Consider the following 72,089-nt stretch of genomic DNA (forward strand, 5'->3'; position numbering starts at 1 on the left):
TATCCACTCCACAGTGTCAGCATGGACTCCATATGCATGGAGCTTATGTAAAAGATATTCGTGGACAACTTTACCGAAGGCCTTTGCTTGGTCGAGTAACAGGACATCAACTGCTTTACCTTCCTCAATTAACTTAGTGACTATATCATAAGAGTGGATCAGGTTCGTCTCAATGGAGACCATGGAGACCTTCTAAAACCATGTTGAAATTTCGACAGTAAGCCATTTTTTCAAGATGGTTAATAATCGCGTCATTGAAAATACTTTCGAGCAGTTTAGAAATGACTGATGTGAGACTAATAGGCCGGTAAATTTCAGGGTTATTTTTATCTCCCTTCTTGAAAATTGAAACTATATTAGCCGATTTACAATCAGGCCTTGTTCGGATCCAACTTATTCAGGCGCTTGAGAACATTATCTACATCAATCACAACAGATAGCATTTCGTAGACATAGTTTCTTTCCGGGAAAGGGGGAGGAGGAGATACTAAAACTGAATGAGAGAAATTAGTAGCATATATGGAATTTAAACAATTTGCGATGTCTGTGAGGGGAATCAAGCACAATAGCATCAGGACGTATAAGATGGCATATTCTACATCTATTAGGATTAGAGCTGGAAACATATTTCCAAAACTTTTTGGGGTTTGTTTTTGCACTAAGGGCTATATTTACTTCATAATCACTTATGATTTTACGTGTGAGATTTCTCAGCATGTTACTGTATTTCTTGAAATCAGCAAGATGATTCTCCTGTTTTGATTTCTTGGACTTCTTCCATGCCTTATTCTTACTCTTAATGCCTTCTCTTACCTCTTTAGTGAGAAATGGCAATGTTATGGTTTTCTCTGTTTATGTTATGGAAGTAAATTGCTTCTCAACTGCAAACCAGCATGACTTAAAATTGAACCATGAATCATCTACATTATCACTAACAATCAAAGATTGCCAATCAACTTCAGACAAGTGTTCTTGGATTTTATTATAATCTGTATAAGATATTTTTTTCATATTACTTGGCCCAGTGGAAACCAGCACCGAAAACATAACACAATTGTGGTCACTAGAGCCGATTGCAGGTAAATATTTAATAAACATGACTGTGTCAGGGTTATTTGTAAATACCAAGTCAAGTGTAGTTGGGTTTTGACCATCTCTATAACGGGTTGGTTGATCAATCAGTTGAGTGAGGACGAGATTTGCTACAGAATTTGAGATTTGCTTACAGAGTTGTTTGGGCAGGGTTGTTTGGAGTTGTGAATCTGCAGCCGTCAACCCATATTATATCTGGCATATTAAAGTCACCAGTGCTGAAAACAGAATTTGAACTAGATGAAGCTAGTTTACTCACAAGATCAGCCACGACTTGGTGTGAATCATTAGCATTAGGTGCGGAGGAACTTCGATAAATATTTCCAACCATTAATGTCTCTTCAGGGAACTAACACTAAATAGCTACAAATTCCATCCATGGATAGTCATCAACATAAGGGAATAAACTCAGTATTTTAGTTTTAAAATTATTCTTCACATAAATAACAGTGCCTCTCCTGCACCCTTTTGAACAAAAATTAGAAAAAAAAAACTTCATAACCATCTACTGCAATATGGGAATCCTCAAACTTTATTAGAGAGTTTTTCGGAATAAACTTCTGTAGCACAAAAAAATATCAATATGCTGATTAGCTAATAGCATCTTCACCCCTGGCAGTTTGTTTGTAATACAGTCCAGATTTGAATGCATCACTTTCAAGAATCTTCTATTTCTTCCTTGATTACTCAATGCCTCACCGCATTGGGGTGCGTTTCACTTCCTTCAATCAGCGGCTCCGCTGAGCGTGGTGCCGCATCTGCATTCATGGATACTGCAGTGAGGTAGGAGCAACTTAATTCAGATAACAAACCACTATCGGCAGGAGAGACACAAGATGAATAACTAGATAAACTTACATCACTAACAACACTAGAACTTGAAGATTTGAACTATTTACAACGGCAGAAGTCGAATCTATTGTTCCATGTCTTGGGAATCCTCAGGTGGGTGTCGAGCGCCCAGGACATCGTTTTTTGAAACGATCGACAAGTCACGAGTAACCAAACCAGTCTCACCAGCCTCACTTCTACGCTTCACTTCTTCAACAAGTCTTTTTCTAAGCTCCCTATCATCTCTAAAAAATCACTATGAAACTGGACACACTCCTTTTGTTGTCTAGAGACCTGAAGAATCTTCTTCTTGATATCCCACGAAGAGACCGAGAAAAGGAGCGGAGCAGGCCGGGACGTGGTATTGGGTCTACTGGTTGAAGCATTTAGCCTTCTGACGGTCGTGATTGGTCCAGGGTCAAAATCATAAGATGAGCGAATAATATGCGTGATTGCACCAGTTTCATCATCAGCTGGAACAATACCATATACTATGATATTCAATCGACGTTTCTCCCTGTCCTGTTCCGATCTGATTACCTTCCTCACTTCTGCGGCAAAATCGGGGTTTGTACTTGATATAGTTTCATGAACAATATACTCTTAACGAGTTTTTTCTAACTTCTGATCTATTTAAATCGTTTTTTTTTTAGGCCAGAGCATACCAGGATGCCAATTTTCCCGAAAAACTATGGAGCCTTGATCGAGAAAAATACACAATTAATGCTTGTTTATAAAGATAGTATATATATATATATATATATATATATATATATATATATATATATATATATATATATATATATATATATATATATATATATATATATATATATATATATATATATATATATGTATATATATATATATATATGAGGATGACACGTCTTAAGGCGCATCTCCATGGTTTTAGTCTTATGCTGCTTTCCTATCAATGCCCTATATGATTCTTAGGAATATGCACTTTTAGTGATCATTTCTATATTTGTCACTTTGTACTCTTAAACGTGACAAAAAATGTGACGTGTTTTCTCCAGAATTAGCTTAGGTAGTTAAATAAAAGCGGCACAATTCTAAAAGAAATGGTTCTACGTTCTAAACCTCTATTCCAAAGTGATAAAAAGTAAACAAAAATTCATGGCATACGGGTCGAAAAACCTCATTAATGTTACATTAATTAAATGATTGTTTCGACTTTTTCTTTAAAAATTGACTATTTAGTTTTTATCGAATGCCCTTTTTTAAGGCCCTATGTTGACATGAAAAATCTTTATTTTGGATGAGACCCTGGTTTAGGGCCTATACAGTCAGTAACGTTCAGAGGGGGAACAATAGTAGTTGTGTGTATTTGTAATTTTAAAAAATGCCCTATTTATCCTTTATGAAATTGTTGTGTTTCTCCACGGTTTTTCCGTTGGCCATTCCCACGATTTGTTTTGATAACCCATCTTGGCAGTTAACGGTGGTAGATGTTTCTCCTCGTAAACTCCCCTCACGGAAAATCCTCCAGGAAAAATCCGTCCCCCAAAAAATTTCCTTCAGATAATTCTCCTCATCTTCCCCTTGGATAATTTTGGATGCTCATTAGAGAGGCAATGCTCTAGCATTGCCTATAGTAAAGAGCCGTAAGGCTTCAATATAACCATTTTTTATTTTATTTTTTTCCCGATACACTTCATATGGAAGGGATAGTCTTACAAAACTTTTAATGAGATTCATTCTATTGCTAGTTACAGTTTTATAGTTCTGTTTGCCTTTTAAGGAGTCAAAAGTCATTTTGAGGACAATAATTTGAGGACAACCAGAGCCCCCCTCCCTCAGTGGCATTCCAAACAAATTCGTTAGATGGCCATTTTCTTTGAAATAGTTCAAGGGCCAAAAAAACTAAAGCCTTCGGGGCTAACAAAATCCCCACAGACTTCGGGACAATGGTTGTAAGTTGCGCATGTTACCCATTTTTAGCATATAAAATTTCACCCATTGTTAACATGTAATATTTTATGAATAAGGCAGTCTTATAAACTTTGGAGGATCCTCATTCGGTTAAAATTCGTAAGTTATATGTCCCTTTCATGGAAGGGATGATCGTATAAACTTGAGAATGGGATCATTTGATTGGAAATAAGAAGTTTTTTCGTTATTTTTAAGAATCAAAAGTGATCGGAAGGCAACTAGCTCCCCCCCATAAGTCCTTTTATCTGAAATACATGTGACAAAATCGCAACGGGGATTTTAAGGGGGTGACTCGTTGTCAACAATTCCCGTTCTAATTAAGCCTAATGTACTGATACTGAAAGATGCATGCCTCTGCTTCTATTTTTCATTCAGCTTCCAGGTCTGTAAAGCTATCCACAAAACCACATTTATAGAAACACCATCATTATTATACAACGAATTCTGACCTCCTGTTTTCATTATTACCACCTCTATAAATAATGCTTTCTATACATATGGCAATATCATGGTGAACATCAAGAAAGGAAAATTTGGCAAATCTTTTCTCCGTCATTTTATTTCTCATTTTTGTTTTCTATCTTCTCAAGGTGAAACTTCGTTCAACAGAGGCCATACTGACAGAAAGGGTCATGAAGATCTGCAAGAGCGTTGAAATATTCAGAAAAATATCAGCACTGAAGTTGTGTTTCTTTAAATTTTCCCTTGGTGTTTCAGGTATTCTGCTTGCACCTGCATTGCTTTCTCTTAGACGAATTCTCTCAGGCTTTCCATATTGTTGCTTCGCCGGTCAGGGCAGATTCACAAATCGAATGGTGGTGGGCCAATTACTGACAAATATTGTGCTCAGAAGTCATGAATTGTTCCAGCGAATTGTTATTTATTCCTTTCCGTACAATTTATTGATAAGAAAATACTGTTTAAAAGTGTCCTGTGTTTTAGCAGAAAAACAGCTTTCTAATTCCAAAATAACGGTATTCAACAGAGGAACAAAAACTGGCTGTCTATAATATGTCGATAATATTCCTAGTGTGAACTGAATGGCACATTAATCCGATTTATTTGCTTTTTCGCTATCCTTGGAAGTACAATTTTTTTAAACCTAAGTCGGTTGCTACATTAATTACCTCGTCAAATATTTTTTGAAACTCGCTTTCACTCTCCCGACGCTTGATTTCCAGCAGGGTAAAAACGCCCTTAACATGACTTGCTGCGGATGAAAAGTCTAAGTCCATCTACTGAAATAGACGACTGAGCGGTAAGATCAATCCTGATATGTTACTAAGAGTGTAAATGGTTACTACCATATCGAAGGATGTGACAGCAGTCAGTAAGGATTTTGATTTTGCTGCAGTTGTGCATCCTGTCCAGCCGCTGATGACTTCAAGAGCTTCTAGGATTTTTAGGGAGCTTTACCACGAACCGCATTAAGAAATCATGCCTTTGAATCCAGTGTGTTTCACACATGCCAGATAGCTGTGTGTTCATTACTCTGGTTAAAACATAATTGCGCTTTGTAGAAGCACAAAAACAAAACAAAACGACTGTTTCTTTTATTACTCCGATGGAATTTCTAACACTCTGGACAGAGGGAGTTTTTGATATAGAAATATTTTGACGATGGTTGAAACATCGGCAACTCAGGGCATTCTTTACTATCTTTTGAATTTCTTTCACAACACCACAATGTTTTGAAATCACCCAAACATATCCAACAGTGCCTCTCACAATTTTCTAAATCTAGCCCACGAGATCGAAGAAAATTCAACATAACATTTCCAAGCGTTTCCCTTATAATAATCGGTTAGAAGTTTTCAATACTGTACGAGCAACATGTTTTACGCATTTGTAAAAAAAAACAACAAAACCCTTACGTCTTGTGCAATTGTAATTGTAGCAAAGGGAATGCCTAGCAATGACTTGTGTGACACATGTGTAGTTTCATCAATAGCCACAGTGTAGAACTTAACAGAATGAAATCTTGCAAGAATTTCTTTAAGAATCAATTTGGTAAAACCTTTAGCTAATTCATTTTAAGTTGTTTTGCTTAAAAAAGTAGTATTTGCACTTGATGTATCCGAAATGTTGTTTTATAGTGATGTCGCCACTATTTACTCGCACCTTAAAAGTTCTCGATGGTTCCTATTAGACATTTCTTTGTTTTACAATAAGAATCCTAGATTTGAAAATTATCCTAGCTTGCCTTTACAAAAAAGTAGTTAAAAAGAAAAGTAATAGCAGTTAGTACAGTTATTTAATTTTATCATAAATAAACTTTTTGAATAAAAATAACCTTAGTGGAAGTGATGAAAGAGTTGAGAGCGATTGCTAATTCAAGTAAAGCCAAGACGGATAGCCTCAGTCGGAGGCAAAGCTGGCATAACCTTTTTTAGCATTGTATAAAAATGATGTCCTGTCACCTGTTGGTAGATAGTCAATCATCCATTTTAGGGGAGAACTAAGGTAGATAGGCATGAAGTAAGAGGCATGAAGCCTCTTATTCTATTAAGGATTTCTATTAATCTTATTATATATTATATTAAGGCAGATAGGCATGAAGCCCACTAGAATCGCAATGGGAATGACCGAGATTTTTGGGTTGACTCATGACGGACAATGTCCACTAAACTTGCATGCAAAACAAGTCCTGGACTATGAGGCAGACAAGCAACCTAAGCCTAATAGGCCCGCCCACTTAGAGTCTCAGACCGGCAGCCAAGTTCTAGGATTGACATATGACCGACAAGTCCTCCGGACCCGCATGCGAGCGGGGCAACCTTTATTCTTCATACTGTGAGTTTATGGCACGGGTGAACGGTGGGATTAACCATGATTCTAGGCAGGAGTAACTCTAATACTTAAGCATTTGCTTTTGGAGAGGCATCCCCGCTTAGAGTTTTGGGCAGGCAACCCGACTTGGGGAGCTCAGATAGTTAAACTAACACAAAATTGATTCGAAATTGGTTTACTGACAAGTCACCTTTATATGAATATTATTTATTCAAATTAGTTCATCTTTTCTTTGGTGTCCCAGTCAGACTTGACCTCGTCAGGGCAAGTTTGAAAGGTACTCATGAACCCTTTCTATTGAAGACTAATCGGTTGTATGAGCTGATACCCAAGAAATCATATTTGTGTGTGGTCGATAGTGAAGAAACAAAGCCAAAGAAAGGACCTAGGTCAGTGGATCCCAACCGATTTTAGGCCATGCCCCACCTAGGTATTTTTAAAATCCTAATTCCCCTCGTGATATTTAAATTTTGTTATTGAAAAGTTTACGTGCGTTCATCTGAAGGAAGCTTAAAAGGCCATTAAATTGGTATCCTTTGCTCAAGACATATTTTGTACTCAAGACATATTTTATACCAATGGAAAATATTGACTAAATACAATACCTTTTATACAACGTATAATATCATTGCAATACTATCATGTATCTTTTTTGCTCTTTAGATCCATATGAGTGCGTCATCATTCACACGAACAATGTTTTTTTTCTTCAAATTAAGTCTCTAAAATATAGTCATCCGAAGGGGCACCAGTGACGGTTTTAGGCCTGGTCAGGAAGTAGAAGCCCCCCTCCCCACTTTTCTGACATCTAACTTTAAATCCTATTATTTTATATTTTTAGACTATTATTGAGGTACTTAATTGACTAAAACATCGTCATAATTGTAATTTCAGTTTAACCTGTCCCCCCAGTTTATGAGGCCTAAAACCGCTACTGGGGTGCATATCCTCAGCATGACCCACCAAAATATTGCTAAGCCTCACCGGTAGGGCCTAAGCCCCATATTGGGAATCATGGGGCTAGATACTTATGCCAGTTTGTCTACATTTTATCTGCCCCTGATACATTATACATATATATATACATTTATGGTTCAAGTGTCTGCAATGTCAATATTTTATTTCCGAAACAATTAAGGTTATATCGCACCTATCAAACTTTTGTTGGCTAAGCCCCCCCCCCAAAAAAAAAATAATGATGCTGTATCCCCCCACGTTGCCAAGGCAACGCAAATGTAATTAAATTTTGTCAAAATCAGAGTTATAAAGGGGCGTATTATTTAATAGCTGGGAGATATGGAATACTGAGATATTGCTTCTGTTACCAAGTAAGAGAACGACAAAGTTCACAATTAAGACCCCCCACGACATTATAGGGTTTTCCCTGTCTTAAATTGTGTGTGAACGGCAATTTTGTGGCCTACTTTTAGACAGTGCCATAAAATCTATTTTAGTGGGATTTTGGTCAAAAATTGATACAATTTATTTCAAAGCATTGGCAGTGCTAGCCCGTACTCTTAGATAGCTTAGTAGTAGTCCTATCCCATCCTTTATTTTTTTTTTTATATATTACAGTGAGAGTTTGTAATGTCTTTTTCTGTGCAAGAGGAAGGGGGCGAAAAACAAACCACTCAAAGAGCTTCTAAAAACGATGATAAATTATCCATATGTGCTTGACAATGTACAAAACCATTATGTATCATCAAGCTATTTATTAGGGCTGTCCAATCTAAGATACGATGTTAAGAAAACAAAATTATATAACTGATACCCATAGCTGTTTTTTTTAGAAGTATCGGAAGCTCATTCAGGACATTGTGAATAGGAAACAACTGGATCAACAGGTTAGAGGAATCAGACCCAACTTCTTTAAAACGTGTGAAAATTATTGTTGAATGTACTCCATTTGTCTTGTTCTTAGGGATTTTTTTCGACCAAATTATTTTCAATGATTAGCTTTAAAAAAATTAATATGTTGTGCTATTACATTGTTTATTCTGAAATAGTGTGCCTTCCATAATTATTTAGTGTGCAGTAAAGCGGATGAAGAGGCGACTAAAATTTCTGGGAACCAGGGTTCAGACCAGCCAGTCACAAGACGGTCAAAGAGTCGTGACCTTCAAGAGAAGCGTTTCCAGGTCTAAGCAGGGGGGGGGGCAGGTGCCTACTGCCTTCCTTTTATTTTATATTTTTACACTCCTGTGATATACCCTTCCCCCGCACCACCCCCATTATGAGTCCTAAAACCGCTACTACCCTCCAGGTAACCATAGCCAAACAACTAACACAGTTTTGTGCTACTTTCTTGCCTAGGCAGCTTTGTACACTATTTTTTCTTATTTTTTTTCATGCTTAATGAATCGTCAGAAGATAGATATAAGAATGTGCTAAGATCTACCAGTTTTCCTATAATAAACGATTTCAATGTGTTAAGAACAACTGGTCTTTAATGTGCAACTATTCCTAAAACTGAGAGGCTCAGTATTGAGGTAAACCAAATTCAGAAATAAAATTCAAAAATTTTGGTTTCCCCAAGTTAAAGGGTCAAATTTCAACCAACTATTTTACATTATTATATTTTTAAAGTAGTGAAAACTACAAAACCATTTTGACATGGAAAATATGACCATTTTTAGTTAAAAATTGAGAGCAACAAACCATAGCAAGTGGGAAGAAATTTGGATCATTGTTACTACCAAAATAAACCAAAGATCATTAGCTCACTTTACAAACTGCTGCAATACTTTATTTAATAAATGACAATTTAGCTACAATATAAAATGGCTTTCAGCTACACCACACCATCAGTAGTTGAACTTAATGATAAAAAATAATTATTTCACTTTTATTTAGAATCAACCAAATAAGATTGCGAATATTCTTTTTCATAGCCAAAAAATATATACAGTGTAATGTTCGTCTAATAATAATAGTAATAAGAAAAAGATACAATAAGTAGCATTAAAAAAAGCATATTCAACAAGTTCTTCATTTAGCTGACGGTTTTAAGAAGCAGGGAACAATTACTAGAGAGATGCAGATTATAAGCCCTGGGAATATTTGATAAAATTATTTTGTTTTTCTGTTATTTCTCTCACTGTAAAAGCTGCTTACAGACAAACGTTTTCTGCTTCTTCTTGAAACTCTTAGTCAATTTTAATTTAAAATACGGATTCATGAAAAGTCTTTTTAAGTGAAGAAGAATCAAGTGTGGTGGATAGAGAAGTTGAGAGGAAAAGAATAAAAAGAGATGAAAGTATTCTGAACCTGGACGAGTTGATTCGTCAAAGCCAAGAATCATTAAAAAGCTCCAAGATTACTGTCGATGATAGTATTTCAGCTCCTTTAGATTGGAGCTTGAGTCTTCTAAATAATATCCACTGGAGAGTGGGGAAAACAGATCTTGAAAATGATTTAAAAGCTCTTAAAGTACTTACTACATATATCGACGCTGTGAAACAACCATCGCTCAGATGCTGTAGTGTACTTAGAAGAATCACAAGTAAGACAAGCCGTCTTTCTCAGATCATTTCCGAAGGCTTTGTAACCCATTTGGGTAAATTGAAATTCCAATGTAATTGTGACAGACATAGTAATAGAAATCAAATTGCTGAAGAAGCTCTGAAATCAATTTCAGCAGCAGCTGCCACTCCCTACGGTTTCCATCAGATGAAATCCTTGCTGGAATCAGATTTTTCGAATGTAGCAGTTTCTCTGCCTTACCTCAAAATGTAAGCTTACTTTAGTACCCTTTTCTCTGACTTTGTAATTCACTTCTCACCAAAAATCTTGGACAAAAATTGCTTGCCATGTTTTTCTTATTTTATTAGTAGAGCAATATTTTGACTAACGAACAGACAATATGTCTTGCTAAGTTGTCAAAATTCTGCGTCTTTAATATTCGGGAACGGATAGGGATATCGTGTCGAAACTTCCAGGGAGTGCTGACATTGCTGGACATTGAAATATGACTTGAAAGGAGAGGGAAAAAATTAAAACAACGACACTATCTGCATCCACTTTATCAAAATACCATATTTGCAATATCTTGGGAATAGCCTTGGAGTTAATTTTTAGGTTCTGTAAGAGAAGAAAGGAGGAAGGCATTTTCAATCCTGTGATGCGGGGAGGTAGGTAAGAACGTCATGTCTCCGATCCATCTTAACATTTTTTCACTTTAAGCTCCAATGGGCATTACAATTTATTCCTGCTAAACATTTATTTATATCAACCAAAAACGAACAGAAAACCTCTTAAATAGTTTTTGAAAAATTCAAAGAAGAGTAAAGAGCCATATTGGGGACTAGGACGAGCGAGGGTAAACTCCTGCAATAGTTCGAGCTTAGAGCAAACAGAGGTTACTATAAATGAAGCCCAAATAGAAAATAAATCAAAATGGGTAATTCTATCGAACAAAAAGATGATAGGCACTGCCGTAGATGAATAAATAGATCCTAACGCGAACAAAAATTGAAATATTTATAAATTGATTAGCCTTGTCATATCTTTTTGTTGTTGTGTTGTTGCTGATGTTATAAAAATAAGAACACACATTGCTCGACATAGAAGTCATTTTCAGTTGAGTGCAAATGACGCTATGGCCTTTTGAAAGTTTGGGGGGGGGGCAGTCGATTAACTCATGTTTGTTGTGATTTCTGTTTATTTTAAATTGACTGGATTAATGATTTGGCTTCACTTCGTTTTGGGATTCATTTGTTCGACCTCATCAGGTGTCTGCTATGTTTATGTCTTATGTATATTTTGGTTTCGTTTCGCTTCGGGTTTCGTTTGTCCATTCACAGTGGCTTCTGATCGTTTTGGGTTTGAATTGTTGTGGGATTTTATTTCTGCTCGTCTTAGGGTTTTATGTGGCTCTACCCTTCTTCGAAGAATATCGTTTTTGGATCACGTTTTGAAAAATTAAATTTAGTGAATATAATTTCTTAGACCACACTGCTTACCCATTTACAAGAGGGTTTGAAAGAGAAAAATGGATTTAATTTATATCAAGCAGTGACAAACGTTGTAAAAACAACAACAGAACATTAATTAATTTTATAGATGATAAAGACGTATCTGGCTGTATGAAAAGGTAAAATAATTTCTAAATAATTCATAAAAATGGATTTAATTTATATCAAGCAGTGACAAACGTTGTAAAAACAACAACAAAACATTAATTAATAAAAAAATTCCCGAATATTCAATAATTTTTTTTGTAAATACCTTTCAAATAAATATAGTGTTTTACTTTTGATAGATCCCATTTGCCAATCTGGTCTTATGGAGGAAAAATATCTAGAGATTCTGATGTTTCTTTTCTGTTTTACAGTTGCTTTAAGATACGAGTTTTATTTATTTGTTTGCCTTTTGTTCTTTTTTTCTCTCTCTTGTGTTGTTTTTTGTTTTTTTTTTGTCTAAATTTAACTTAATTATTTTTCTTTTTTTCTTTCCCGTTCATAAAGGCTCCCGGATATGGGGTCGAAATCTTCTGATTTTTTTTTTTATTAATTTATTATATTAGCCGAAATTGGAACGTTCCAGGAGAAAATTAGCCGAAATTGGAACGTTCCAGAATAGTAATGGCGTGATTGATATTCACTAATGCTTGTCCAACATATGTGTATGTATATGTGTGTATGTGTGTGAATATATATATATATATATATGTATGTATGTATATATATACATATATATATATATATATATATATATATATATATATATATATATATATATATATATATATATATATATATAGGGTATAGGCTATAGGGTGTTGGCTTGTGAGATGTTTCAAACAGGCTAAATTGGATACTTAGGTCTACTTTTGCAGTATTAGCAGAGTTTTTAACTAGTTTTCTTATTCATTTAAATTGTCAAAGGTGTTTTCTATAGGGTGTTGGCTTGTGAGATGTTTCAAACAGGCTAAATTGGATACTTAGGTCTACTTTTGCAGTATTAGCAGAGTTTTTAACTAGTTTTCTTATTCATTTAAATTGTCAAAGGTGTTTTCTATAGGGTGTTGGCTTGTGAGATGTTTCAAACAGGCTAAATTGGCTACTTAGGTCTACTTTTGCAGTATTAGCAGAGTTTTTAACTAGTTTTCTTATTCATTTAAATTGTCAAAGGTGTTTTCTATAGGGTGTTGGTTTGTGAGATGTTTCAAACAGGCTAAATTGGATACTTAGGTCTACTTTTGCAGTATTAGCAGAGTTTTTAACTAGTTTTCTTATTCATTTAAATTGTCAAAGGTGTTTTTCTATAGGGTGTCGGCTTGTGAGATGCTTCAAACAGGCTAAATTGGCTACTTAGGTCTACTTTTGCAGTATTAGCAGAGTTTTTAACTAGTTTTCTTATTCATTTAAATTGTCAAAGGTGTTTTTCTATAGGGTGTTGGCTTGTGAGATGTTTCAAACAGGCTAAATTGGATACTTAGGTCTACTTTTGCAGTATTAGCAGAGTTTTTAACTAGTTTTCTTATTCATTTAATTTGTCAAAGGTGTTTTTCTATAGGGTGTCGGCTTGTGAGATGCTTCAAACAGGCTAAATTGGCTACTTACGTCTACTTTTGCAGTATTAGCAAAGTTTTTAACTAGTTTTCTTATTCATTTAAATTGTCAAAGGTGTTTTCTATAGGGTGTTGGCTTGTGAGATGTTTCAAACAGGCTAAATTGGATACTTAGGTCTACTTTTGCAGTATTAGCAGAGTCTCTAATAAGTTTTCTTCTTCATTTAAATTCTCAAAGGTGTTTTCTATAGGGTGTTGGCTTGTGAGATGTTTCAAACAGGCTAAATTGGCTACTTAGGTCTACTTTTGCAGTATCAGCAGAATTTCTAATAAGTTTTCTTATTCATTTAAATTATCAAAGGTGTTTTTTATGAGGTGTTGGCTTGTGAGATGTTTCAGACAGGCTAAATTGGCTACTTAGGTCTACTTTTGTAGTACCAGCAGAATTTCTAATTCTGCACATACACTTCAAGTAAGAAAAATACTTATCTCTATAGTCAGAATTGCATCCTGAATCCAAAGTTATTGTGCATTTGCATCAGAATGGAAATTAATATTCACCATATACAGACCTAGCCTATACCAATTCAGGGTATATATTTGCACGTTAGTGAGTATATGTGTATGTATGTGTATATGTATGTATGTGTATATGTGTATGTATATATATGTGTATGTATATGTATATATATATATATATATATATATATGTATATATATGCATATATGTAAGCCCTATAGATAGGTAGAGTAGCTCCATAGAAGGCTTAGGCCAAGTAGGACCTTGTCCCAGTGGGGCCCATAATAGAAACTGGGAAACCCTCCCCTGGGGGTCATAATTTCAGGTGGAGGAGGAAGAAGGCCCCTCAAATGTACACTCAGCAGGGCCAACTGCCGTGTTCACGCGTCAGATGAGTTACAAACCTTCTCCCAGTAATGGGTTAAATTGCATGGTGAAGCAGAACACCATCGTGGGAGGATCCTCTATAGGAGGACAACTGCGGCAGGGCGTAAGATCCAGATTTATGGACAACGGCCTCTGTAAAGGGCTGCCTCGACCCTTTCGGGGTACCTGCAAGACTGGGAAACTTGCGGTCAATTTTTCCCACTTGAGGAGTGGCGCCCCTCGAGGAAATTATAGCCTAGTAAACAACACAGCACTCGTACGGGATTCTGATTATTGGATAATTTTCTGGGCTTGGTTTGTTTTGATGGGCGTTTTCGGGCTGAAAAACCTCTTCCTAGCTAATTTATCTACTATGGGCTGCCTCCCCGTAGTAGCATAATATTTGTAGGCATGAATATATAATGAGTCGGAGGTAATAGGCTTGGGACTGTCTGTGCAGGATTTCGACTCTTGTTGATAGAAGAGCATCGCCAAGTGCTGAAAACCATGTTGTGACCAAGATGGGCCCAGGATTGCACAAAGCCCCCAACTTACAGGAGGTCCCAGGGACTTCTTGCTGTCCGGTTCTAAGCCGGCTTAAGCGCTTCGGTGTAGACTTGAGAAGATATGTTGGTCCCCATCCTGCACTGGTATCCGGGATCACTGCTTTTCTTGAGGCCAAAATAATTTCAAAGATTTAAAGAACATGAAAATTGGAACTTGGAATGTTACGACGTTAAAAAATGACTATCGCATCGACATTTTGACTGACGAATTCAGACGGTTTGAACTGGATTTATTAGGAGTTTCAGAAACTCATATCCCAGGGGTAGGAAGCATGAAATTAGGTGACATAGAATTTGTTTACTCAGGAAGGAAGGATGGGGTACATAGACAGGGAGTAGGGCTCATGATGAATAAGGAAGCTGCTAAGTCTTGTTTAGGCTGGGAAGGTATTAATAATAGAATACTAATTGCTCATTTTATGACTAAAAAGTTTAGGGTATCAGTTATAGTAGTATATGCTCCCATTGAACCAACTGATGGAGATACTAGTGACTCAGATGAATTTTACTTACAGTTACAGGAGCAAATAGACAGGGTACCAGGTAGAAATATGGTGTTTTTGCTAGGAGATTTTAATGCCCAGGTTGGTAGAAATAGGGATAGATGGTATCCTAGCCTAGGTAATTTTGGTGTAGGAAAAGAAAACAGTAATGGCTATAGGCTTTTGCAATTTTGTAGGTATAACAACCTAGTTATAACCAATACGGTGTTTGGTCACAAAATGGCCCATAAGTTGACATGGTATTCACGTGATGGTAAGACAGCAAACCTTATTGATTATGTTATTGTAAACAGAAGACTAGCAGGATCAATACAAGATACTAGGGTGTATAGGAGTGCCGTTATTGATGTTAAAAGTAAAGATCACCATCTAGTAGTGTCTAAGGTTAATTTAAAGCTGAAATTTCGGAAGAGTAACTCCCTCCCGGAAAGTTATGATGTTGGTAGACTTCAGGATGAAAATTTGAGAAAAAAATTCCAGGAACAGTTGAGTACTAAACTTGAGGGTTTAAAATTTGACAATGTGGAAGATGGATGGAATAATTTCAGAAAAACAATTTGTGAAGTTGCTGATGGTGTCCTAGGGAAGAGTGCTAAGACAGCAACTAGGAATATTAGTGAAAAAGCTTTAGGTTTAATAGAGAGTAGAAGGGGTTTGTATAAGAATTATCTGAGCGATAGGTCGTATGAAAACAAAAGGAATGTAAAGAAAGTGGAGAAAGCATTAAAATATGAACTAAGGAGATGTGAAATGGAGGCGATGGATAAAATTGCTGAGGATCTGGAAGATGCGGCTAGACGGCATAATAGTAAAATATTATACTGGCATGTTAATAAATTGAAAGGGAGTAGCCGATCCGGACTAGTCCCAGTTAAAGATAGAAATGGGGTCACAATTAGTGATAAGGAAAAAGTTAAAGAAAGATGGGTGGAACATTTTGAGAATGTGCTAAACCGAGATACAGTTGCAGGAAAAGATATAGATGAAAATGAAAAAGTTTGTGATACCTTGGATGTGAAGGAAGATTTGTTTAGTGAGGAAGAATTAGCGACAGTACTAGAAGGATTAAAAAATAATAAGGCCCCAGGTGCTGATAGTATGATTAATGAGTTCCTTAAATATGGTGGCTCTGAGGTTAGGAATAAGCTACTGAAGATTATGAACATGATTTTTGAAAAAGGGGAAGTACCCAATGATTTTAGGAAAACCTTAATTAAACCACTGTATAAGAAAGGTGACAAGAGTGAATGTCGGAATTATCGAGGCATTAGTCTGGTCTCTGTAGGTAGCAAATTACTGAGTAATATGATACTTTTTAGACTGAGACATGCTGTAGACAAAGTTTTAAGGGAAGAACAATGCGGCTTTAGAAAAGGTAGAGGATGTGTCGACCATGTTTTCACTCTTAGGTTAATAATTGAGAAGTCCCTTCGTTGTCAAACACCTTTGGTCCTTAGTTTTATCGATTATGAGCAAGCTTTCGATTCTGTTGATAGAACAGCGTTAACAAAGGTCTTATCGTTATATGGTATACCAGAAAAATACATTAAAGTGATTTGCGCTATGTACGAGAATAATACTGCTGCGGTTAAGGTAGGAAATGAGGTTAGCAACTGGTTTTGTATTAAATCAGGAGTTAAGCAGGGTTGTGTTCTATCCCCCTTTATATGGATCATTTTGATGGACTTCGTCTTAAGGAGCACAGGAAAGGCAATTGGAGACCATGGAATCAAATGGGGAGGAAGAACGCTCCTGGACTTAGATTATGCTGATGATTTAAGCATATTAGATGAAAGTGTGAGCAAAATGAATGAATTTTTAGAGGTTTTACGAGTTCAGGGTGCTAAAATAGGCTTGAAAATTAATGTTAAGAAGACTAAGTCACTAAGGTTAGGAATAAGTGAAGATGAACAGGTGACCTTAGGTAACGAAAAGATTGATCAGGTTGGGAGCTTCAGTTACCTTGGTAGTATTATTAGTAAAGATGGTGGGAGCAGTGAAGATGTTAAAAGTAGAATAGCTAAAGCTCAGGGTGTTTTTTCACAGTTAAAAAAAGTTTGGAAGAATAGAAAGATAAGCCTACAAACCAAGATTAGAATATTGGAAGCTACAGTGATGACAGTGGTCAAATATGGCTCTGAAGCATGGACACTCCGAAAAGCAGATGAAAATTTACTAGATGTTTTCCAGAGAAATTGCCTACGGATTGTTCTGGGTACCCGGCTGACTGACCGTATTTCAAACAGTAGGTTGTACGAAAAGTGTGGTTCAATCCCGCTTTCTGGGGCTATAATGAAAGAAAGGTTGAGATGGCTAGGCCACGTTCTACGGATGAAGGATGACAGATTACCGAAGATTGTCCTTTTTGGCCAACCGTCTGGGGCTACACGGAAAGCAGGTCGTCCTTGTCTGGGTTGGGAGGATGTCATAAATAAGGATTTAAAGGAAATGGGAACTTCCTGGGAGGGTGTAAAGAGGGAGGCTTTAAATAGATTAGGTTGGAGGAGGAGCGTGCGTAGCTGTGTTGGCCTCAGGCGGCTTGGTGCTGCAGTGAGTTATTAGTAGTAGTAGTAGTAGTATTCTAAAAGCACATACTTTGTTGTTCATAGTGAATATGAAAGGACCTCTTCCACGATCAATCCTTCAAACAAATTTAACCTGTCCCAAGGACCAACATCCATGTTTTAGAAGAAACAATATTTGACTTACCATGATAATTTTACTATCCTGGGACCATAGAGAATCAAAATTTGGTAGAAATGGTCCTCTTGATTTTAATTAGTAGGCTAGTTTCGATTTGTTTGTAGGCTTAACTGTCACATATAAGCAATTCAAAATTGTGCACTAACATATGATAAGAAATCAACTTTTTCCTTGCTTTGTAACAGAAATTCTAGATTTGAGAATGTATCCTAGCTTATCCTTTTGACAATTCAATGCCTTTTGGCATTCAATCATTCAAGAAATCTATTTGGACCTTTTTACTGTTGTGTACTAAAATTGATCAAATTTTTATATAGAACCTCCACGTGTAAATTTCTAAAAAAAAACAACAACTGTGTAACCATGAATAAAAAAAATGAATTGAAAAGAAAAAAGAAGAAATTACAGTAGCTGTTTAATTTTACGCATCCGAACATACTTGTATTATTAATTTTATATGGTGTAGGACAAACAAAACTTTCGCGATCCATGTTCGAAAAGTGTATTCCGGTTTTCAAGACCTCCTCCTACTGTATATTGGCACAACATATGATGTAACATAAAACGAATCAACAAATTCAAAGTTCTATACTAATTATTGTTATTGTTTAAACGTTGAACCAAGAATAATTAAACACGAAGTTTCCATTTTAATAAAACAATCAGCTGAATTAAAGGACACGTTCGACTATTCCCTTATTTAGTTGCAGAAGTAGGCGTACCTGCCCAAAAAATTTCCGATTTTCACCTAAAATTTCGAACTATAATCAGAAGTATTTATTTTTTATTTTTTTACAGCAGGATCCCGAGTGGATTTATGAGGTTGAATTTTGGGAGGTTAAGAGCATTGTCAGAATAATCCAGCCCTGCTTAAAACAAAGAAAGAGAGACAAAAAGTCCTCTTCTTGGTCGTATTTAGGTTCACCTTGATATCTAGGCTAATTATGAATTAAGTTTTATCTATTTTTAATTTTTCTCTTTTTTTTGTACGTGTCGAATTAGAATCATTAATGTGGTTTGCAGCAAGAAATAAGCCTAGTCGTACAGAGATGAGGGCCTCCTTTTAAGCTATGTATCTAATTGATCCTCCAGGAAGCTTTTGAGAAATTCACATTAAATTACATGGCTGAAAAATTCTTTGTTGAGGTTTAAAAGTTCTCGAAGTGCTATTTTCTGCAGTTCAACGGTTTTGAAGGACAAAGGACATCAAAAATGCATTTTGAATTAGTCAAGAGGAAACCTAGACAACAATTATATATCGAAACAAAATTCAGGAATAATCAGAAATCCAGTTTTTAATGAACAAGATTATATATGCAGTTTCTGAAAGCAGTGGGTGCCAAATTTGAAAAAAAAAAACAGGCGGTAAAATATCAGCAAAAAATAAGCTAAAACCTATGGCACCAAACAGCCTGAAAAGGTGAAGCTTTTCTTTGAAGATTTAGTTGTTTTGGGAATCAGCATATTGTTAATGTCAAAATTTTTTAGGGAAAGCATTATAAAGAAAGTATTGTCAAATTTAACCAATTAGTTTTGCTAATTTATTTTCACAGTTCAAATTGACAACACTAACGACCCTACAAAATTCATAATTTTGAAGAGAGCAAAAGAAATATTTCATAAAACCACAATTCTTAGGAGTGAATCAACTAAGATTGGCCCTGTGGACAAAGAATGTTTTATTTTGATATTCTTTATTAGTTGATACTTTCAACGCAAAACGTTGAAAATTGCTTTATCCATCGGCTAAACTTCATTTTGGAAATTTGCTTTGTATTCCCTTGGATTAAAATCTACAACAAAAATTGTTTAGTGACTGTATAACTTCACATCAATGGTACATGGAATAAAATTTAAAAGACACCTTGTGTTCAAATACTCTTTAGTGTTTTAAAACTTTTAAGAAGCCTAAACGTGAACTCAAAAAAAAGAAGAAAAAACAGAATGAATGTAAATTGCAATCATAAATTCAGCAGAAATATATTCAATCTTGCCACATGCAGACAAAGCTGATTAATTTTGTTAGAACAAATAGCAAAGAAAATTGACAAACAACAGCTTTAGCAAAAAAATCATATCTTTCTTTATCTCCTTCTTTATCAAAATATTTAGAGTTTAAGTCGAGCTACCTTAACTCCAATGGATTCTAAAAGAATAATTTTATTCAATAATCAATTTTTTTTATTCATTTTGCATTATTAATTTTAATTTTTATGTCATTTCATTACATAGATAAAAGCCGATTAAATCGATTCTAAAAATGGAGCTGGGTGCCTAGACTGATGAAATTTTAAAAAGTAAATTAATCAATTAATGGTAGAACTGAATCCCATAAGAGTTCAATGGATTGCCACTTTGTACGCAATACCACTTTAAGTCTATCCAAATCATCTTTATAGTTTAAATCACTTTCAGTTGTGAGGGCAATTCCATGCTTTAAGGTTACAACGCCATCTTTGTTTGATTTGGAGAGACCATTCCAATGATAGATTTCAAATTTATCAGGTACTGATCTTGTCCTCTTAGGGAAATATTCGTCCATAAATGCTGGTAGGAGTATGACCCCGAGGCCTTCTGGATCGAGCTTTGTTTTCATTAGAGCAACATAGTTCGGATCTGATTCAAGGCCAATTTCTCTAAGCACATTTCCAAGCATATCACTAGAAATGAATTTATCACCATCAGGATTAAAACTCTGAAAAATTCTAAAGGCTTTCTCACAAGGAGTTTCTTCTGAAACTAGCTTCTTATCTGGGGAAAATACAACTGTTAAGTGGGTTTCTGAGCTAATCACCCAAACAGGGTTCAATGGAGATTTCAAGTAACTCCCTACACTCAAGTATTTTAAATGTTCCATAAGGGATAGATAACCAATGGAAGATTGCTCAACAATTCCTTTAAGAATAAATCCTTCTATATTCACATCACCGTTCCAAACATTTGTGACCGCTCTTCCTGTAATAAATAAATTAATAAGCGCTTGAGAGCCATGAGCATGAACTGGCTCTATTAAAGGTTCACAGCTCTCCGCCATATCTTCCTGCAACACTTCAATGCCACGAGTTAAAATGACAGAGTAAAGGAAGCACAATATTCCAAACTTGCTCTTAAGATGTCTAACACAATGGCTTAATTTTTTGTTCAATTCCGGGATTTTGATCTCTTCAATTACAAGTCTCGATTGAAACGAATGAATATCCGTTTCTATTTCATTGTTAGCTGTTCTAGTCGCATCTCCCTCCGTATTATCTTCTAAAGAAACTACGGTGACGAGTTGGTGATTTGAACATGCCTGAATAAGAATTTCTTCTAGAGCTTTGACAAACGCAACTTCAACAGTCTCCTCTGAAGCCTGTAATCACAGGAAAAATTCTAGTCAATATGGGAAAATATCTTACCTAAAAAATTACCCATTGACTTCTGCCTAAAAGCAGAAAAACAAGAGCCAAGAGCTCATATGGCACTTGTGACAAGGTCGGAAGAGCCAAGGCTCATATGACACTCCTGACGAAATTGAAACCTAAAATTAGACTCTGTACTAGAGTTATCGACTTTGCTATTCATCTAGAAGCACTGAGCTCACCAAATCACTGGAAATCTCCCCCACCCAACTCCCTCAAAGAGATCGGATCCGATCCGGTTATGTCAATCCCGTATCTAGAACTTGTACTTTTTCTTCCCATCAATTTTCATCTCGATCTCCACACTCTAAGCGTTTTCCAAAATTTCCAGTTTCCAAGATTTTCGCTTCCCCCCTCCAACCCATAATACCCCCGGATCTGATCCGAATTGAAAATGGAGCATCTGAGACATGACATCTTTCAATATATCATGTTTAATTAAGATCCGATCACCCATTCATAAGATAAACACACATAAATTTTCACGATTTTCCCTCCCTCCAGCCTCCCTCCAGATGGTCGAATCGGGAATACAATTGTTATCAAGTAATTTATGCAGGTCCCTGAGACGCCTACCAGTTTTCATCGTCCTAGACCGAACCTCGTCAAAGCACTGGAAATTTCTCCAACTCCCCCAAAAAGAGTGGATACGGGCCGGTTATTTCAATCACGTATCTAGGACTCGTACTTATTCTTCCCACCCAGTTCCATTCCAACCTCTCAACTCTAAGCGTTTTCCTAGATTCCCGGTGTTCCCTCCAATTCCTCCCAATATCACCGTATCCTGTCGGGATTTAAAATAAGAGCTCTGAGACACGAGGCCCTTCTAAATATCAAATTTTATTAAGATCTGATCACTATTCAGTGATCATATCTATTCAGCGTTAAATTTCATTAAGAAAGTTAAAATACCTCATTTTTTCAAATTTTTCCGAATTAACAGTCCACCCCTAACCCCCACGTCTACCATATCTAACCTAGTGTTAACTAAGTCAAACCTCTAAAATAGAAGACATAGAAAATATAGACCAACACCTGAAAATTTAACAAATAATAGGGCTAAAATATGTAAGAAGAAGAAGAATGTTTGGGCAAGATAACTTCTTCATTTGATAAAAAAAAACAAAGTAAAAATAAATATTTATATTTTTTTAACAAGATTTACAGCACAACAATAACACTACTACTCTTGTAAATTTTGGTTTCTTAAAACAACAGCTGTCTAACAATAGAGGGTTAAATCCATTAGGATATTGTCTGAGATTCCAACAGGACAAGCTTCTGATTGTCAAGTTACTAGGGGTTATCTTCATTACATAGAACTTTGTAGGGACTATTCCGAAAATTTTCTCTGCTGAAAAAAAAAAGAAAAAATCGGGAATACCGACAAAAGCACGTCTTTAAAATCTTAGCTTCTATCTTTTCAAGTGATTGAGGCGGTTTTATAGACCAATCGCAGGAATTTGTATGCCCTTTTGCACCTTGTAGACACTTTGGTGAAGGTATATATTTGCATGTGCCCTAAAACAGAGAGCACATGCATATTCAATACTAAGCACGACTCTGCATAACAGTAGAAGAGAGTTATTGAGGAGAAGGGACCCATAATAAATTCCAGTTTTCTAAAAGAAGAAGATCTAGAGAATGACATGATCGGTTCTACTCAAATGATCAGGTCAAACGATATCACACAAAAATACAAACTTAGAACTTTTAAGGAATAATCTCCAGTTATAATTTCGTCTTTAAAGCTGAAACTCTGGTAATTTGTCCCTTGCTATGTCCTACTTATTTACCAGTCATGAACAAGCCCATGCTTTCATCCTGAAATGATTAGCATGAGTGGTTAAACATGTTAGGCTGGGATTTTACGTTATATTCCTGTTTCTTCTGAATGATAATAATAATAAAATGACGGTCTTTATTTACAAGATTGCTGACTCAATCCTATAAAAATAAGAGATAAAAGTTTGGCCCACGTACACTTCTTTGAGACAAATTAGCAGTCACAGAAAATATTAAATGATGCGCATAATATCTCTGAATATCCTCATACCTAAGAAGAAACAACTCTCTCTACTATCCTTAATAAATTGGAGCAGTCAGGCAATAATCGACTATGCAATAAAGTAGGCTTAGTAATAGCGACGTTCCTCTTTTGTTGTTTTTAGCCGCTCAGAACGAAGAATCGTCAAAAATAGCAAGAAGATTTTCTAAAAATTCCGATACCTTCTAAGTGACGAAACGGATCGGAACTGAGGGCCGAAATTTGCATGTGGTCGTTTTATCCAATATGAACTACTGTAGTTTATTGTTTTTGCCTATGGGTAAGTGAGCAGCACATTTATAGAAACCGAATTCCTTATGCACATAAAAATGGCGTGAGTTAGCTTTGAAGTTTAGCAGAGTTAGCACAGCCTTTCTTCTCTTTTCAGATTTTTTTTTTAACTTGCATTGAAATGTGCAAAAATAGGGACATTCTCAGAAATACACTTTAAAAATCAGGCCTCCATTGTTAAAGGATCATTTACATTGCTAGCACAAAATTTTAAAAGAATTTTTAATTCGAATTTTAAAAGAAATTTTTTTTCCATTCCCCTAAGGTCATGAGCTTGAATTCCTACGGGGGGAATCCCCTAAAGCGGCCGCAAAGACTCTATGCAATATTGGAAAATTCGGAATTAAAATAAAGCTTTTTAACATAAAGACTTACACCCTCCTTTGCTGAGAAATTTATTTTCAAGCTTCAGACTTGAAAATAAATTTGTATTTTCAGACAATTTATCAGATTGTATTGTATCAATACAATACTGACACAATACAAATTTAAATTTGTATCGTATCAGACAATTTGTTTTATTTCATAGTTTTCACTAAATTTGCATTGCCAAGGTTATTACCAAAGACAATAGAAATCTGAAACTTTTTCCACTGACAAGCCTAACTGAAAAATCTCACTTCACTGACAATTTATATAATGGAAATGCTGCTCGGCTGGACAATTGGGATGGTAAGTTTTCAATTTAAATTGTGATTTCGACAGCTTCACTAAGGAAAAATACTATGGATTTGGATTCTGGAATTTGTCGGATCGCAGATTGCGTTCATAAATTTTCTTGTTTCAGGTTTGTAATTAAGTAATTCATCCATATGAACTACTCTGCTCCACTGATTGTTCTTAACCTGCTTTCAAGAATACGGTTAATTAGCGAAAAAAAAACTTTGATAAAAGAGGAGTCTTTGGCACTTTATCATTGGCTTAATATGTAACATTGGGTTAGCATTAACTATAATTACTAACATCGACGTCAAAACAAAATTGTCCACCGAACAACAAAATACAAAACAATATTAATTTTAGTTCATTTACCTCTGAATTTTAGTTAAATGATCTTAGGTTTATTAGAATCCAACTTGAACAGTTCATATTCTTCTATTTTAAAATTATTTCTAAAAAAATAGCCTTAGAAAGGTTGGCATACAAACAAAATCTAGTAAAAAAAAAGGAAAAAATAAATACAAATGTGGATGGCACATATTTTTTTTTTCCAGTCAAATGTGAAAAAACCTCAAAAATACCAACAGAACCAACTTTGTTTTTTGTATTAGTTTTGCTGAGTGGCAATAGATGACGTTCGTTGTCTCTTGAAATCACCTACAAAAATAATTCAGATCAACTAATTTGACAGAGGAAACATAAATCTTTCTGTATTTTCGCATAACAAACTTTACTTAGTCATAACATACTCATTTTAAATCAAGTATTAAAACGTACGAATAAAAGAATAAACTGACTTACTTCAAATGTGCCACACATATACCATAAATTCTTTAACAAAAATGCTTGAAGAGGGGCAAGCATGGAACAGGGGCCACCCGTTTCTTGAACAAGGGCAGCAGGACATTGCTTGGAAAAGCTAAAACCTGTAAAAGGAAATTAGAAACAAATAACGTTCTTGGTATGTAGCTTACACAGGGAACATCCTTTACATTTCTTTCGATTAGCACCAATTCTGTAATAACTAAACAGATTTTTTTTTTTTTTTTTTTTTTTTTAATAGCAAACAGTTCACTGCTATGAATGGAATTTGCTTTCATACTGAAGTAGAAGATTCTCTAAACAAGGCAAATAAGAAACACCCACAAGCCCAATGATACTATTTGAACTAATTTCATCTAAAATACCAGAAATACCTGTTTTGAAAAATAATTGGTAACAGAACCCCTCCGTGCCTTTCCATGCAACGGACGCAGACGAAGCGTTGACCTGATTGATCAATAAAAAAAAAAAGAAACCATCATATAAAAACGAAGGAAAAAATGAACTTCAGACCACAATGTCAAAAGTTCTATAAACACCCAGGGCACACACATAAAGTGAAGACCCCTCATTCAAACTATTTTTGTTGCCAGGAGAAAAATTTGGTGAGCAAGTTGACAGCCAATGGCATATTGAAAACAAAACTGATTTGATTCAAAGCTTGTGCTAATGAAGCAGTAAAATATATTCAAGAGTTTTACTCGTATTACATGCAGTGATTATGAGACGAAAAGATGCGGAATCCGGAGAGTTTTTTCTAAGTTTTAGAGCTGAAATGAGATTTCCAAAAAAAAATGTTGTGAGGCAGCAAAAATGTAAAATAAATTCGGAGCGATAACTGTAAGTAAAGTAAGAAACCAACACACTTCGAATTTATACTTCTAACACTTATACCATTAATTTCAATAGATGGAGACTTCAGCTGTTTGGTCAAATTAAGAATTCAGACTGGAATAATAGGGACTTGATGAAGCTAATGCGGGATAACTTTAGATAGTAGCCATATGATATTGCACTGACAAAACTTGATTAGAAATAAAATCACTATTATTAAAGACGGAGTAGATTATTAGTAGATGGAGACTTAAGTTGCTTAGTCAACATTGAGAATTTATTTTAAGAATGATTATTTTTATGAAACTAAAAACTGGAATAATATGGACTTATGAAACTAATGCGGGAGAACTTTAGATAGTAACCGAAATGAATGAGATTGCACTGACAAACCGATTTTAGAAAAAAATCATACCCACTTGGATTAGAAATTAAATCACCATTTTTAAAATTACTGCCATCCAGTTTCTCAGAATTGTTCACTTACATCAATCCCTCTTTGATGTTGGAAATTTTATATCTTGACAGCTCTGACTACACAGGATATCTGAATGTGAAAATTTTCTGTATGCTAAGTCTGGTCCAGATTCCCATAGTAGTAATTGATATTTCTCGTCATCAAACCCGTTTATTATTTTAGCCTTTGATTTCATAATACGATTACAAGCAGGGATTGGATTCTTTTAGATTTGGTTCGAATGAATTAGCATTAGATGAGCTTGATAATGAATCTGCTCAAGGAGGCACACTCGTGCCTCTATAAAGAGGCGACACACGACAATGTTAAGCGATCTTCGGTTCCAGTGGTCGCAGAGGGATGGGATGCATTTCGTAGCCCGAGCTCCAACTAAGAAACCTGCAAAATTTCATCCCCCTCCAACTTTTCCTTCATGGGGAAAATCTGGCCGAAAGTTTCGACCCGTCAACCCCAGCCCCCCTTCAACGTTGTCCGATCGGGCTGAAATTCACAAGTTAAGGTCCCCTAGGGCCCAGGAGCTTATCCGCGAAATTTCAGCTCGATCCAATAACTCCTTCCCTGTTTTCCAGAAACCACGCATAGCCACTTAAAATTCATTTTCTTTTTTTTTCTCGACGCCTACAGGTCACATCCGACATCGGATCTGGGTGTACGAAGACTCATTCGATGCGGAATTCTCCAAGTAAGTGCCCTTGAAAGTTTCGTAGGAAAATCTTAACCCCCCGAAAGTTTCGACCCCCAGCCCCACCCCCCTTTTAACGTTGTCCGATCGGGCTGAAATTCACAAGTTAAGGTCCCCTACGGCCCAGGAGCTTATCCGTGAAATTTCAGCTCGATCCGATAACTCCTTCCCTGTTTTCCAGAAACCACGCATTAGCTACTTAATTAACGCATTTCTCTCCATAAGAGCCCATGTTAATTTGAAATTTTTAAAAGTTATTGAGAAGTTATATTTACACACATGCAAGTGATTAGCTCAGTCGGTAGAGCGTGGGACTTTTAATCCTCTGGTCAAGGGTTCAAGTCCCTTACGGGCGGTTTTTTTCACAACATCAAAAAAATTTTGATAACACCTGGACAGCTTATCATTTGAGAGATAACAGAATATTAGCTTCTTATGAGCAAAAGAAACATTTCGGTCATTCTATCTATTTTTTTTCTATTTTATACAATGATTTAAAAGCAGGGGGGTTGGGGGGCGGCAGCCACCCAACTTCCTCTCCTAATTCCTCTACGAGGAGTACAGGAATTATTAAATTACATCCACCATGGATTGTAGAAAAACGTACAGAAATAATATGAAAAAAACTTCGTTTTCTTAAAGAGTTAAAGAGGCTGCGTCCCAAAGTCGAACCTTAAAACGTACAGGAATTAGAAGAGGCAGTTGGGGGGCTGCCGCCCCCCAAACTCCCCGCTTTTAAAGACTGTTTTGTACAGGTTTTTTGTTTTTTTGCTAACCCCCCGCTCTTGGCTTCGGAAAGGCCCTCTTTTAATTAACAAAAAATTGAAATGAATGAATAATGGAATAACTTCGAAAAATGTTAAACACAAAAGGACAGGAGAACCATTGCGCCGAAACTAGTAATTAGTAACAATGAAGTCCCCCCACAACAAAAAACCTGTACAAAAGGGTCTTTAAAAGCGGGGGGTTTGGGGGGCGGCAGCCCCCCAACTGCCTCTTCTAATTCCTGTACGTTTTAAGGTTCGACTTTGGGACGCAGCCTCTTTAACTCTTTAAGAAAACGAATTTTTTTTCATATTATTTTGTCTATAAAAGGGGCGGTTCTCCATGTTTGTACTGTGGTGCCTCCCTGTTGTAGGTCAAAAATGAATGTCTCTTTAGAACCGTAGATGATCCATTTCCTCCTCAAAAGTTGAAGAAAAAGCCTTTGTAAGACTTGCGAGCCCACTAATCACATACCAAAGTCAATAGGAATATTCATAATAACTAAATTACGTTTTACGAGCCTGTCACAAAAAAAGACAACTCTGCACTTCATAAACACTGTCTTTAAGCTCTCTGCTCCAGTAGATGATGGTAATATGATCAAGGGTAAGCAAAATGTTCAGGAGGTCTTTACTTAGTGTTTTGCCAATGTTAGTAAAATGATTACTTCTGCTGTTAATTCCCCTCAATCAGAATATGATTGTTGTACTTTCTTTGGCCACCTTGCTTCAAGCCAATGTTTTTGAAACTAATGTTCAGTAATGATATTTTTCAGTTTTTCCTTAGATTGAAAAAACGGAGTTAATACAGAGTTTTAGAAGATGCAATAGACCAAAAAATTAAAAATAAAAAATACATATTTTTATCATTTGTTACTTGTCTATCATAAAAATTAACAGAAGTATTTTAAAACATATAGAAGCGCAAAGTTTGCATTTAACTTGGCTATTTTCCAGGATGACAAAAATCCCCTCAAGAATTTTATCCAATTATATATTTTTTTTTGTCATTACTACATTCCAATTCAGTAGTTATTGTTTGTGGTATCAAGTTAGTGGTTGATCAGTTCTAAAGGAAATATGCTAATAAAGTGTAAGCAGTAGGCTACTGTTAGATTCCTTGTTTTATGTTCTTTCCAAATATCATGGTTGCTTTTCTTACAAAGCACCTCACCCTCTCTGCCTGATGGTCCTCGACAGTAACAATGAAATTCTTACTTTATTATACGAGGGAAATATTCAACAATTTTAAAATTATTTTAAAGAATATTCTTATCTAGTACTGCAATCAATCACAGGTAAAATTCGGTATCAGATTCAGAATGCAGAAACATATTTTAACAAAGAACTCATAATGTATAATAAGATTAAATTAAAATAGAAATAGCAAATATTATTAGAATTATTTAAGGGATCATCAGGGAGAGGGGAGAGGTGAATTGTGAGTGTCATGATATTATAAAATATCATGATATCTGAAAAGAGCACAGAACAAGGAATCTAGTAGTGACATTTTATTAGCATGTTTCCTGGAAGCTCTCACTTGGGCATTGTACTGGTAACTCAAGTCAGGATTCCACATCCTGTTGGATAGTTAGTCACCAAATCCAAGCGAAGCACATAGCCAAAGGGCTACCTTGATCCTGTTGGGGTGGCCTGAGACAGTCCTAGCGGACCACAAATCCACAGGTCTATGATTGGTAGGGCTGTTTACCCTCCATCTGAAAATGACTGCCATAAAAAAAATCAGATACGGCCTTGGATGCTTTACCCCTTCAGATTATCGACTCCTGTCCATCGACCAAGTTCTAACCAACAGCTCAACCTAACTGATAAATTTAGCCCTAGAATTGCCACCTCAAATATTTTGATGCTAAACTTCCCTGGAGCAAAAGCCCTGCTTGCTTGGAAGTTTAACAATAATCATATCTCAATAGCAGGCATCACCAAGACACATCTTCTGGGCAACAACTCAGAATCCTTAGGGGAAGGACACTTGATAGCTTGTGGAAATGATTCAGTCTGCTGAAATGGCCTGGGTTTTGTCATAACTGCAGATGTAAAAGGAGTGCCATGATCCCAGCAAACCTAAGACAGGATAATAACAATATGACTTCAAAGTAAGCTTGGAAAATGAAGTATAATAGTATGTTATGCTCTGACTAATGACGCCAATAAGTCTGCCAAAGATGAGTTCACTATCTTCTGTCAGTGCTATTCTCACAGAATTTGCCCTGTGACATCATCACAGATGGAACAATTTTAATGCCACTATCTCAGATTGAGGTGGCGTGTGGCATGGCGTAATTGGTGGAGTGACTCCAGACTTTGTCAATACAAAAAGAACCCACAGTCTGCAGCTCTGTACAGCCAATAGCCTTGCTATCACAAACACATTCTTCCTAAGGAAGAGGATCAACAAGCATACTTGACACAGCAATAAGTGAAAGACAAAGAAGATGATAGACTATGTGATCATAAGTCAGAGATGGAGGTTGTCTATAACCAGCTGCCGAACATACAGGGGATACTAACCACAGATTTCGGCTGCATTTCTTTCTCTCTGTCTCAAGAATAAGTACAGAGGCGGAGTTGCCTACTTCAGTCTCCAGAACTTTAAAGATTGCTGTATCAGAGAAAAGAATGCTGCTGAAATCTCAAAAAGATTTGATTGCCTAAAGTCCAAGCAAAGGGAGCATAGAAAAAATGTATGTATAACAACTTGAAAGTATCTGAGTCCACTGTTGGTCAAAGGCAAGTGCACAAAACCTAATGACTGTCAGATAAATCCTTGAAAGTCATATAACAAATGTATCAAGCTTGATTCCATTGCAATATGTCAGCATATTGCAAGCTGAACAGGATGAGAAATAAACTTGTCCATCGTTACCTTAAATTACCTTATATCACACTTCCTAGCAATATTGACAAATCCAGTGTACGCCAGTTAGTGATGATGGGGCATCTACTGCATCACATTGAGTAAGCTATTGTTTTGTTGCCCAGTCCTTGTCGAAATGGGATATGAAGCTATCAATTGTTGTAGATCCCACCCAGTGCTGTCAGTTGCTTGAAATACTTTTACTTGAAGTAATACTTAAGAAAAATTTTCCATTACTTGTACTTTTACTTAAGTAAAAACCCTAGGGTGTACTTATTACTTGATACTTAAGTAAGAATACTTATTGCTTAAGATTATTATTTATTTAAGAATTAACGACGCTTCTTGACTACTAAGGTCCCTGCGTCGGCCCTGCAGTGCATTCCTGCAGCTTGATTCAATCTCTGGGTCCCGTATTACCAAGCTAAGGTCAAATCCACTGCGCCACCACAGGACTTATTACTTAAGATACTGTTAATGTACTTGTTTTTCAAATACTTTACCTTTGGCACGAAAATTTTGTGTGTGTGTGCTTTGGCAATGTACAAGAAAACATCAACTTTAGATTTAGAATAAACTCAGAGATAGCTCCATGCCCTATTTTTGGATGTGGAATAAGGTATTTGTTTTTGACAAAAAAATTATACTATGATTATCACTTGGTTTAATTTTGTTTAAAATTTATGTAATAAAAAATTCAAATTATTTCACAGTTCACTGGTCGACAGTGAGCTAAAAATCCCTTGTTTTATACTAAATGTTGCTTACTGTAGTCCATTTGGGCTTATATTTCTGAAATTAGTGTTTAAGTTGTGTCCTCTTGTCAACTATACCAGATTTCTACCATTTCATCATCTTCAGGACCATATTATTGGTAAGACTACTGAAGCTATGAATCTTTGCCCATCTAAATGTTGTCTGCAATAAACAACTCTAGGGGATTCTAGCTGGATCCGATGCAGTGGTATTTTGTCAATTTCATTCCAGCAAATTCAGGTATTCAGACAAGTCTGACTTCAGATTTGTCACTCCATTCATAAGTTATAGCCCCTACTAAATTAAAGGAAAACTCAACTTTCTTAAAACTTGAAACCCTTTCCCCCTCGCCCTATTTGAGATAAGGTTTGTGATACCAGAACTTGATATGAGCCCTGATCTTAGGTATCCTTGATCTAGTTTTCATTTGAATCCGTTATTCCATTTGCAAGTTATACTTAATTAAACAGAAAACTTAATTTTTTCAGGAATTAAAACCCACGCCCCCTTATTTTATTTGAGCTAGGGTCTTAATCTCAAAAATTGACATGGGTCATGCTCTTAGGCCCCTTTAGTTCAATTTTCATTCAGATCCATGACTCCATTCGCAAGTTACTCTGAATTAAACGAAAAACTATTTTTAGCAGGTAAACCCTCTCCCCCTGTTTTATTTGAGGTAGGGTCTTCATCTTTCAACTTGATGTGTCTGATGATCCTTGGCACCAAATCTAGCCATCCAAATTTTCATCCAAATCCGACCAGTGGTACTTTCCCTATACTTGATTACACAGAAGGACGGACAGACAGATTTTGCAACGTCTTAGGTAGCCATGTTGGCTCATTAGATCCAAAAAAGGAAAAGAATAGCATATCATCATCCAGGCATCATCATCACCATCATCACCTACTTGGATAGTGGAAAATATCCATCAAGATAGGTTTTTGAGATCTGTCTGTCTGTCTGCCCGTATGTGTAATCGAGTATAGCAGGAGAACCGCCTGTCAGATTTGTATTAAAATTGAGCAATTTGGATTAAAATTGAGCTTAATTAGGGCGAGGGGGTTTTAAGTGTTAAAAAAAATAGAGATTTTCATTTAATTCAGTGTAACTTGCAAATGGAGAGATGAATTTCGATGAAAATTGAATAAAGATGCCTAAGGCTATGATATGCATTGAGTTCTGCGATGCATGCCCCAACTTAACTAGGGGGAGGGGGATTTAAGTACTAAACAAAGTTGAGTTTTTTGTTTAACTCAGGTTAACTTGCGAATGAAGTAATGGATCTCAATAAAAGTTAAGCCAAAGATGCCAAAACCATAAGACACATAGTGTTTAGAGATGAAGACCCTAGCTTAATTAGGGGAAGGGGGCTTTAAGTGCTATAAAAAAGTTGGGTTTTTCATTTAATTCAATGTAATTTGCAAGTGGAGTGGTGGATCTGAATGAAGATTGAACCAAAGATGCCTAAGACCATGACAGGCATTAATTTTTGAGATGAAAACCTTAGCTCAAATAGCACGAGGGGGAGTGGGTTTTAAGTGCTGAAAAATATCAAGCTTTTTGTTTAATGGAGGATCAGATCCAAATGAAAGCTAGACCAAAGATGACTAGGATCAGGGCTAAAATCGAGCTCTGATATCACAAACCCTATCTCAAATAGGGGGGGGGGGTTCCAGTTTTAAGAAAGTCGAGTTCTCCTTCAATTTAGTAGGGCCTATAACTACTTCTACCCATGGTTTGCCCAAAGCCAGGAAATAACACTTTTCCAAAATAAGCCATACTGAAGCCAAACTTCAACCGAATATTCCATCCCCAGAGAAAAATTACTTTGTATGGCACTTGGTATTTACCAAGTGACATATAGTGATCACAAATTCTGTCGGTCTGTCGGTCCCAGTTTTGCTAGTTTAGGCACTCCCAGATAAGCTAGGACGATGGAATTTGGCAGGCGTATCAGGGATCAAACCAGATTAAATTATAAATAGTTGTTTCCCCGATTCGACCATCTGTGGGGGATTGGGGGGACGGTTGATTAGGAAAAATTAGAAAAAATGAGCTATTTTTAACTTACGAACGGGTGATCGGATCTTAACTAAATTTGAATTTAGAAGGATATCATGTCTCAGAGCACTCATTTTAAATTCCGACTGGATCAGGTGACATTGGGGGAGTTGGATGGGGAAACCAAAAATCTTGGAAACTGCTTATAGTGAAGGGATCGGGATGAAACTTAGTGGGAAAAATATGCACAAGCCCTAGATACCTGATTGACATAACCAGAACGGATTCGCTCTATTTTGCGAGTTGGGGGGAGGGTTAGTTCTGAAAAATTAGAAAAAATGTGGTATTTTTAACTTACGAAGGAGTGATCAGATCTTGAATTTCATCAGATGAAACTTCATATTTAGAAAGATCTTATAACTCAGATCTCACGTTTTAACTCCCGACCGGATCCAGTGTCATTGAGGGGATTCGGGGGGGGGGCTGGAAATCTTGGAAAATGCCAAGACTGGAGATATCAGGATGAAACTTGGGGGAAAGAATAAGCACAAGTCCTAGATACGTGATTGACATAATCGAAACGGATTCGCTCTCTTTGGGGGATTTGGAGGGGGTGTTAATTCGGAAAAATTACAAAAAGTGACGTATTTTTAACTATTTTTAACTTATTTTTAAGCGGGTGACCGTTCGTAAGGTATTTTTGAATTTGATACTTAGAAAGAACTCATATCTCAGAGCTCTTATTTTAACCCAGACCAGTTCTGGTGAAATTGGGGGAGAGTTGGAGGGGGAAACCGGAAATCTTGGAGAGTGGAGAGATCAGGATGGAACTTAGTGGGCACAATAAGCAAATGTCGTAGATACGTGATTGACGAAATTGGACTGGATCCACTCTCTTTGGGGGAGTTAGGAGGGTCCAGTGCTTTGGTGAGTTCGGCGCTTCTGGACGTGCTAGAACGATGAAAATTGGTGATTTAGAAAATTAAAAAAAGGAGGTATTTTGAACCTGCGAGTGGGTGATCGAATCTTAATGAATTTTGATATTTAAAAGAGCTTTGTGTCTCAGAGCTCTTATTTTAAATCCCGACCGGCATTAAGCCTCTGATTTTTCTTTTAAATTAATCTATTGATTCTTATAATTTTGTTAGAGCTCATGCCATATGAGCTCTTGGCTCTTCCGACGTCGTCAGAAGTGCCATATTAGCTCTTAGCTCTTGTTTTATTTCTTTTATCTCAGGAGATTTCCGACTTAGTCTCATGATTTTTGCCACTTCATGGTGTGAAAACCCCTGCTAGAAATAGATAGGTTGCAACTTCTGCAACATTCTGCGGTTTGACCTTCCGGATGGAATGTGTCTGAATCAGCAGGCTTGCTGCAGTCCCATGATTTTATAATATGCTTGTAGGGAGTTTTACCGACCATCTGAATTGACTACACAGCATGCGGCTTGCTTGAGTTAAAACCAGCCATAGGATATAGATGCCATTCATTTTCATAGCACGTCTGAAATTTAACTTGAAAACTTGAGGCAGCTTCCTTGTAAAGGTGCCGAGGGCGAGAAATGTCATCAAAGTGTGAATCAAGACTTCATTTTCATACTCTTCTTTTCTTTCAGCACGCTGACAGCCAGCAGCCTTCAGCTAGCTGCCAAAAGAGTGTATTTTGCTGCTCCTTTATATTGAGCTTTGATTTCTCTTATTAAAAAAGTCTGCAACTGACTCACTTGACTCCTAACTTTTAAATTTGAATTTTTTTTGTTGCTAAGATTTTTACTTATTGAATCAGAGAATGAACTACTTTATTACCTTATATCTGTTTTAAAGCCAATCCAAAGTTTGTTTTTCTATTTTCAATATTTTTTCCACCATTCCGACATGTTTCAGAATAACCCTGTATTTTTTCAGACATGCCAGATTTGACTGAACACTAATTGCCAGAAGTTCAACTCTAAGTGCACTGTGTTAATCCTGTCATGTGATCTGTCTGATTCAATCAGGAGTCTTTTGACTGCACTTAATTGTTTTGATAGTCTTTTCCTTTCCAGTCGTTGTGTTGAAAATTGGTTAAGATTTTTTTTTTTTTTTGACTTCACTGGGTGTGCACCAGCCGAACAAGAGAAATGGTTATAAATGATAAAACGGAAATTCTGGTTCTTGATTAAGATTTCCAGAAAGGATAATTCTGCCACTAATTGAAATTGAAAGAATCCAGGAACCAATCCTCTAACTACAGAAGCACAACCCTGCTAAACTGTTTACAATGACCTTCCTTAATAATTACTCTATTATATAGTATACTTTGAAGAAACTGAAGAATCAAACAAGCAAGAATCATGCCAGCCATTCCACAAGCAACCAGATTCTCACTCTGCAGCAAGTGATAGAAAAGATGTGGAAGTTTTGCACAAGGCAATTGCAGTCTTTATCAGCTCCAACGACACTTTTGACTCTGTAGATAGGAGGTTGCTGATGCTCTTAATCAGAAAGATCAGTTTACTCTAGAAAATTGCTCTTTCTTTGAAAGACTCCACAAACAAATATCAAGCTGTGTCCAAGTCAACAGGAAACAAAGCCATTCAGGATTTACACTGGAGTTTGGAAGGGATGTGATGCAGCTCCCAAATTATTTAATTGCATCAGTGACTATGTTACAACCACCTAGCTTAACTTCAGCCTTAAACTTGGCGACAGCCTTTTGAGCAATGCTGACTTCTGCAGATGAGTTGACATTCACAACAAACAACAAACACACAAATCCTGCTGTAAGCTGTCTCACAAAGATGTAAATATTTAATGCATCTGGAGGCTCAGTCATAATATACAGCACGGAAACTTGGCCAATAATAACCGCAACTTTGAGGATATTGGATACAACTAAATCCAAAGAACTACTAAAGATAGAAAAACTCCATTGGAACGATTCCATCAGCAACACCAACTTCCTCTCCAGTACAGCGTAGATTGCGTTCTCACTACAAACTGTCAAATTCCTGCATTCTAGAATCCAAAAGTTATATGGAATTTTTTGACAATAGAAGGAAACGTGATAGGCCTAGGCTAACCTGTTAAATAGTAGCATTCTGTAAAAGTAAAATTTTATTGTTTTCTTTAGTTTTACACATATACCCTAGTTTTATAACAACCATGATATTGGAAAGAGCATAGAACAAGGAGTCTAACTCTTCTTTTGTTTTAGTATTTTCTTATGGAGAGTGGAAACACTAAACTGATATCAGTACCAACACACAAATGGGGCTATTGAAAAGGAAACACTATAAAATTCCAAAAAAAAATCCTAAAATACTTATTTTTATCATTCCTAAAAGCACTTGACTTTACATTACTCCCTACCTCTCCCCACCCCTAGTGTGCAACCATATAGCCCAAAATTATATGTTTCCCATCCATTTTTCTCTTTCTTGGTTTTATCCATCTTAATTCTAGAGGTATCTAGGGAAGAAAATATCAGATAAATTGTTTGATATGCTTCCAGCACATGAAAAAGAAACTAAAATCATCATCATATATGATGTAAAAGGTACTGTTCTAGGGAGTGATTTAACCTCTCTGAGAGTTATAAAAAATCTCTTGCCAGTTATGCTACCTATATTTGTTCATCTAATATCTTTCCCTCTTGTTTTGAGGAATTTAAAGTGACAGCAGTCTATAAAGGTGAAAATACAGTAGAATTAGAGAATTAAATGCCTATTTTCGTGCTTTTCATTATGTCAGATATATTAGAAAAACGTTACTCAAATACATTAATTTGTTATTTAGAGGGCTGTAAAATTTTTAGCCCTACACAGTTTGGATTCAGATAAAGACATACAACTGAGCATGCATTAAAATATTTGGCAAGCATGATCAATTCTGTATTAGACCAAGGATGAAAGGTTGCTGTAATAATTATAGATCTAAAAAAGCCATTCACATTACTATCACCCCACAAAGCAACCTGAGGCCAACACAACTAGACACTTCTCCTCCATCAAAATCAATTTAAAGCTTCCCTTTTTATGCCCTCCCAAGAAGTTCTAAAAAAACCTTTGAGAGTGTTAGTCATAGAGTTTGTTCACACAATTGTCAGTTTTATAGAACTAGACAACTAACAATGGGATTTCTATGTGGATTTGTTTCAAATTGACGACCGTGTGTTCATACAAATGGATCAATCTCATCAATATTAGCACTTGCTCATGGTGTTCCACAAGGATTGGTGCTTGGCCCACAATTTTTTTTCTTGTGACATTTGCAGATTGATAAGTAAATCCAGGCAAAAAATCTGTGACTTGCTTCATGGGGATATAGATTTTATGGTTACTATGTTTGCAAACAACACATTGATTTTGTGCCAGGCTAAAACAACAAGAGCTAAGAGCTCATGTGACACTTGTGACAGGGCAAGAAGAACTAAGAGCAAAGAGCTCATATGGTATGAACTCTAAAAAAGAAATTCTAAGAATCAACAGATAGATTTAAAAGGAAAATCAGAGGCTCAATGCAGGTCAGGATTTCAAATAAGCGCTCTGAGTCACGATGTCCTTCTAATATCAAAATTCTTTAAGATCCGATCACCCACTCGTAATTTATAAATACCTAATTTTGTCTAATTTTCCCTCTCCCTTAGCCCCCAGATGGTCGAATCTGAGAAAACGACTTTGTCAAGTCAATTTGTGCAGCTCCTGACACGCCTACTAATTTTCATTGTCCTAGCACGTCTAGAAGCACCAAACTCGCCAAATCACTGAAACCCAACTCCCATAAAGAGAGCGAATCCGGTACGGTTACCTCAATCATGTATCAAGGACATTTGCTTATTCTATCCACCAAGCTTCATCCCGATTCCTCCACTCCAAGTGTTATCCAAGATTTCCCCCTCCAACTCCCCCCATTGTCAAAAGATCTGGTCGGGATTTAAAATAAGAGCTCTGAGACATGACTTCCTTCTAAATATCAAATTTCATTAAGGTCTGATCACCTATTCGTAAGATAAAAATACCCCAATTTTCACGTTTTCCAAGAATTTCGGTTTCCCCCTCCAACTCCCCCCAATGTCACAGGATCTGGTCGGAAGTTAAAATTAGAGCTTTAAAGCATAAGATCCTTCTAAATATCAAATTTCATTCAGATCTGGTCACCCTTTCGTAAGTTACAAATACCTCATTTTTCCAAATTACCCCCCCCCCAACTCCACCAAAGAGAGCAGATCCGGTCCGGTTATGTCAGTCACACATCTTAGACAGGTTTTTATTCTTCCGATCCAGTTTCAGCCTGATCTCACCACTTTAAATATTTTCTAAGATTTCTAGTCCCCCCCCCAACTGCCCCCCCAATGGCACTGGATCCGGTTAAGATTTAAAATAAGAGATCTGAATTACGAGGTCCTTCTAAATATGAAGTTTCATGAAGATCCATTCACTCCTTCGTAAGTTACAAATGCGTAATTTTTTCTAATTTTTCAGAATTAATCCCCACCCCCAATAGAGCGGATCCTTTCCAATTATGTAAATCACGTATCTAATACTTCTGCTTATTTTTCCCACCAAGTTTCATCCCGATCCCTCCGATCTAAGCATTTTCCATGATTTTAGGTTCCCCCACCCCAAACTCCCCCCCCCAATGTCACCAGATCCGGTAGGGATTTAAAATAAGAACTTTGAGACACGATATCCTTCTAAATATCAAATTTCATTGAGATCCGATCACCTGTTTGTAGGTTAAAAATACCTCATTTTTTCTAGGTTTTCTGAATTAACCCCCCCCCCCAACTACCCTAAAGAGAGCAGATCTGTTCCGGTTATGTCAATCATGTATCTAGGACTTGTGCTTATTTTTCCCACCAAGTTTCATCCCTATCTCTCCACTCTAAGTGTTTTCCAAGATTTTAGGTTTCCCCCTCCCAACTCCCCCCAATGTCACCAGATCTGGTCAGGATTTAAAATAACAGCTCTGAGACCCGTTATCCTTCCAAACATCAAATTTCATTAAGATCTGAGCACCCCTTTGTAAGTTAAAAATACTTCATTTTTTTAATTTTTCCAGATTAACAGGCCAAATCCAAATTGCAATTGCTATATGTCACATGGTTAATACCAAGTGCCATAGAAACTCTTTTGATTCAGAAATGCAAGGAATCTTTTAAGGATATTTCAATCCAGACAAGGGCAACAAAATACAGGTCAGTCCCATAAAAAGCAATCTTATCCTATTCTCAAATACACACCTAACTATTGCAACTATCTAACTTATCTTTCTATTCTAGGGACTTGGGTTTCTACAATTATTGGAAAAAGTTTTTAGTGTATTAACAAATTTTTACATGGTGTCAGATATTAAAGCCAGTGTAAAATACCCTACAATGGATTGATCAAGTGATAACCTAAAGGAGGCATGGTCAAGATTCAGAACACATGCCAACCTTATGTCCCAAGGCCCTCTCAGTAGAAAATTCAAAAAAATAAAATGTGTATTCTTGCTAATATGGCTAGGAGAGAAAAGGAGAGAGATATTTAGTACATTCACAATATCTCACAAGGAAACTGACAATTTGGATGCATATACATGAAAAATCAATTATTATTTCAACCACCTATCAAACACAGTATTCTTGAGACATATTTTTCACTAAAGACCAGCACAAAGGTGAAACTATTGACCAGTATATCTCAGAGTTAAAGTTGTTGGCTCAAGAATCTGAGTATTCAATAATTGCCTTGAAAGAGGAAATGATAAGAGACAGACTATTATGTGCCATAACCCCAGCAAAGGTCGGAAAAAATCTCTTACAAGTAGGTTCAATTCTGGACCTTTCACAAGCAGTAACAATTGCAAGAACACATGTAAAACCTAAGTACAACTTAGAACCATGGCACAGACAGGTCAAAGCCAGTATATACATATAAAACAAGAAGTGAATCTCATTCAAAGGGGAAAGAAGACAAATCACAGCTCACAAACCACAGCTTGTTACATCTGTGGTCAAGTATACTCACCATTGCAAAAATGTCCCACAAGAGGAAAGGTACATAGCAATTATAACAAGCTGAACCCTTTTACAAAAGTCTGCAAAAGTAGCAAGACAACAGTACGCCTCTTAAACCAAGAGGCATGTCAGAGCAAAGAGGGTAACATCTTTACTGAGACAGTAAACATCATTAATATGGTGATTATGGACATGGGTAGTGATCAACTGTATGAGAAGCTAAAAATCAATGACAAAATAAAAACCACCATCAAAATTGACACATACCAAAAAGGAACTTCAACACTCTTATGCCAAAACCCATTTTATCTAAGACACCATAGATTCTTACTAGCTTGGTAGTTAAAATATTCCAACACTTGAAATCTGTAACCTAACTTGTGCTTATACAAATGGCAGTAGTGGAACCCAATCCTACTTCATAGTAAAGGATACCCCAACATCAATCCTTGGGTTCAGCAACAGCATGGTACTGACCTTGGTGAAACTAGTTCTATCACTTGAAAGCTCAAAGCCACATAAGCAGGAAGAATTCCAGCATGTCATGGAAGAGGCCTTTGAAGATATCAGAGGTTTCTCAGTGATAGTAGATGACATCATCATTTATGACCAGACTGAAGAAGACATGATGCTAACATTCATAGTGCACTAATAAGAGCCCACCAGAAACAGGTCAAATTTAACCTACGAAAATGTTTATTCAAACACAGCTGCATACTTTACTTTGGACACACAATATCCAAAGATGGCATCAATCCAGATCTGTGAAAGGTTCAAACACTAAAAGAAATGCAGACCCCATCTAATAAAGATGAACTGTAAACCCTTTTTTAGAATAAATAAAAAAAAACTAGTTTTTTTAACTGAAAGTAAGGAGCGACATTAAAACTTAAAACGAACAGAAATTACTCCGTATATGAAATGGGTTGTCCCCTCCACAGTCCCTCGCTCTTTACGCTAAAGTTTGACTCTTTGCCACAATTCTACTTTTTAAAACAATTAAAAACTTTAGCGTAAAGAGCGTGGGACTGCGGAGGGGACAACCCATTTCATATACGGAGTAATTTCTGTTCGTTTTAAGTTTTAATGTCGCTCCTTACTTTCAGTTAAAAAAAACTAGTTTTTTTTATTTAATTTCTGAACGTTTTTGAATTAATGCATGTTTGATTTTGGCTCTCCGCACATAAATTATTGAAATGAATTTAGTATATTAATTTTTTTTGGCTAAATGGCTTTCTCTTAGTTTTGATCAGACGATTTTGAGAAATAAGGGGTGGGGAAGGAGGCCTAGCTGCCCTCCAATTTTTCGGTTACTTAAAAAGGCTACTAGAACTTTTAATATTCAACGAACGTTTTTATTAGTAAAAAACATACGTAACTTAAGAATTAACTTACATAACAAACTTTTATATTCTTATATTTTTATTATGTGTACGAGGGGGTTTGTACCCTCGTTAATACCCCGCTCTTTACACTAAATCGTAAGTTTTGTCCCAATTCTTTAAGAATGACCCCTGAATTAGTAAAAAACATACGTAACTTAAGAATTAACTTACGTAACAAACTTTTATATTCTTATATTTTTATTATGTGTACGAGGGGGTTTGTACCCTCGTTAATACCCCGCTCTTTACACTAAATCGTAAGTTTTGTCCCAATTCTTTAAGAATGACCCCTGAATCAAATAGGCCATAGAATAAATAGTTGAAATCACTAAAAATATTTCAGCATAAAGAGCGAGGTATTTATCTCCTCCTAAATACCTCGCTCTTTATGCTAAAGTATTTTTAGAACCCCTCATATGCGTAATAATCTCTGTTTGTTTTAAATTTCAACGCTATTCCTTACTTTCATTTGAAAAAACGTTTTCATGTTTATTTTTTCATTTTTTTTTTTTAGTAATCCTAGAAAATCCTGCGCCCTTTTCATTGAATTTTTCTTCCCCCATGACATATTCCTCAAAGGAAAGATCCTCCCACAAAGCCCTCTCCCATCAACCCCACCCCCCAAACCAAAAAATCCCCATGAAAACGACTGTACACTTCCCAATAACCATTACTATATGTAAACACTGGTCAAAGTTTGTAACTTGCAGCCCCTCCCTCAGGGATTGTGGGGGAGTAAGTCATTCCCAAAGACATAGATATTATGGTTTTCGACTATGCTGAACAAAATGGCTATCTTAAAATTTTAATCTGTTGACTTTTGGAAAAAATGAGCATGGGAGGGGGCCTATTTGCCCTCCAAGTTTTTGGTCACTTAAAAAGGGCACTAGAACTTTTCATTTCCGTTAGAATGAGCCCTCTCGCGACATTCCAGGACCACTTGGTCGATAAGATGACCCCTGGGAAAAAAAAACAAACAAACAAATAAACACGCACCTGTGATTTGTCCTTCTGGCAAAAAATACAAAATTCCACATTTTCTAGATAGGAGCTTGAAATTTTTGCTATAGAGTTCTCTGATATACCGAATGCGACAGTGTGATTTTCGTTAAGATTCTATGACTTTTAGGGGATGTTTCCCCCTTTTTTCCAAAATAGGGCAAATTTTTTCAGGGCAAATAACTTTTGATGACAAAGACTAAATTAATTGAAACTTATATATTTAGAATCAGCGTAAAAATTCGATTCTTTTGATGTATCTTTTAGCATCAAAATTCCGTTTTTTAGAGTTTTGTTTACTGTTGAGCCGGGTCGCCCCTTACTACAGTTCCTTACCACGAACTGTTTGAAAAGAAAATAATTCGGTATTTCAGGGCTTCTGACATTATTACTCCTTTGCGGAAGTTAGGCTCAAAATTGAAAAAGGATTATATTTTTTTCTGGGCCCCTTCCACCTCTTAGTTTGTTTATTTTCCCGTTAGTTATCACCCGTTTTTGCTTTATAGTTGTGTTATCTCTTAGCAGTTCTTTTGTTGGTTGAGTTATGGTTGTGGTATATATGTTTTATCGCTTGTATAGTTGTGTTATTTTCAAATTATACTCCATAATAGAGAGGCTCTGAACACCCAGCATTGCATATTAAGTTCTTAATTTGACGTTTTTTTCTAACGTGACCAGATTCGTCCTGCACCCTTTTCATTGAATTTTTTCCCCCCATGGCATATTTCTCCAAGGAAAGATCCTCCCACACAGCCCCCTCCCTCAACCCTACCCCCAAAACCAAAAAAATCCCCCTGAAAACGTCTGTACACTTCCCAATAACCATTATCATATGTAAACACTGGTTGAAGTTTGTAACTTGCAACCCCTCCCCCAGGGACTGTGGGGGAGTAAGTCATCCCCAAAAACATAGTTATTATGATTTTCGACTATGCTAAACAAAATGGCTATCTCAAATTTTGATCCGTTGACTTTGGGAAAAAATGAGTGTGGGAGGAGGCCTAGATGCCCTCCAATTTTTTTGGTCACTTAAAAAGGGCACTAGAACTTTTCATTTCCGTTAGAATGAGCCCTCTTGCGACATTCTAGGACCACTTGGTCGATACGATGACCCCTGGGAAAAAAAAAACAAGAAAAAAAACAAACAAATAAACACGCACCCGTGATTTGTCTTCTGGCAGAAAATGCAAAATTCCACATTTTTGTAGATAGGAGCTTGGAACTTCTACAGTAGGGTTCTCTGATACGCTGAATCTGATGGTGTCATTTTCGTTAAGATCCTACGACTTTTAGGGGGTGTTTCCCCCTATTTTCCTAAATAAGGCAAATTTTCTCAGGCTTGTAACTTTTGATGGCTAAGACTAAACTTGATGAAACTTATATATTTAAAATCAGCATTAAAATGCAATTCTTTTGATGTAGCTATTGATATCAAAATTCAATTTTTTAGAGTTTTGGTTACTATTGAGCCAGATCGCTCCTTACTACAGTTCGTTACCACGAACTGTTTGATGATGAACTATCTAGCATGATATATATTGAAACTTTCATGGCTGAACCAACCAGTCTGTGAGCTGGCAAACTAACAGGAGTTCCATTGGGAAACCCAGCATGAAGCAGCATTTACCAGCATTATGGAATCAATTTGATTCTCTTGCATTCTTTGACCCTGCATCAGAAAACATTGAGCTCCAGGTTGATGCATCGAAGTTTAGCCTTGGATTCACCATTTTTCAGAATGAAAGGAATGAGTCATTTGCTTCATGATTGCTTAACAGAACAAAATTATTCCCAAATAGAAAAGGAACTGTATACCATCCTCTTTTATATTTCCTTATAAAAGGAAATATTAATTATTTAAAGAACTATTGATGTTACCAAAGTTGAATTACTTTATCCCTTTGTTGTTGATTAAGTAAATTTTTGTACCCAGAGGAAAGATGTAACATTCTAGCTTATCTTTCTTTGCTATTGATTTGGGTTTCTACAATTTATGAATAAAGTTCTTGCTGTACCTAACAATTTTTGACATTATTATCTGTTGATCAAGTGTATCACTTATTCTTAAGATCAAAAAAAATATTGTGGATCTGTGAAATACTTGGGAAAATTCCTATAAAATTGTTAGATATAAGCAGCATAGCCCATATTATATATTTCCCTGTGTTTTTCAATTTCTTGAATTCCCAGTTTTAATTTAAAGAAACATGGCTTGAAACAAGAGTATGCATGGTAAAATACATGAGAAATATATAATTTGGGCTATGTAATTACAAATTAGGGGGGTTGGAAAATCTGTTAACTATTTGTAAATAACATTTTTTTATATATTGTAAAATAAGAATTGTATTCTTAACATGCCTCTTTTTAATAGCCCCAATTCTAGGCTTAAACCATATATTTCTCAAAAGGATCCATATTTTCAATGTCACAACACTTGAGCAAAAAGTAAGTACCATGCTCCACCAATGACTAAACCCAAGTTGAAACATTCTTTTGTTCACTAAAGTATTAGTTTGCAGAATGGAATGGATATTAATGTCAAGAATAATGTGAATTTGGATAGTTGTAAGCATTGCTTTAATGATAAATTATAATATAAATATAGCTGTAAAATAATTAAAGATAGTAAATTTACATATGGCTATAAATACTGTAATTTCAGCTTGTTATTTCCTTGTGTTGGGTGGAAGAATCTTTGGAGGATGATAGATTGATATTCAGTTTTTTAATACTGTAGGTAATTGGGCCATTTTAGATAAATTTGCAGTTTTCAACATAATTTAGCTAGAATGAAATTGGATACCTAACTATATGCCTTTTTAAATTCTCTTTTTTAATTCAATAATCACTTCAGGGAGAAATTATGTTTTGAGCCCTTAAAGGATCTAAAAGGCAAAAAAAAAAAACAGCCATAGTAGCTAAACATTTCAAAATGAATTCCTGAAGCTATAAATTAGGTGAACATACCACTTGATGCCACTTTCTATGTTGCTTCTGAATATAATATTTGTTTTACTATGAAATTAAACTTTTAACCCTTTATTAACCCTTACAGATGACATTACAGATGATTTTCTCTTGTTTTTAGCTATAGAAAAGGATCAAAATATTGGTTAAAAGATCATTATCTGATTTGACTTCCATTTTGCTAAAATTGTATAATCCATTGGCATTGACTGATCATGATCAAATTGAAGGAGCAATTTACAAATCTTTAAAAAATCAAGACAAAATCAAGAACCAGAAAGCACATGGTAAATATATAATTTGGGTTATATATTTGCACATTTGGGGGGGGGGTGAAGTATAGAGTACTTGCAGTCATAATGTGTTAGATACAATTGTTCAGTATATTATGGAGTAAGAATTGCTCTTTTTAACCATTTTCTATAGCCAAAAACAAGAGAAAAATGGATCATCCTTAAAAAAAGGCTTAAAGTTGGATTTTTGAGTAAGACAACTTTCATATTCAGAAAGAGGATACAAAAAAGGCATCAAGGGATATGTTCATCTGTTTCATAGATCAGCAATGGAAATTTACTGCAGACATTCCTAAGAAGAACCAGAAACCCTCAACCAGTGATAATACCAAAATTAAAGTATTCTTTTGTCCCCAAAGTATTATTTGGCAGAATGGAACAGATAGTGAAGTCAAGAATAATGTGAACCTGAATAATTGTAAGCATTGTTTTAATAATAAACTATAAATATAAGAGATAAATGCATCATTTTTCAAAGGGAGTAAAGTGGGATTTTTGATTAAAACAACTATCATATTCAGAAAGAGCATAAAAAAGGCATCAAGTGGTATGTTCATCTATTTCTTAAATCAGTAATGGAAATATTTCCAAATTTACTATAGAAATTCTTAAGAAGAGCCAGAAACCGATCAAATATGATGTCATTTTGCTTTAATATCATGTTTGGGGGGTTTCAGACTGTTTTGTCAATTGTATATTGACATTACTGAAACGTAAACATTTTCTAATTCTGAAATTGAAATCAAGGGAAAGTATGAATCATTCAGACAAAATTCTAGTTTAGCTACTTTTTGGTAGGCTATCTTGCAAAGGAGTTAGGTTATGTAAAAGGCCTACTATTTTTGGTAATAAATTCAGGGCCAAAACATACTCTGGGAAGTTACTGTCAGGTTTATATGTTAATCCTCTTATGTTAACCTTAATTTTCAGTTATCATTTTCTTTTTTTCTATTTTTACAGCTAAAAATGCAATTCCTGTTATTTGAGTAGGCTAGAATTCAAACCATATCATTTTCTTTTCTAAATTTAGGAAATGTATTTGCTGATATTTGAAACCCCATAAATTGGAACTGAGCGAAGTTTCAAAGCTGAAAAAAGCCTTTTTCTACTAAGCAGATTATCTATTTTAAAAGCTTCCTTGTAAAATTAGGATTGAGCAAAGTTGTAAAGCTGAAAACAGTTTCCTTCTACTTCATTTAAGCAGAAGATCTATACAAATTACCTCCACTCCAGCTTTCTATAACCTCTAAAGATATGTTTGGGCCCCATATAACGTTGTTTAATCCTTGAAAGATACTTTTCAGCCTTGACATTATCAAAATTAAATCTTATTCTTCGACAAGTAGAGAAGATCGCCAACAACGTTCAGTCAGGGTTGCCTCCTGCTGCTGTCCAAAGTGTGCTATTTTTCTCGAGAAGAGGGTGCTACATAAGTGCTACACGACATTTTTGCTAAATATGCAATTTTCGCGTAATCCTGCTTGGTGTTGATCAATTAAAACTTTTAGTCGCGTTTTCGATCACACAAAGATTATAGCATTTCTACGAATACCTTTGTTATTTTCACTAAAGCATTGTACGCACATGCGTAATAAGCTGCGTGGCGCTTTGAGTTGCCCGCGATAGAAATCGTACTCTTTTTAGTACATTTTTTTTCAAAGTAGTGAGTTGGTAGTACATTTGAAAAAAGTAGTACTTTTGCAGTACATTTTAAGAAAAGCAGTACTTTTTGAAAACAAATGTACTCTTTCTTCCAAAGGTGATCTAGTTGTATTTTGTCATAAATATGTTATCAGATTACCTTAAATTTAGTATTTGCGAGCTATTCAAATGAAGACAGCTATACAAAATTACGAAACATCTAAATGTCTAAAAACATTTGTTTTTGATATGTTATTCAAAACTTCCAAAAAATTTTTCAAGGTGTTTCAAGCGGTATCACACGAGGTTAAAATAAATTATTGTTAGTAAGAATCTTCAAGCCCGGCTTCATTTTCCAGACGCCTGGGGCTTCCGGACAGTCAAGCCAACCCTTCCATATTTTCATGATAATTATGATAGCTAATGTCACTGTCTACCAGTGTTTCCTAGATGTTCCTTTCAAATATCTATATTTGCTTCACAGTTGCAACTGTCAATCAAAGCCAGGCTTCACTTTTCGGATTCTAGATAGCCGTTTTTGTCAAAATCTATTTTTCCTTGCGCAGCATACGCGGCGCGTTTCGAGTACAAACTACGGCTGCGGCAGTGCAGAATGTTTTCTTGTACCTTCTTACTTATATTTGAACTATGTTGTCGAACCAGTTTTACTATAGCTGTCCAGTTTATCAAGTTGCAGTTGCATTGCATTACACACTGCACGCAATTCGAGAGTAGTTTACGCTAGTTTCGAAAAGTCTTTATCTTTCAGTGAACTGAACTTAGTGAACTGAGGTAGTTTTTAGAGGTAAAGATTTCCGAGGCTAAAGGTTTTTTCTAGCGGAAAAACAAGAGAAAAATACACTTGGATCTAAGCAATGCGTGAAGCATGTGGTCGAAAAAAGGACTATTATTCGACTCATCTAGCAAAACTAGGCAGTGAAGAGGCTTTAAAGGCACAGTAAACTTGACTAGGCAACTTTCGGCCATCAAACCGGCCTGGGAGGCTTAGATAAATGTATTAGGACTTATTGTCGACAGGACCCCCTTCTTTGTTATCTCAAAACCCCTCCTTATTGTTCCCAGAGCTAGCTGGCAGGCCCTTGCCCCTTATGCACTGTAATTATGCACTTATGTACTATAAAAGTTTGCCTTTTTTACGTGTAGACCATAGTCAAATGTCACACCGGTAAAACGGCGTGGGTTTGATTCCTAGTTGCGGCACACAAACCTTTTGTTTTTTTTCTACTAAAACAAAACTCGAATTTTCAGAAATTGCCCGGAAACTGCAATGGTCGTAACTAGAATTTTTCTTACTCTCAATATCGACTCAGAGCACATTCTTGATATGTAAGCTAGCTCCCCGAGTCAACTTTGAGTCAAGTTTACTGTTCCTTTACGGATGCCCAGCTTTTTTTTTATCTAAATCACTGGTTTATTAAAGATCAAAGAATGACTCTTGAATCAGTCGCAAAAATCTATTTCCTCTTCCTCATTTTGATCGACGCTAGTTGCATTGCTACAAATGAGATTTACTTTCGTGGATCTCGATGCTCCCTTCCACTTCTGGAATGAAAGACGAATGAAAGTACTACACAACGATTTTCTGCCTGTACTCAAAATGTTTTTGCGCGTATCGTGGCTTGCACCACGAAACATACATGGTTCGCTTAAGTGTACTTTGATTAGTCTTGGGTCAATTTTTTCATCGTTTAATATCTGGTCATATTCATCTTAATGCCAATCTTTCGAAAGTAACACGGCAAAAAGGCGGTCCTTGTCATATGGACTTTGTGCTAATCTTTCGAAACAAAGACAGGAAGAAGGTGCCCTTCCTTTTTGTTAATTCTTCCTTTTTTTTGAAAAAAAACTCATTATTTTTTTCAAGACAAAAAGAAAAATTGTAGTACAAAAGCTTTTTTATTTGGTCATTTAATGTAGCACGTGCTATAGTACACTCTACGAAATTGTGTGAAAATATCACCTTCGTGCTATGTCTGGTAACCCTAAGTTAGAGTTTTCAAAATGTATCTGTTTGAAGACTGTTTTGTTTGGGCCACTGACAGAAATGTATGATATTAAGTGGCCTTTTCAGATAGAGTCGGCTGAGTAAAATCAGCTTTTCGTTGATTGAAAAACAATTTTTTTTGAAAAAACAAACTTCAATTACAAATGATTTTATTTTTTCAGCCTAAAGAAGTACCAATGGAGAGTTGGGATACCTAAAAAAGCAAAAAAAAACCTTGGAGACTTTGCCTCAAACAGCTATAATGAAGACAGGGCCATAGATATATTTTGTCTGAAGTTTTGGCAGTCGAAACCGCAAATTTTGTCGTGTTGGACTTTGTGTCTAAATCTGATTCTGATAGGAGCTCGGTGGAATTTTGAAATTCCTGCCTTTAATCTGGCTTGAAATATTGCTTTCAAGACTTTCAAGACTGTTTTTGTTGGTTTTCAGTTTATGTCTTTCAATTGAAGATATGCGTCGTTTTCTTTTTAGTTAGATGGAATGTCAACTAAACAATATGAGTCGAAAACACTTTCATTGATGTGACAGAATATGCAAAATGAATTACTTGACTGATTTAGAGGATAAAATTCTTTATTTACGACAACTACTACTAATAGTTTACTATTACTAATAGTATTTACTAATAATATTAATAGTATTACTAATAGTAATTCACGGCCCCACCAAGCCATCTGATGCCAACATAAATATGCACACTCCCCCTTTATCCCGGTCTATTTATGTCCTCCCAAGAGGGAGGACATATTTCCCTTAAATATTTTTTTACGATATCCTCTCACCCCAACCGGGAACAACCTCTTTTCGTTTAGCCAATTACTTTTGGCCAAAAAGGGTAATCTTTGGCAACCTGTAGTACTTCATCCGCTAAACTACCCTAGTTAGCTCAATCTTTCTCTCAGAACCCTTTGAGATACGGTTAGGCGGTCGGGTACCCGAAACAGTCTGCTAGCAATTCCTTCGGAAAAATCTAGAACATCTTCTTCTTTTTTTCATTGTACCCGTGTTTCAAAGCCATATTTAGTAATATTCTATTCTTGGTTCATAGAAATATCTTCATGTTTTCCCAAACTTTTTTTCAACTTTGAAAAAAAATTACCCAAGGCCTTGGGTATTCTAATTTTAATATTTTCTCTGTACTCACTGTCTTTACTAATAATACAAGCAAGTTATGTGAAGCTGTTGACTTGATCAATCTTCTTGTTACCTAGCATCTTTTTTACCTAGCAACTTTGAAAAAAAATTACCCAAGGCCTTGGGTATTCTAATTTTAATATTTTCTCTGTACTCACTGTCTTTACTAATAATACAAGCAAGTTATGTGAAGCTGTTGACTTGATCAATCTTCTTGTTACCTAGCATCACTTTTACAGAAATTCAATAAACCTCTAAAAATTCATTTATTTTGCAAAGATCTTCATCTTGGATGTTTAAATCAGCATAATCTAAGTTCAGGAAGTTTTTTTTACTTCCCTAGTTGAATTCCGCGTTCTTGCGTTGCCTTTGCTGTATTTTTCGAGCCAAAGCCCATCAGAATGATCCATATAAATGGGGATACAACGCAGCCCTTGGTAACTCCTGAATAAATACCAAACCAGCTACTAACCTCATTTCTCACATTCACCTGGGAAATATTATTCTCGTACATAGCACTAGTCACATTAGTGTATTTGTGTTTTATACCTTTGCTAAAGCTCTTCTATCAGCTGAATCAAACTCTTACTCATAATTTAAAATATAGCGACTAAAGGTATTCCATCACTCAGGTACTTCTCAACTATCAAATATTTGTTTGTGGATTACAAATATATGAGTTCCATCAAGTTTAGTCTTACACATCAAAAGTTGCGAATCTGTGGAAATTTGCCTTATTCTCGAAAAAAGAAAAAAACCTAAAAGTTATATGATCTTAATGAAAATTATACCATCAGATTCGCCATATCACAGAACCCCACTGTAGAGGTTTCAAGTTCCTATCTGCAAAAACATGGAATTTTGCATTTTTTTTTGCCTGAAGAAAGATCCTGGATGTGTGTTTATTAGTTTTTTTGTGTTTTTTTCTTCCCGGGGTGATTGTTTCGACCCAGTGGTCCAAGAATATCACGAAAGGGCTCATTCGAACTGATAATTAAAGCTCTAGGGCCTTTTTAAAGTGACCAAACAAATTGGTGGGCAGTTAGGTGCCTCCCAAGCCTATTTTTTCCAAAGTCACCCGATTAGAATTTTGATTTAGCAATTTTGTTAGGCACAGTCGAAAAATCGACACAGTCGAACTCAGACTTTGAAGAAGACTTAATCCCCCAGTGTCCCAAGGGGGAAGGCTGGATATTATGAAGTTTGCCCTTTGTTTACATATAGTATTGGTTATTGGGAAGTATATAGACTTTTTTAGGGGAGACTTCTTCTGACGAGCGGGTATCAGGTGTTACCTGGGAGGATCTTGCCATGGAGGAATTTTTATGGGAAAGGGATATTTCTATCAAGGGGGTACCACATTTCCCACCATTATTTCAAAAACGAGCAGAAATTAAATGAAAAAAACTAGTTTTATTCAGCTGAAAGTAAGGAGCAATGTTAAAACTTACAACGTATAGAAATTATTGTGTATATAAGGGGGTTCACCCCTATTCATTACCTCGCTCTTTACACCAATTTTTTTAGTACTTTTGAAAGAGCTATTTATTCTAATTAAACAGCCCTTGTGATTCATGGGTCATTTTTAATGAATTGAAGCAAAATTCAAACTTCAGCGTACAGAGCAAGGTATCGACAGGGGGGGGGGGTAAACCCCATAATATGTGTTATAATTTCTCTTTGTTTTAAGTCTTAATGTTGCCCCTTACTTTCAGTTGAAAAAACTGGGGCCTTGTATTTTTAAACCCTTTTAGTACTTTCACTAATTCTTCCCCACAAAATAAATCCTCCTTCACATCCGAAATTGACAAACTTTTTTGTTTTCCCCTATAATTTTTTTTTGTAACTCCATCCTGATTTAGCACATTCTCAAAATGTTAAGCCCATCTCTCTTTAACTTTTTCCTTTAACTTGGACAAGTCCAGATTGACTACTCACAATTAATTCCCTCGCACATTATTTTACTATTATGCCATCTAGCTGCATCTTCTAAATCTTCAGCAATTCTATCCCTGGCCTCTACTTCACACCTTCTTAATTACTATTTTAATACTTTCTCCAATTTCTTTACATTCATCTCATTTTCATATGATCTATTGCTCAAACGATTCCAGTACAAGCCCCTCCACCTCTCTTTTAGACATAAACCATTTTCGCTAATATTTCTAGCTGCGTCCCTAACTTTCTTCCCTAAGACTGTATCAACAACTTTTGAAAACATTTTTCTAAATTACTTGATCCATCTTCTATATTGTCAAATTTTACGAGTCCCCACTTTAGTATTCCACTGTTCCTGGAAAATATCTTTTGAATTCTCATCCTGAAGTCTACCAACGTCATGGCGTCCCGGAATGTAGTTACCCTTCCAAGTTTTCAGCTTTAAATTAACTCTAGACAATGATAGATCGTAATCTTGACTTTTCATGTCAATAAAAGCACTCCTATATATCCTAGTATCTTGTATTTATCCTGCCAGTCTTTGGTTCACAATAAAGTAATCAATGAGGTTAGCTGTCTTCCTGTCATGTGAAAACCATGCTAATGTATGGGTCATTTTAAGATCAAATACTGTATTAGTTATAACTAGATTATTATACCTACTAAATTGCAGCAGTCTATTGCCATTATTGTTTTCTTTTCCTACACCAAATTTATCCAGACTATGATACTACCTATCAATGTTTATACCGACCTGGACGTTAAATCTCCTAACACAAATTTCATGTTTCTACCTGGGATTCTGTCTATATGATCCTGTAACTGTGAATAAAATTCAACTGTGTCACCACTAGTAGCATCCCCATAAGCACTTCCACGACACCCCTATCCATGGATTTCACGACAGCCCTGCTTTTAAACACATCCCTATCCCACCATTCCAACAACAGCCCTCTCCCTGGATTCCATGACAGCCAACAGGTGTTTTTTACGTCATAAAAAAGTAAGAGACGCAGGTGCATGTTAGATCATAGGAAAAGTTTTTTTCTATAGTTGCTGTGCTTAAAAAACCTACGGGGAGTCCCAATAAATCGGGATATAAGGTCGTTACGTCATCGTTTCTTAGAGTGTTTAAAAAATCTAATACTGTTCTATAAAAAAACCCTCAGTGGCCTTTTGGCCCCAAGTTTTCCTTTAAAAACCTTCAGGGCCCCACCAAATCTAGGTTTCATTGGTTGTTTTGATTAAATACCGCAAGGGTCAGGGATTGTTTACTTCATGATTTCTATGATTTTTACGTAATATACTTTGTTTCTTAAAAAAAACTTGGCTAAATCAACATTTCCTTGGGTGTTATGTTAAAAACCTTCAGGGGGGCCGCTAAATCAAAATTTCCTTGGGTGTTTTGGCTTATAAACCTGAGTTATAGGAAGAAACCTTCGGTGGCCTTCTGGACCCCAGGATTTCCCTTTTAAAACCTCCAAGAGGCTTCTTTACTTCAGGATTTCCTTGGCTTTTATATTTAAAAACCTAAGTAAAACAGTTAAAAATAGGGATGAAACCTTTTTATTGACAGTGAATAGATATAAAATTATTTAACTGGACATTTCGAATACATATACAGTGTTCTGGACCTGGAGTTTTACTGCTGATGATGAACACTGTATATGTGTTCGAAATATCCAGTTAAATAATTTTATATCTATTCACTGTCAATAAAAAGCTTTCATGGCAGTGTGGTCATCGAAGTTATCTATTTAAAAACCTAAAAGGGTCAAAGCTTGTTTACCCCAGGATTTCTTTCAAAAACTTCCGATGGTTTCTTTAGCCCAAGATTTCTAAATTTGTTATGTTTGAAAAAAACCTACAAGGGCCAGGACAAAAATTTTCAGAATTACCGTGGTTGATATGCTTGAAAAACCTAAGGTTTTGATAGGAACTTTCAGGGGCTTTCTGGACCCAAGGATTTTCTTTTAAAAACCCCTACGGGCTTGTTTACTTCAGAATTTATTCAGAATTTTCTTCAGAATATTATGTCATTGTTTCTTTTTGAAAATTCTAGGAATCTTCTTTACTTCAGAACTTCCTTTGAAAAACCATCAGGGTCTCCACCTCTCCCAAGCAATGGCATTGTCTTTACATCATCCCGATATATCCACCATTTTATTCAAGCAAATTTGCAGCCGTTTATATCAGCAGAGCCATTCGAGAGACTATATATTTTATGGAGCAAAGAATCTCCGTTATTTCTTGGAAAGCATATGTTGCTATTCTAACGTGGCAACCGAGTAGTTCCATTGTCTCCAAGAGGATATAAAACAGGTATTAGAACAGAATTTCCCATTGTCTTCTATCAGATTTTGAAAGTGACATAACATGAGACTTTTTAGTATGAACGACCCTAGAAATTTGAAAAAAAATTGGATATCTACTTATATGTTGGTGAGTCCGTCTTCATATAGCATCTCCCTGCCAAATTTGAGCCACTAAAACTCCCTATAATAGATAAACATCTAACCCCCTCCTCCTAGAAAGTCTTATCACTAAATGAATAATCTTATTTTCCGCAAAAATAATTAAAACTGCTTTCAAGCAGATTCGTACAAAAAAGGAAGCCGAAGTAGCTGATTTGGTAGAGCGTTATGTTTCAGGTTTTAGGTCCGAGAGGTTCCAGGTTCGAACCTTGAATACAAAAGAAGAAAAAAAAACTAAAAAAGGTAAAAACTACAAAAAAAACTACAAAAAGTCGTTAATTAATTTAAATCATTAATGGTCTAAAGGCTTATTTTCAAACCGACAGCTGCTATTATGTTGGTGAACTCCTCTTTCTATAGCCTCTACCAATTTAACCTATTATAGCTCTCTATATTGAATTAACAGATAACCTCGACATAACAAGGTTTATTGCTATTAGAATACTCTTATTTTCTTGCAAATTTATTAAAACTGCTAATCAAAGCAGTCTGCTAAAAAAGGGTATAAACAGATGCACTAGGTTAAACATTTAATGGTGTAAACCATAATTTTCTACTGGACAGGTGCTCTTCAGACAATTGGATGAAAGCCGTACCAGCCGGGAAATTTAGATGTTTTCATATTACATATGAATCGCTAATTGGGGTACTATGGTTAAACATATTCCTTGTTTTTAGGTGCTGATAAAATGGATTTTATCAACGAAAGGGGTAGATTTATTATACTAGAAAATAGCAAATAAGCGTCCTTTTTGACAATAGTATCGAATTATTTTAGAGCCCCCCTCCTCCCTAGTCTTAACTCTGAAGTTATCTCTGATACATATTTCACATAAAATTCTACTTTAACTGTCTAGAAAAAGGGGCTCTACATAATTGCCATGAGACCTATTCTGTCACCATTTAAGCAAGCCCTAGAATTCTCAGATGGCTGAATAGTGGCCAATTTTTAAACGTTTTTTGAAAAATTAGTTCACTATAATTTAAGCTGGAGAGGGAGCAGGGTTTCTGACAATGATAAAGAAGGAAGGACATGTTTAAATATCAACACTGTATAAAACATTGTAGCGAGAATAAAAGCAAAAATTTAAGTGAGGAATAAAAATTAATCAAATAGATTATATTCCTTACTTTTTTTTTTGGAAAAGTTCTACCTTCACAGGTCAGGAAAATGAACGATTATTCATTTTAAATTTAACTGGAGACAATTTGAAATTAGGTTCATATTATTTGGAAAAAAACAAAAATTTTATTGCAAGAATTTTAGTGATATGCTTGAGGACATACGCATGAGCGCTAGTGGAAGCTTAAGAACAAAATATGTGCGAAGAATGTTTTCTTTAGTATACCATAGAGAAAAAAAATTATTATCTATGATATTTGCTAATTCGAAATTTTTCTGTTCCCTTAGTAAGGTTAAGAAAGTTTAAATCCCACTTAGAGCAAAGGGTTACACATCGAATTTTCAAATTGGCGTATTTTTGATCCCGTTAAGGTGGGTAAGGGATAATGTAGTTTTTTCTGATGACTAAATTATATGCTTATTAAATGGTCATATATATTGCTATGAAAAAGATAAGATTTATTTTAACCGTGTAATTTTCTTTTATCAAGACTAATTTCCATAAGATGTATTTTTCAGAACATGGAAGACTATAATTTTTTTCTTTTAAGTTCAGAGCTTCCTCCTCAAAAGAGGGCGAGGATTGTGCAAAGCGGAGAGAATGCTCCCACCTCAAGATCTTCAGTCATCGTGCATGCCACCTCTTCTGCCTTCCGCAAGAAAGAGAATGAAGTCACCAGAGCTTCAAGACCTTTGTCCTATGGCAGTGAAGATGCTGGCCCATCGGGACCTACAAACCTCCTGGGAAACCCTGATGTGGGGGCTTCTACCCCGATGAAGGATGGAGCTATCAGTCTTAATGTAAATGTAAATTCTTTGATATTCTTTTAGAAAGCTTATTTATTGGCGTGACAAAAGGAAATTATCACTTTTTCAAGCTAATGTATATTCTTTTTAATATACTATAGGACCCTTTTGCCGTTCTTTTAGCTATTAGTAGTGTTTTGAAAATAAGGTGTTTTTAAGATACTATTGTTGAAAACTGAGCACTTTACTATTGCCTCTAAGAAAGAGATTTGTGGGGTCGTAATCCCAAGCTGAATAATGAGGGAAGTTATCAGGGGCCCACACTATGAAGGAAGGCCACAGGGAATGAACTTTTCACCATGATTTAATGGTAATAACTAAATTTATACGTGAGATAAGTTTGTCAGACTATTAGTACAGAGAGGGTCCAAAACTGGCCTAAGGTTTACAAACTATTAAAGACACTCCCATAGTTCCACGCTGCTTTTGGGCCCCTTCAGTCATAAAGGAAATGAACTTTTCACCATGCTTTTAGTTATTCGTATTTTTTTTTTAAATAAGGTATTTTTGATATCCAGTGCGCTACTATTGCCTCTATGAAGGAAATTTGAGGGTCCATAAATTAATCTTCTTTTCACAGCTTAAAAATGGACCTACGTTGCCTGAGCAACAGGAAGTGTTGCGGCAACCTTTGTCCGGCTTCACCGAAAAAAATGTCGCAAGAGCAACACTTTGGTTTTGTTTCTTTGCTATCGGTTAAACGCTGAAGTTTTCAGCCTATCGAAGCTTTTAAAACGTTATGTTCAAAGAAGAACAAGTTCAGTAATCACATGATCAAAGGCTATTCCTCAGCGTTGAAAAAACAACAATAACAAAAGAATATCGAAAGAAGTGACTAAATTGACTTTGCAGCCAGTTGAACTTTATCCTTTTCAATCGTAGACATTGTGACGGATCAAGACTTGGAACAATATCTTATATAATCTAGTTGGCATTATAAAGCTATCCGTTACTTTTATGGATCAAAATACCATAGAGGACAGTCTATTAATTATTACGAAACTGCCTCGTTGTTTTACGTTATCGTTTGTACCCGTTGCGTAAACACTTAATTCTAGGTTACAGTAAGTATGCGTAGGATACACCAACTAGCAAAAGTTACAAACCCCTTTTCACTAAAGATGATTGTAGCCTAACAGACGATTATTACTTACATGTCCCCTACATGTCTTACCACTCGAACCAACTCGGTCTTACCATCAAATACACTGGAGACAAATAACAAAATAGTAAAATTTGCAGACCCCTCATCGGCGAAGACGATTATGAGATAACAGCCGACCTTTCCTTACAACTCCCCTACATGTCTCACACTTGGCATCGGCTTATTTTTGGTTTCACTGTGTACCCTTCTACTGAAGTTGTCAACCCGTTGAAACTTTCAAACTAGTATATCTCATGAAGGAGTTTTTGTACCAAAAAATAGATGACATATACTTTGATCAGCTAAACAAGAGCTATCAATTGCCCTCGAAAAAATTCTATCTGTCTTAGTTCAAAAGTTGATTTTTTTGCCGAAGGCCAACTATCTAACGTCACCACTTAGAAAGATGCAATGGATAAGCTTCAATTTCCTTAGCAAAGACAGAAATTTAAAGTTTACAAGGTACATCTGATAAAGTTTCTCTACCTCAATGCCAAGTCCGAAAAAAACGATAAATCCAGCCAAAACCACGGCAGCACTTTCGGACCCGTGGGAAAATGCCGCTTTTTTGCTTCTGTAAATTTTTCTATTTATCACTCAAAGAAGATTATATTGGCTTTGGCGCTGGGTAACTGCCGCATAAGTTTAACACTTATTGATCTTAGTCCATCTTCAATTTGAAAGTGGTGAATGCCTGCTTGCCTGCTAGAACGGAGCTTTCCACTCGAAAGCAGAAACTTGGTTTGATGAAACGAAAGCTTGGCTGCACAACCTCAGATTCTCCTCTCTGACCTAGGCTACATAACTCCACTTCACTTCGCACACCATAGGCTCTGGCTCGTGGACAAGCAAAAACCATCCTTTTTGGCCCCAGGCAAGAGTTTTGTGAAGCTTTCCAAAATGGAATGCCATATTCATCAATTCGGTCTGAGGTCCACACTTTCCGTAAAAACCGCACAGGTTTGACCCTTACCAGTTTCCAGGAATAAGCCGGCATCGGCGGAATAGGAAAAAAAACAACAAAAAAAACAACAAAAAAAACGGGACGAAACCAAAGTGTTGCTCTCGCAACAAAATCATTAATACTTCAAAGCGAATAATTTTTGTTATTCTTTTCCAGGACGATAATGATGATCATACATGGACCAACCAACTACTCGTCGATTTCATTGGTGAAGCCGCAATGAACACAACCTCCCCCTCGATAAATTTTTTTAAGACTCTTTAGAGCATTAAAATACCTGAAGCGCAAATGGGAGACATCTTATGTGCTAACTTTAGCTCATTAACTTTATAGCTGGTAGAGGGGTGAACCATAGTCCTGAAGGGTGCATGTATGGTCATTAAATTTATAACTGGTAACATGGTCTCAATACATCCAAAGGGTCCCTCTGGAGACCCATGTATGTTCATTAGACTTCTAGGTGGTAGTGTCGTCTCAATACATCCAACTGGCCCCTTTAGGGTTATATATATGTATGACCTTTACGTGCTACTGAGGTCTTTCTAGCTCTGAACGATCATTCTTAACTATTCTCTTTCATTCTAATATAAATTATTTTCACAGAACGAAGTGCTTCAATAGTCTAATAAGGTATTATTATTTTCTAGGTTCACATGCTGGTATTGCCATCCGAATCCCACGACAATGCTTGTACGATCCTGGAGAATAGTGAACGTAATGGGATTATAATTGGGGGGTGAGCTCTCTTAGTATACTTTGCCCCAAGTTTAATGTAGATAGTCTCGGCAGGGATCTTAGCCTCAATGGTGATTTTTAGACAATCTATAAAACCAAGTGGTAACTATTGAGGTAAAGAGGGTGCTGGAAGAACAGGCATCTGCCCCTCATGGCGATATGGGGAAAGCAAGAAAAAGTGGTGCCGGCTCTCCCCCTTTTTTACCTGATTTGTATATAGCCAATACCTCTTTGCAGAATATTTTTACTTTTAGAGCTGAAGTCAGAGATCCCCTCAACTCCCTTACGAATGGTAGTATCAATACGGATGCCGTGGATGTAGCACAATCATTTTTCAGCAAGATTCGGGAACTTCTCAAAAAACACATTAGGGAGCTGGGAGGGCGAGACAGCATAAAAGTATCCCTCGTACTAATTTTTTTTAATGAAATGATGAGTGATGTGTACCCGTATTACCTACAAACAGAATAGCGGTATCTTCGCCCAAACTTACATAATTTTTAGGATGTTTTTTCGTATTGGGTAGGAAGTATTTTTTAATAGGGTAGAGAATTAGAATGAGAATTGGAGAGAGTCAATTGTGTTGTTTATTGAAAATTTCGATATAAATATAACAAAGTTTAAAGAAGATTTTTTTAAGAGGTGAGAGAAGGAAGGGTAATTTTGGAAAATATAATGTAAATTTGAGGGATTGTAGAGGTACACAACACTTTCTATAAGGACATAGAGTACTTCAAGTAGCTGGTCCTCGTCGCAGGATATAAGCCCGCAAAAGATGATGTTGGTAAGGCACTTCGGACAGTTATGTAGTTAATGGAGGTGGGGATGTGGCAGAGTTTCCTAAAGCAGAATTGAATTGTTTAAAGGGACATTATCCTGTAACAATTAAGGATATAGACATTTTTGAGAGGACCAACAAACGCTTAAAGATGGGGGTTCCACTGTTACAGTACAATACAGAGTATGATCAGGGATAACTTAAACATAAAAAGGGAGTAATATATTCAATAAAGGCTCCGTTCATTGACTCAGTAAAACACTGGGTATGGCTTCTTTACTAGCCTGCCAAAGACTCTGATTCAATTGAACATTACTTTGCAATTAATATTAGTCGGGTTTTAAGTGAGGGTAAAAAGCACGAAGGGACTAGCTGCTATTGTTTAATGTGTCTTTCAAGACTTCGTAATGAATTAAAGCTAAAACATCGTATGAGGCACTGTAAGCGTCATTGGTACCAGTCCGTGGAAAAGGTTTCAGGTGACAATGTCATCTTGCGGCTTAAGAATTTTAAAAATTTACTCTTGCAAAGTGACAGGGCGGTGTTAGATATAGAGGCCAAGCTCAAAGACGTGTGCGATCCACCAAATTTGAATGGTGTTAAAGAAACCGAAGCCATTGCAGTCTCTTATAACCAAGAGCAAGGAGTCTCAAGTAACATCTTGCAATTGGTAGAGGTATTTGAGACATTTGGTGGGGAAGATTGTGTAGGTGCAGCTATGGTTGAACTTGTCAAAACTGCTAATAAGTCTATTTCACGGCTACACAATACGAATTATCATAAAACCCTATCGCCAGAAGACGAGTTGACCATTAGAAATAAAAATATGTGTTGTGTTTGCAAGAAGAAATTTGTTAGGAGCAGTGGGGGATATGAAAGTCTGCGATCACAATCATTTGCGTAATCCTATTTTATCACGGGCGTAACTTTCGGGGGGTGGCGCATCAATCTTGTAATGTAAATGTTAGGCAGCACTACTTTCTTTTGGTTAACATGCACAATTCCAACTATGATTTAAAATTAATATTACCAGTATTAGTGCGCTTGCTTGCTGAAAGGTGAAGTAGTAGATGGCACATGGGTAGATGGGCCTTTTTTATAGAACACCATACCCAAATCATCTGAGAAGCTGCTGCTCTTAGAATTCAAATGGTCAACAGTTAAAAATGGTAATACGTACCTGAATAAAATCCGTTTTTTAGACTCATATAGTTTCTTTCCATAATCCTTAAGCCAGTGTATTTAAGTACGAAAAAGCAGAGATTTTAATAGTTTCCCCCTTCTCAAACAGCACTTTTGAGATAATGAATGTATGACTTATTAACATGTAAGGACACATACCCGTATGAGTGCTACAACTCCATCTCAAGGTGACGGGAGGAAAAATCACTGCCAATCGAAGCGTTTTATGATTCACTTCACGATCGTCAATGGATGGCCAAGAGAGGATGTAAAAATTCGAAGGACTATTGTATAATTTATCTGGCCAGTGATGGATTGAAGTTACTTGGTATTGTGTGTACAGATAAAATCTACGAAGAATTTGGGTCGGATTTGGTTATTATTTTTCAACTCCTCATCTGGTGATGAATCTAATTCCTAAGATCAGTGATGCAAAAATAGGTATGATTACCAACGTGAATCAGTCTTATTTGAAGAAAGATCCATGCTCGGAGGATATGTTTTTCACGGGGGTCTGATACTCAAAACTGACCCAACTAGGAAACACAACGGTTAAAAAGTCGATTATGGTTGTCTTGGATAAGAATTCCCTTTACCCGTGGGCGATGTTTTACTTCTTTTTACCGCGTGGGGATTACAAATGGCTTTACGGCCCTTTTGCTCCAGATTTCCCCTATATTGCCACTGTTGAGGAGAATGGACCACAAGGATGGCTGTTGAAGACTGATAGTTAAATACCAATGGAACTTCATGACTCAGTAAAGGACTTTGTTTTCCGTGTATAAATAGAATAGTGCCTAAGAACTCATTGAGTCCCTACTATTTATTTTTGGTAGAGGATGGGAGTATGCGCTGGACACCTTCAAAACAAAAGCTTATTGCCGACCTTCATCCAAAACAGAATATTCTTGCAAATCATGTTCTTTTGTGGTGGAAGCCGGCCATCGGTATCAATGTTACAAAGGTCAATAAAGCCCTCCGATTTGACCAAAGGCCATATATGAAGACGTTTATTGACACTTTTGTCAGTAAAAAGTCTGAGCAAAAACAAAAATCAAAAAAGAAATCTTTAAGCTTATTCTAAGTTCCGCCTTCGGTAAGATGTGCGAGAGTGTGCACATTAGGAGTCGTTGTGACGTTGTGACCGACCCAAAAGAATATGCCCGAATCATTGCAGGTACGAATTTCACATCTTTCATAATTATGGACCCCGATATTATCCTTTTACATTGAAAAAAAGAAGTGTAAAATTAAATAAAACATTTCCACTGGTAGTGGCATATTAGAAATCTCTAAAAAACTCATGTTGGAATTTTATTACAACGTGTGTAAGCTCCAATGCCAGGGGGAGGGACAAGGTCAAGTTTCTTATGGGGACAGCTATTCATTATTGTTAAAAGTTAAAACAGAAAATATTCTAGATGATTTCCTAAATGGTAAGAACATTTTAGCTCCTGAATGGACTACGCTAATTGGACGAGTCCATTTACCTGGAGCTAGTGAAGCGCCAGGCCCCAAATAAGTTATTACTTTTGAAATCTGAAGAGGGAGCGACGTGATATCCCACCGTGTGCTTGTAGGTCCGAAAGGGTGATGTGTACAAACACACAATTAGGATATTAAAAAGTCTGCAAGGGGGTTCCTTCACACTATGTAAAGAAAAATTTCGATATGAGTGTTTATAGGAACTTTGTAGAAAATAATTTAGTTCCAAGAGCGATGGTTATGGTGAAACGCTCTTGAAAATTTAAGAACTACTCAGTTTGAGTAGAGAAATATGCCACATTGACCATATCAGATAAAACTTAGGTATGTGCGGGTGGTGTGAAGTTATTACCACACGGTCACTATCGTACTTGAGATCGAGACGTAAGTGTATGTCATAGACAGGGTTTCGGTCTGGAGAAAGTTCAACAGTTGGTGGATGGAAGTGCGGACCAGTTGGTGGATGGAACAGTGGTTGGTGGATTGGCCTGTTTTTTTCTATCCCAGCAGTCTTCTGTGTGTTTTTTAGTCATTTTTTAGTTGTTTTCTAGTCCTTTTGTTGGCTCGCTTGGCATTACCCCTGGATAAAAAAAATATATTGCACCGGTTGTAGCAGAATTTTGTCCTCTACATTACATGATTTGGGCACTGGAAAGGTTTGTAAAGAGAGTGTTTCAAAAAATCTTAGGTCAAGTGCGCGATCCCTCATCGAGCGATTGCAATCACAACAAAGCGGAAAAGGTTTAAAAAGGGAGAAAATACCACATAACATATTAGTCTCAAGTTAGGCCGGAAGCGTAAAACATCGTTCTGTCGAAGAAGAAACCAAAAGTAAAAATTGTTAGATTGAAAAATGATTTCTTTTACTAAAAATGGCATACCTACCATATAAGGAATCTCATCCTTCAGTTAACTCATCCTTAAATCTATTCAATGCGGAAAATGTTAATGTGAGTGTAAAACATGGTTACTATGAACAATTTTATCTTCAACAAGCGCTCTCTCAAAACGTATATTTTCAACTTTCAATGAGGATTTTCACAGTTATTTGAAAATGATATAACCAAAGAAATGTTTGCATAAACTCATGGTATCATTGTATTGGATTTGTCCGATACTCAAAATACGGCAATTGTCCGAACGGGCGCATTAACCTTAGAGTGTACCTTTGCCAAGTCATTGAAAGAGAGTATTGCATTAATATCCCTGAATCAATCTAAAAACTATTGGGAAATTACCCCTGTTGGCAGCGCTCTATTGGACTTTGCCCCATGAACACAAAACAAATAATTAATGTTCATAGTTTGCATCCTTACATGTCCAAATACAAATCCTATTGCATACCCTCAGATTTGCTTGAGCATATTCAAAGCGTTAACAACACCCTTATCATTGTTAATAATAGCCCATCAACTGTAAATACAGGACATTGGCTATACATCTTTCAAACAGCGAAGAATATTGAATTTTTTGATCCTCTTGGCCTACCGCATACGTTCTACACTCCGCACATTAAGAACTTCCTTGAGCAAAAAGAAAAATATATTATTCAAAATTGAATGTAAGTACGAGATTTATCAACCGAAAACAGGCATTTTCGTGCATTATTTATATTTAATTTTTTTATGTCACGGGTATGCTTACTGTGAATTTTCAGTATTTATTTTGACAATCCTTGATTGGTGGACTTTCTAGTTGGAAATATTCTTTCCTGTATGTATAATTTAGATTTTAGTGCCCTGAAAATAAAGCGCTTTAAAAATATTTATACATTTTGTTTATCAATAAAACTTGTATGCACAAATCACTCTGTGTCCTTAAGATTTTCTCTTCCATGTATAGGTAATCATCAGAAACGATAAGTGGAGGCAGCTCGTCCTGATTCAACTTGTATTCACCACTTGTATGCAAAGTCAGGGTCATATTTTCCACAAAATAATATAACTTCATCTTTATTATATCTCTTGGCAAAGTCGATATTACTGTTTTGATTCATATAAAAAAAATTCACGTGTTTCAATTTGGTTATTGGAAGCAATGTCATATGCAAAATTGAAGAATCCCTTTCTGTAAAAGCCAAATAAAAGTCTGTAAGTTTATAATCATAGTGGCCTGTATCTTCACAGTGATGTCGTAAGAAGCAGACTTTTTTATTAATCCAGCAATTCAAGCGTAGACCAGGTTCTTCATCCAAAAACAATTTAAAACCAAGACGATACCAGTCTCTTAAAAATAAAATGAAATCACGCTTAGGATTTTTGCAATCATGCCAGGGTAAGTATTTTTTTTTATTATAGTGAAAATCTGAGCATATGATTCCTCTACTGTGAAAGTCACAAACCTCTTCAGCACAGGAATTATAGTCTTCAATTTGCAGTACGTATCCCCTATCCAATTTATATAGATTGCAAAATCTACACTATTCTTTATAATCATCAATAAAAGTATGATTCTCAAAGGATAACCAGCTGCCCAATGTATACAAACACAATAAACACGTGTAGAACATTTTTCGATGTTGATTGTGTCACTTCCAAAAGGAAACTGACTGGAGAAAATAAAAGTTTCCCAGAAGGAGGAAGAGAGGTCACAAAAATTATTTGACTTATTTGTTGTTGCCCTGCAGAATGACCGTCTAGGTAGTGGTTAAAGGCAAATCCAAAACATTATTGTATTTTGTTTCAATTAATATATCAATAGATTGAGTAAATGCATCTGGCCACGATGTAAAAGTTTCAAGCAACAGTCCAATAATGGAGACTCATCTTTCATTACATCTTTAAGCATTCTTGAAAAACTTTTCCTTTGAAGATATAACTCAAGAAAATCATCATTTAAAATTAACCATTTTTCAAAAGTCACTAGATTCTGTCTGATTTTTGTTTCTCAAATCCACTCATTTTTAATCTCAACACTTTCACAACCAATTATAGACCAGCAATAGATCTCGCAAATAACAAACTTACTACTTTTTTATAGGCTGATTGTTGTCTTCAATATATTTTCATGGTGCATTTAATCTGTCTTGTAACCTTTGTATATACATTAAATTAACTTTGCTGCCAAGCATGACTGCACTTCCAATTTGAATTTGCTTAATGATGTAACATATCGTGCAAACATCCCGTCACATTCTAGGGTTAGCCGGCAACTCCTTGTAATTTCTACTTCAGCATTAGGCATTCTAGGTTTCATTTCGCCATTGTTAGCACCTTCAATACCCAATAGAGTAAACATATCCATTACTAAGGCATTTTTGATGTTGACACACTGAACTCTTTTTCAATATTGAATCAAAGTCATGCAAGATTGTGTCACCCTGAACTCCAATTACGTAATAGACAAGAGTAAACATTCCTTATGACGCACACTTTCTGTCTGTCATGGAATGGCGGGATAGGGCTGTTGTCGGAATGGTGAGCTAGGGATATGTTTGAAAGCAGGGCTGTCGTGGAATCCATGGATAAGGCTGTCATGGAAGTGCACCTGGGGATACTACTATTACTACTTCCGTAGGTTGGCTCTACGGGGGCATATGCTACTATATCTGATACCCTGTACTTTTCAGTAATAGAATGAGCGACTGGTATTTCATTATCAATACCTTCCCAACCTAAATAGGACCAAGCAGCTTCCTTATTCAGCATGAGCCCTGCTCCCTGTCTATGTACCCTATAGTTCCTAACTGAGTAATTAAAATCTATATTTATACCCACAAATATTATGCTACAACGGGGAGATATTCCATAAAAAGATAATTTAGGTAGGAAAAGGTTTTTCAGCCCAAAAAAGACCATCAAAACAGACCAAACCCGGAAAATTATCCATTACTCAGATTCCATTATAAATGCTGTATTATTTACTAGGATTTAATGTACTCAAGAGTTGGCAATCCTCAAGGTTACTCTGCAGCATTGATAGCAGTCACAGTTTTGATTAAGAAAAGTCATAAAAGGTCTGCTGTGATGCCACTATGAGGCCAAGCAAGCTTGATTTTCTCGTCAGAGACAGTGGCGGAGGAAGGAACTTATGACGAAACAGAGACCTCAAACCATCTTACAGCACCGGAAAAGCTCCAATCTTCTATTCTCAGCCTATCTTCGAGCCCTGACAGACATTCGTCAGGGCTCAAGTCAAATCAACTAGACATGGTAAAACTTTGAATCTTATACTTACCCAAATGATTTCATCATAACCTGAGAGGCTATAAAATAATTTATCAATAAGATAATTTCGTAGAAATAATATCCCGCCTCCCTTTTGGAGAAAAAAACTGCACTTATGAGTTGGTTTTCTGTGTAGCGAGAAAAAAGATTGATTGGCTCTTCTTATTATTAAAAAAACCAGAAAAGTAGTTTTTTCTTCTCCTCCAAATCAAATTTGTCAATCTCAACATCCTCTTCGATAAGCTGTTTTCACGTCGTAACAGCGATTTTGAAAAACGAAGAAAATTGGTTTTGGTAACACCTCATTTAAAAGCTACTGCTTATTTTTCAAAGCTTTCTCTCAATTCAGCTTAATAACTCCATCGTAAAGTGTAATATGGCAACTTCTCAATTGGAAAGGCTGGGAACAACAATAAAGGTATCCTTGTGATCTTCATGGTCCAATACCCCCCCACTAGAGGCTAATAATCCCCCCTCTTATGTATTCGCCTTCAAAGCCCTCTCAAGCCACAGCTAAAAAACGTGTTTAAGGGAAAAAACGAATAACAAAAAACGTTCATTATCAATTTGTATTTTCATAAAAATAATATAATTTCTCATGTGCAGATTCTCGATGATTTAAATGACTATATACAGCTCGAACTATTTGCTTGTGTGACAAAGTTGCACATAATTATTTGCAAAGAAAAAGAGAGGTGCGGTACCTACGTCTAATGGGTACTTTGGCAAAATAGTGTTGATTCCTATAGTTTTATCACCTAAATTAAGCACAGGTCTTTGTTGAAGGCTTATTGTGTATGTTTAAAGATAATAACATGAGCAAAAATTAATGTAAAGAAAATTTACTTACAGAGGTGAAGAGCACCTTTAAAATTAAAAACGAAAAGTATGATTGTTTCGCAAATTACGCCATACTTATCAAAACAGTTCGAGATGACGAACTCTTAGTAGGGAGTGACGCAGCCTAATAGTAACCAAAGCTCTAAATACGGGGTTTGTGTTGCAATTGACACATCAATACAATTGAGATTTTATGCTGGTTGCAAACGTGTAAAATTCATTAAGTTTAATTTTACACATCAAAAGCTACGAGCCTGAGATAATTTGCCTGATTTTCAAACTAGGGGTAATATACCGGCAAAAAGTAAAAACAATCTTGACGAAAATTACTCCGTCAGATTCAGCCTATCAGGAAACCATTTTGTAGAGGTTTCAAGCTCCTGTCTACAAAATTATGGAATTTTGTGTTTTTTACCAGAAGAAAGATCAAGGATGCGTGTTTTTTGCATGTTAATTGTTTTCTCAGTGATCGTGCCGAAGCAATGGTCCTAGAAAAGTGGAAGAGGGATTATTCAAACGGAAATAAGAATTTTTAGTGCTCTGTAAATTTAATCAGAGATTGTGACCTGTTTTTTTTTTGTTTTTTTTTTCAAAGAAATGTAGTAGTTTAGTTTTGCTAGATACCATTTGACAAGCTGAATTTATAGAGGTGATATATCTGCTCTAGTAGAGATTTTTGGTGTCTTTCCTGTAAATACAGGTTTACCGTATTTTAGAAGTGTATTAAGATATGAGTTTTATTTGTTTGTATATCTTTTGTTTTTGCTCTTTTATGTTATTTTTTGTCTTTATCTTTAGATGATTTAAGTTAAACATATTTTCTCTTTGTCTTTTTTTCAGTTGATAAAGGCTCCCGGATAGGGAGTTGAAATATTTGCAAGTTTTTTATTGATTAATTATTTTGTTGTCTTTTTTTATTTCATTGTCACTGCTTTACTTAAATTAGACCCGTTTTCTCTCTTTTTTTTGTAAAAGCAAAAGCAGCGTGGTCTAAGAAATTATTTAATTTGCAAATAAATAACTATTGTTTGTTTTGAGCTTCCTATTTCCTCTTTATCAAAGGCAGTGTAAAAGCCTAACACTTCCTAAGTAAAGGTAAGCTTCCTAAGTAAGTTTTTTTGTTGTTTTTTTTTTGTTTTAGATCAAGGCATTTCGTATAGAAGGAGTTGTCGTAGAAACTTAGAAAAGAGATCACTCAATTGTAAATTGAAAGGGCTATTACTCTTTTCAATAGTCGAAAGTGACTGAAGGGCAACTAACCCCCCTTCTATGCCAATTATTTCCCAAAACACATACAATCAAAATTTTGAGATGATCATTTTATTCAACGTAGTTTAAAAGTCCGTAGATTATGTATTTAAGGTTGACGAGCCCCCTAAAATTCTCAGGGTAAGGGTTATAAGTTATGCCCTGGGGGAATAATATATATATATATATATATATATATATATATATATATATATATATATATATTTATATATATATATATATATATATATATATATATATATATATATATATATATTATAAGAATACATAGATAAAATAACTTCCAAAAAGCCAAATAAATTCTGGAAAATTTTGTGGAACAAACCAAATGAGTGGCACCTTCGAGCTGATTCGGGCAACTTATTGCATTAAAATCTGACCTTACAAAAGGAGTAAAAGAAACTTGAATATGATTTTTGGTATTGCGAAGATTATAATTATTCTGATTGGAGGCGAAAGAAGGCGAAACACTAAGAGGATGGGGAAGGTCACCATGAAGCCGAGAAAAAGTAAAAAATTCACACGAAAGATTATACAGTAACTCAAGAACAAAAAATCGGATAACTCCTGAACGATTAGTTTCCTTAATGAGATTTTTAGCTTTATTATGAACCTTAGAATGTGGTTTTAACAGTGAAGGAAAGGTTAAAATCCATACCATTGGACAGAGAGAAACGAAAGATTGGATCAAGCAGTGAAAAAGGATTTTCAAAATTGATCCAGGAAAAGTATATTTAAGTTTCCTTAAAATAACGAGACTCCTGCTTATCTTCATTTTAATCAAATCAATGTGACGTTTGTAGGACAAATTTTCATCAATGGGAATGTCAAAACAATATACATATCAATCTTTAGATCTATGAATTATCCCATTTGGCTGGTGAATTTCAGATAACTAGAGACAAATCTGAGAAACATGCGAAAATATGAAAAAAAACTGGACTTAGAAAAATTTAGGGTAGATAATTAATATCAAGCCTTAAAATTACTCTTTCAAAAATTTTTTCCAAATTTAATCGAAGCTCAGATTCGGAACTTCCGAAGTGTCAAGTGTGCTGTCATCAGTAAAGCAAACAAGGACATCAGACGATGGAGAACTATAGTTAGCACTATGGGCAAGGGAAGGCTTAGGATAACAAAGTCTACAACAACTAATAAGTTTCTGCTTTTTTACTATATAAAGAAGATGTATAAATAAATAAAAAATAGCACAGGCCCTAAAACCAATCCCTGAGGGACTCCAAAATTCACTTTTGAGGTTGAACAGAACAGTGGATCAAGAGAAATTAACCTATCATTCAAATAAGTTGAAACCAAGAAAATGCATTACCCCTAATGCCAAAATAAGGCAACTTTGTTTGAGTAATTTCATGGGTTAAGGAACAGAATGCCCTATAGCAACTGGAACTAATCCCGAATCTAATGTGGAATGTATCAAATTCGAAAGGGTCATACAGGCACTTATTCTATAAGAAAGAATAGATTTAACTACCTTAGTAAGAATGTAATCTGGCCCAGATGAGGATATCATCTGGCCAGATGAGTTTTTCAAGCAACTAACAATTTTAGTAATTTAACTTACTGTTAATGGCTCTAGAAACATAGCCTTAACACAAGACGGCCCAAGGTAAGATCAGGTAAGATCAGAAGTCCAGCTTAGGCCGAGATAAAGTAACTGTAGAAGCAATATTCTTACCAAAACTAGTGAAGAATGAAGCCAGTGCCTCTTGGACATTAAGCTCACCCTCTAAGGCCTCATCACCAATGACCAGACTCATAGGTAAAGAGCAATAATGAGAACCGGATTTAACCACATAATTTATTACCTTCCAAGTTTTACCAACATCATTGCCACGCACAGCAAAGTTATATTAAGATAATAGAGAGATTTGGCATTCCTACACATGAATGATACACATGATCTTGAATTGACAAAGACGAAAAGCACTCGCTGAAAGTGTAGCGCATTTATAAGCCCTCTAGAGAATATTTTTCCTTCTCCAGCTTTTGAGAAGTCTGGATGTGATCGATGGGTTTAGAGGAACTTTCGTTTTAAACCTTTGATTACATAGAAAAAAATAAGTTTTTTTAACTGAAAGTAAGGAGCGACATTAAAACTTAAAACGAACAGAAATTACACGCTCCTTACTTTCAGTTAAAAAAACTTGTGTTTTTCTATTTTAATTTCTGAATTTTTTATTTAATCCGTGTTTTGATTTCGGCTCTCCGCAGATGCATAATTAAAGCGAAATTTGTATATTTATTTATTTTGCTAAATGGCTTTCCCATAGTTTTGATCGA

The 72,089-nt window shown here is 35.9% G+C and overlaps 1 protein-coding gene and 1 long non-coding RNA gene across 3 annotated transcripts; one reads left to right on the forward strand and one right to left on the reverse strand.

Moving 5' to 3' along the window:
• Positions 1 to 19,112: 19,112 nt before the first annotated feature.
• LOC136029704 (ubiquitin carboxyl-terminal hydrolase MINDY-3-like) lies at positions 19,113 to 47,459 on the reverse strand. The gene is made up of 3 exons (XM_065708210.1): positions 47,305 to 47,459; positions 25,036 to 25,160; positions 19,113 to 21,187 (listed from the first exon to the last, which is right to left on the reverse strand). Exons 1-3 carry the CDS (start codon positions 47,393 to 47,395, stop codon positions 20,138 to 20,140), a joined length of 1,266 nt encoding a protein of 421 aa, XP_065564282.1. The 5' UTR covers positions 47,396 to 47,459; the 3' UTR covers positions 19,113 to 20,137.
• Positions 47,460 to 55,113: 7,654 nt separating this feature from the next.
• LOC136029711 (uncharacterized) lies at positions 55,114 to 65,402 on the forward strand. Of its 2 annotated transcripts, none has more exons than XR_010618091.1 (3): positions 55,114 to 55,263; positions 56,970 to 57,225; positions 59,981 to 65,402. It is a non-coding gene; the product is annotated as an uncharacterized LOC136029711 (long non-coding RNA). The 2 variants fall into 2 exon arrangements; XR_010618090.1 differs by having other exon boundaries at positions 56,970 to 57,219; positions 59,981 to 65,401.
• Positions 65,403 to 72,089: the final 6,687 nt, after the last annotated feature.

Source organism: Artemia franciscana, chromosome 1 (genome assembly GCF_032884065.1).
Source record: "Artemia franciscana chromosome 1, ASM3288406v1, whole genome shotgun sequence".
Lineage (NCBI taxonomy): Eukaryota > Metazoa > Arthropoda > Branchiopoda > Anostraca > Artemiidae > Artemia > Artemia franciscana.

Bases quoted from the DNA above. Each gene is read 5' to 3' on its own strand.
- LOC136029704 (XM_065708210.1), bottom strand. From the start codon at position 47,395: ATGTCAAGGCTGAAAAGTATCTTTCAAGGATTAAACAACGTTATATGG. The intron at 25,161-47,304 runs GTAATTTGTATA...TTCCTTTTACAG, and splicing joins TATAGAAAGCTGGAGTGGAG to GTTTTAGCTTTTCCAAGCAA. The intron at 21,188-25,035 runs GTAAGTCAGTTT...CTGTGATTACAG, and splicing joins ATATGTGTGGCACATTTGAA to GCTTCAGAGGAGACTGTTGA.